Here is a 72,089-nt window from a genome sequence, read left to right on the forward strand (position 1 = left end):
AACTAGGAAGTCACAAAGTGGCTTGTGGTAAGAGTACCACAAGTTAGTTGAGTAAATCCTTTGCAATAGGAGTCATTGCAAAGTAACTTGTAATTGGTTCTTTACTAGTTAGTGAAGTTAAAAGCCTACAGGTGTAGGTTGTGATTTTCTGATCCCCTTGTGTGAGATTTTTCCACGTAAAAATTCAATGCCTTATTACGTACTGTTTTATTAGCATTCTCAGCAGAATTTTGTAGAGGACCAGGTACTCTACGGTTTGGTGGACTCATACAAACTAACACAATAGGTTTGTATAATGATTTCAGACTTGGGCATATGTCCGGATCGGGTTTTAGATGATCCGGGAGCGTTTCGACATCTATTGTGAAAGTTGGCATTTTGGAAGAAATTCATAAATTTGGGTTGAATTGCATTTTAATGTTATCGATGTCCATTTGGGATTCTGAGTCTGGAGATAGCTCCGTATGGTAATTTCGGTATTAGGAGTGCGTCCGAAAGTGGATTTGGAGGTCCGTAGGTCATTTTGTAGTTATTTGGCGAAAGTTAGAAATTTGAAGGTTTTGAGAAGTTTGACCGAAAGTGCACTTTTGATACCGGGGTCGGATTCTGATTTCGGAAGTTAGAGTAGGTTCGTAATGTCAAATGTGACTTATCTGCAATTTTGAGGTCAATCGGACGTGATTTGATAGGTTCCGACACCGAATGAAGAAGTTGGACGGGGTCGCGGGGGCCTCAGGTGGATTCCGGATGGTTAACAGATTGAAATTTGAAGTTGAGGAAGAACTGAAGCAGTTGGGCATCTGGTGTAACCGCACCTGCATGAAGAGGGCCGCATGTGCGGGAGATGGCTCGCAGATGCGGAAGGAGCCAAGGTCGCTAGGAACCGCAGAAGCGGAAAAGCGTGCGCACATGTGATGATGCAGGTGCAATGTCAGTAGCCGCATAAGCAGCAAAGGTCGTAGGTGCAGAATAAGAGGTCGTAGAAGCTGAAGCGCGGATGCGGTTGGTGTACCGCAGATGCGGAATGGTCGCTAGGCAGTGAGGGTTTACAAAAATAGGACTTGGCCCATTTTCTCTGATTTTCATTTGGTTTGGGCGATTTTGGAGAGCTTAAAGGAGAGATTTTCTTCAAGCAACATAAAGTTAGTGATTCTCACTCAATATGAGTTAATTACATGGTCTGTATAAGGATTTAAACATGAAATTAGTAGAAATTTGGGATTTTGAAAAAAGACCTAGAATTTGGTATTTTTAGATTTTGACCACGATTTTGGACATGGAATTGAGAATAAATTATATATTTGAGTTCGTGAAGTTATGAGTAAAGTTTATTTTCAAAAAAAATTTGGAAATCGGGCACGTGAGCCTGAGGATGATTTTTATCGACTTTTCGATCGGGGTTAGAAATTTGTTATAAATTGGAATATAATGAGTGTTAGAGTTTGTATTTATGGGTTTGAACATTTATTGGCTAGTTTTGAAGCGTGGGCATCGGTTTGAGTTGTCGAAGGGGCTTTAGAGCCAGTTATGAAACTTCGGAGCGAGGTAAGTCTCCTTTCTAACCTTATAGGAGGGAATTAATCCCATAAGTGAACTAAATTATCATGTGCTTCTATTTGAGGGAGGGCTACATATGCACGAGGTGACGAGAGTCCGTACGTAGCTACTAACTATGCATATATTCGGGTAGTTTTAGGCTTACATCATGCCTTGTTAATTTTGTTGTTAATTTATGTTTATTGTTTGCCTTGAGAAGAAGCAAGATCAAGTTAGCTTAATATATGTTTTGAAAGAAGTTGAAATTGAGGAAAAGTTTGGGAACTTAAAAGTTTTCATATGAACTTCGTATTTTGAAAAGAATTGAAGAATAATATAATAACTTAAGAAATCTATACGTAACTGCACCGTACGTGTGATCAGCGAGCGGGGTAATTCCTTGAATTTACATTTGACCGCGTCGCATGTATGATTCGCGAGTGGAGTAAATAGATGCATCTATGGTTCGTGTCGTTCGACCCTCGGCAGTGCACAATTTAGATTTATATTGGATCGGGCCGAACGCTCTTGGTGGTATTCGTGTGTGATAATGGAACTAGAAGTCCCTTTTGTAATTGGTATAAATTCATTGTTTGTACGATCATATGTTTTAAAGGAATGAAGTGATTTAAGCTCTTAATTACGGGGAAGACTTGTCCAGTTATTTCTTGTTCTGAGTCTTATTGTTATAAATCATGCTTAATTAGAATTTCATATTACCATATTATTGGACCGCTAGTAAGTGTCAGAGTCGACCTCTCGTCACTATTTCTTCGAGGTTAGACTGGATACATGTTATTTCCGTACTCATACTACACTTTCTTTACATTTTGTTGTACATGCACATGTATGTCTAGTGGCCTTGTGGGCGCAACAACGTGGTTGATATAGGAACTTAGGTGAGATGCAGCTTATGAGACGATCCGCAACCAGCAGAATCTCCTTCAGAGTACTTGTACTTTCTTTTCTATCTAAATTTGTGTTCCGGACATATATTGTATTTTATTTTACTTCCTAGTAAATGCTCATGCACTTGTGACACCGGGTTCTTTGATGATTATGGGATATTCGGTGTTGAAATCGGAACACATTATTATTTACTCTGTAAAGTTCATCTGTTACTAATTGAATTGTAAGAAATTTTATGGTTTAAAAAATATAAAAAGAGAATTTAATTAACTATTTAATGTTGGCTTGCCTAACAACGGTGTCCGATGCCATCACGACCTTTAATGGATTTTGGGTCGTGACAATATGGTATCAGAGCACTAGGTTCACTTAGGTCTCACGAGTCATGATCAAGTCTAGTAGAGTCTTGCGGATCGGTACATAGACGTTTGTACTTATCTTCGAGAGACTATAAGGCTATTAGGAGCACTTCCCTTCTTGATTCCTCATTGTTCAATTTGATTCTTTTGAGACTTATGCCTTTATTTTTTCCTATTCAATCTTATACGACGTGAAGTGCCAGTTATAGATCGAGAATTGAGAAATTGTAATAGTACTACATATGTGGTGCAGGATGTTTCTCCCTGCATACTTGATTGGGCTATTGTTGTCGCCTTGCGGAAGGCCGTTCTGCCATTTTAGCTCAATATCAGTATAACCTAAGGTTTTGAGATTTACCATTGATTGTTATGACGATTCGTGTGTTGCTATCGCACAATGTTGTGTAATAGTAGGATGTTTGTCTATGCGTTGAGGCAGTGAATGACATAAAAGGAGGTTTACTCAGTGCATGATTCAGAGATTCAGTATTTTATTTCCAGCGGAGGAAAGGCAATCAGCCTACGAATGCTCAGATTTGGGTTGATGGAGTAACGAGACTTAGTATTTTCGAGCGTGGTAGAATTTTTATCAGTAATGTAGTGTCGTCGTCCATGATCGAATGTGTTAAGTTCGTTGGTGTAATGATCTTCGTCAACATCTCCCTCGGGGCAGGGGTAGTGTGAAATAGTGCCGGAGAAACGACTATTAGAAATAGAGGAGTGTAGCAATTTCAGAGTCGAATGGGTATTTTTAATATTGACGGCTCGAGAAAAATAATCTTCGGAAAGGTTTAAAGTTGGTAGCGATCTATTGATCCGGGTGCTACATAGATGGATTTCTGATTTGAGGCAACGACTGGGCAGCGAAGGATGAGGAAGGACATGTGGGAGGTGTCTTGTGGTGGTTAAATTTCTAGAAGGCCAGGTGTAAGAAACAAGAGTTGGGTAGTTGCTTAAAGGAGTGAGTTTGACCAAAGTGGGAGAGTGGCAGAGTAGCATATGGATTATGTGGTAGGATGACTACACACCTTGAGAAAAGTTTAGAGTGATTTAGGATTCATGGTGGACAATGACTAGGTCTACAGACGTAATTTGGAACATTGGTTATTATATGACGAAAAATTGGATATGACAGAAAAGGAGTTGCTTGATATGAAGAAGGATATAACATGACTTTGAATTGGAATGTATTGTCGCACCTTTAGTTGATTTCCATGAGGAGTGAACGAACTTTTATAGCTGGTGAATAAGCGCGTGCTCAGGATGGGTTACTAATTTTGTAGTAATTGTACCAGTACACCGACATTGGAAGATATCAGCATGTAATTTCCACATGTGGGTTATCTCATGTGAATAGGTTAGCGATCGTGTGGCGTTGACAAAGCTTCTACAAAGGATTGTACTGGCTATCCAGTTAGAGGTTAAATATGTAAATGTGTCTAGTAATTCAGAGTGTTCATGAAAGTTTTAACATAAAGATTTCGAGAAATTTGGCGGGTTGACTGTGCAAGATTATGCCAATAATGAAGAAAGAGCCTTAGTGGGTTCTAGGTTTATGCAATGGTAGCTTCCAGCTAAGTGGGAGAGCCCCACCACCTACGATTAGATTGTATGGTTATCTACTTAAGAGGTTTTTGGGTATCGACATATTGATGGGTTATTGCGACAAATGAAAGAGAACATTAGTGGTAATTTGAGCGAAGGATTTGAGGAATGTGTTCTATAATAGGCCTTATCGATTCATGTTCAGGCTTTGAGGAAGGTGATTCGGCCGGGTGCTTCTTTGAGAGGGTGGTCATGTGCTAGAGGAGCCTTGTAGTTGATTATATTCGGGACTAAGTCATAGTGGGTGACTCTCAATAATGGTCCTAGTGGATTCAAAAGTTAAAGTGTGGTGCCTAAGGATTTCGAGTCGATAGTATGGTTGAGTATCAAGCTTTTGCAGCCAAAGGAGCTTGGGGTGTTCTGCGTTATCTCCGGTCTGCGGTGTAGTATAAGAAGAATGGAAGGAAATAACTTTGTATTTATAGAAGAATTATAAGAATGGGTATACCAGTTGAAGACACGATTATGCGCACAAGGAGGGAATGAAGTGGCTCGTGGGTTTTGAGACAATGTGGTCTTGTGAAGTGGGGTCACTCAGGACGAGTGCAGATTAAGTTCGCTATGTTTTGAATGGAGCTATTATTATTCCTAAGGCAAGTCCAGGGTAAATTAGAAGATGTCGTATCAGTTAGCAATGATTGAATCAGCATAATGATGGCAATGATCAACTCCTTCAGCATGTTGAGTTACTCATGTGATTTGTGACGGTACGTGCGAGGTTTGACGGTCGCCGTAATGATTTTATTCGGAGGTTTTCGAGTATTATGGCATGTTATGTGTAGATGGGTCCCAAAAGAGTTATGGTTGTTTAGACCACTACTTAAAGTTGGTATTTTCTGTGGATATAATATAGAAGGTATTACATAAATGAGAGAATTTATAATGTCAACGGCATAATAGACTTTTCAGGTGGAAGGTTTGTAAAATTTGGTCAAAGTGATTATTGTGATAATTATAGCATAGTAACATGATATTTGTGTAACAAAAGAAAGAAAAGTGACTTTTGGGTAATGAACACAAATCTGAATAACCTTTACGTAACAAAAGAAATAAAAATGACTTTTGGATAATGAACACAAAGTTGAATGACCACCCATGAAATTTACTCTATCCCTATTTACAGAATTTTTACTTAAATTAAAGCTTTAGTTTATAATTTGATAATGATGTCCAAACTAAATAGAACAACATAATTCAGTTTGGTAGAGGATCACAAAGCCTGTGAATCCTAATAATTTCAAAGCAATGCATGGTCTAAACCAAAACAATGCGGAACCTTTAATTTTTAACTCTTCAGTTTATAATCGTCAGCAAATACTCTATTCTTTTCCAAAATGAAAACAATCGGTTTATTAGAGAAAGATAATAGGCAAATCTTCGGATAGTTTCAGGTTTCAAATAAATGGATCATGTAAGGACATAGCCAAATAAAAATGCTAAATAATGATCTTGTTCAAGAATTTAGGTAAGCTTCTGGACATAGGGACAACATTTTGCTGTAAGTTTGTAACTGTCAAATTATATTTACACTTCGGCAGAGATGGTTGATTTTATGCTTGATTAGTTGCACCTCAAATTTGGAGCTGAAGCTAACTCTATGCAATGCTGAAAATTAACTCTTTAAAACAGCATAAGGTAAACCCGTGTATAACAAACCTAATGTGATCATGCTCTTTCTTGAACTCATGTATATCGCGAAAGTTTAATGCACTCTTTCACAAGTGTAAGGTTGAATTTAAAAAATATTATTTTGCTAACTTATCCACAAATAAGAAATTGGTTAGATAAGAATTTGTTTTTGAAATGGGGCATCTAAAATATAAGGTTCTATTACATCTACATCTTTCACAAATCACCCCAAGAGAAGGATAGGAAGTTCATATATATACACCCTCCTTCCTGAAGCAAAAAACAAAATTAACTAACAAAGAAATTTAACTTTTCATACTTTGTTCTTATACTAGGAAGTTGTCATTTATCAAGTAGGAAAGGTCCTTTGACATTGTTGGGCAGTTGTTGGAAACAATGAAACACCCTTCTATGATTTGTGGTGGTAGCCAATTTAGCAAGACAATCCGCTACTTGGTTACCTTCTCTGAAGCAATGTCTGACAGTAGCTCTGGACTGTTTAACTATGAAGGAAGTTCTGTCTATCACCTTTTTTATCTTCACATTGTTTGTATCTCTTTTTGCCAACATATCAACAATGACCTTTGAGTCCAGTTCGAGAGAGAAATTAGTGTATCCATTTTGATTACACCATTCCCCTCCAAACTCTGTTGCCTTAGCTCTGTCATGGTATTATTCTCACAGCTGACAAAGATAGAAAATACCATAATCAGATTCCCTTGACTGTCCCTGACCACCCCTCCAATGCATGCCTTGCCATTTTCATTGCAGAAACTACCATCCGTATTAATCTTGACATTATCGGGTAGAGGAAATTCCTATGTAACTTGTATCCATTTTTGGGGTGGCCTGAGTCTCTCAATTTTATCACATAATAGGGGCCATTCCATTTGAGTATAATCACCAGGGACAATGTTAGCGATGACATCTTTCAAGGTCCAAATGATTTGGTGTCTCATAGTGCTCAACTGAAACTTCTTCTGTTTTCCATATCTGCACGTATTCCTTTGTTTCCAGATTTCACAATATATGATAGTGGGAGCAATTTGAAGAATTTGATTGTGCACTTTATTGTTGGTAATTGTCTCCTACCATCTCTTAAAGGTAGCAATAACAGGTTCCTGTTGGTGTTTGATTCCAAGGTCATTTCCGATATTATTCCATATGAAGTTGGCAGCTTCACTGCTATTGAAGACATGTTGCACTGTTTCAACCTGGGCAAAGGAGCAACAAGAACATCTGGAAATAATATTAGTACCATGTTGAGTTAGAAGAAAACTTCCCGTCATTAGAGATAATCCAAACAATGAAGTCATCCTCATTTCGATCCCCATTTTCCAGGTGAGCAATATCATCAGTGATATGAGCAGGGAGAGTTTCATTGAGTTTGCCAAAGTTCCATCCTCCATTATTCATGAAGTGTTTCACCTATAATTTAGAAGATCTCCCACCTCCCTGGCAGAGATTGGCTAAAGCACCTTTGCCTGTCCAATTGTCCCACCAAAAACTACAATTACCTTTCTGAACTTCCCATCTAATGTTATTCTCTGCTTTGTCCCTGATTTTGAGCATGTTTCTCCAAATATGAGAGTCAGTTGGATTTGGCCTTTTGTGAACCGGATAGGCTCTTTTGCAATATTTACTCTTGAGAAATTGGCCCATATGGAAGGTTGAGTTTTGAATCTCTACCATCTTTTAATGCCAAGCGTATCTTTGATATCTTCCTTTTTTTCTGACACTTACTCCTCCCTCATCTTTAGGGAGGCAAAGGTTGTTCCATAAGAACCAATGAGATTTGTTCTTACCATCATTTGTGCCCCAGAAGAAATTTGCAAAGTGTTTCTCCATGAGCTTAGTAATTCCTTTAGGAGGATTCATAGCACATAGAATGTATGTGGGGAGGGATTACTGGACATGTTTAATCAAAATCGTTATTGCTGGACATGTTTAATCAAAATCATTCTTCCTCCAGAAGACATCATATTGGCTTGCCATCCATTGAGCTTTTTGATAATTTTGAAAAGCATATCGTCAAAAAGATTGCTAGTTTTTCTCCCATAGTAGATAGGGCATCCCAGATAAGTGAATGGGAAGGACTTATCCATATAACCGGTAGCATTCCTAATTCTATTAATTCTTGCAGCACAAGTGTGAGGGGCTGTAATAAAGAAACTCTTATCATTGTTAACTTTCTGCCCAGAAGCCTTTTCATACCTGTTAATAACCTTTTTGATAAGCTTAAGAGTCATGTTGTTTCCTTCATAGAATATAACAATATCATCGGCATATGCTAAATGATTGATCATAGAGCCTCTTTGATCCATGCTAAAAGGAGTGAAACTAATAAAGTCATTCAGCTCGTTGAGATATCTAAAGAGAACCTCAGCTCCAATAATAAACAATGAAAGGGATAAAGGATTTCCTTGTTTGGGCCCTGAGTTAATGTGAAAAAGCCAGTTCTAGTCCCATTGATGATGATAGATTACCAGATATCTTGTAGGAGCCCCCAGATAATGTCAATCCAGTTTTCAGAAAAGCCAAATTTTCTCATAACTGCCATCAGAAAGGTCCAGGAAATTCTGTCATATGCTTTTGCCATGTCGAGTTTTATTATAACATTACCTCCTCTGTTCTTTTTGTTCACATCTTGAACAATCTCCTGTGCTAGTAAAATATTTTCAGTGATCAATCTTCCTTTCACAAAGCCACTCTGATTTTCTAAAATAAGCTTCCCTAGAATAGGATTTAGTCTTCTGAAAAGGATCTTGGAGATAATCTTGGCCGTAAAGTTACTCAAACTAATAGGTCTCAAATCTGAGAAACTACTAGGAGAGTCCACTTTAGGAATAAGAACTAGGCAAGTATGAAAGAAGAATTTAGTAAGCCTCCTACCATTGAATACTGTTTGAACAAAATCAGTAATATCCTCCTTAATGATATCCCAACAGGTTTGGAATAATTTTCCATTATACCCATCTGGCCTAGCTGCACTAGTAGAACTCATGCTGAAAATAACATCTCTAATCTCTTCAGTATCAGGTATGGCAGTGAGGATTTCATTGTCATCACCAGTTGTACAATTGATGATATTACGATCATTGTAGTGATGATTGATGTTAAAGAATTGTTGAAAATGCAGGACACCTGCCTTGCCAATGTTAGAGTCACCCTCAATCCAATGCCCTCTGCAGTCTTTAATTTTTTGAATTTGGAGCCTTCTCCGTCTATCCCTGATAGTGCTATGAAAGTACTTAGTGTTAGCATCACCTTCTTCGAACCAGATCACTCTAGCTTTCTGCCTGAGAATGTCATCCGGCATCCCCATCCATCTAATGTATTCATCCTGGCCTTTATTCAGTTTAGTCCTGGTGATGTTATTATTGTTCAAGATATCACTCTGTTCAAGGTCCTTCATTTTATTTTCGCAATAGTGCACTTGATCAAACACATTGCCAATGTCTTCTTTAGACCATTGAGTTAGCCTTTTGCTCAACATTTTAAGTTTTTGTTGAAGTCTCCACAGAGGGTTTCCATTAACATGATTCCTCCAGACTTCTTCAACTACCTACAAAAAGATGGTTGGTTAGTCCACAAATTTAGAAATTTGAAATATTTAGGCCCATGTTGGTTAGTGTTATGGCATTGAATTAGGATAGGTCTATGATCAAATCCAACTCTAGCCAAGTCGTTGATAATATTGTTTTGAAAAATCTGGGACCATTCATCATTGATAAACACTCTATCCAATCTCTTCCATATTCTTCTTCTTGGTTCCCAATTGTTTCACCATGTGTATTTTGGTCCAACGAAACCCAAGTCCATCATTATACATTTATCAATGCACGTACTGAATTTCAGACTTTTATTTGTCTTGTTTTGATTTGGATTCCATATTAAGATTAACTACCACATCAATCCCAGAAAGGTTTTTAATTTCTGAAAGCACACTAGTTGACTCATTGACATAGTCATTCATGTTTCAAGCTTTCTTTTCCTTTTTCCTGTTTTCCAGTTCTGCATTTTCATTTTGACTATCATTGTCATGAATTGACTCCTGCTGATCTTCTTTATTATCACTGTTACTGTTGTAGTCATTATGTTCCTGCTTGCTTGAACTTGAACTCAAAGGAGCCTTATTATGATCAGCTCCAACTTGCTCCCCCTTTCTATAGTTAGTCGACTGCCTTTGAGCACTCACAACTTCATCAAGATTACTTTCCTAGTTCAGGTTTTGTGTAGCCAAGGATATCTCTTTGGTATGCATCTTTTCCTGCATACTTGAATTGGTATTAGAGAGAGCCTTATTATTAGCAGCTCAAACTTGATCTCCCTTTCTAGAATCAGTTAACTGCTTTTGAACACTCATAGTCATATCCAAATTGCCTTCTTGGTTCAGATTTGTAGAGCCAAGTTTATCTCTTTGTTATGAATCTTTCTCCTATTAGTGTCATAAGATAGATTGAGCATAGGCTTGAAGGTAAATTTAGCTTGAGCATAGGCTTGAAGATAACTTTAGCTTTCTTCTTAGGGAGTTTCCTTGGTTTGCTCTTCTTAGTATTCTTCCTGGATCTCCCCTGATGTTGCTTGAATGTTTTTGCTGGTAATTATCGGATTCATTCCCATTCTTTCGCTTCAATTGATTTTGAGTGATACTATCTCTATCCTGCCCATTATTGATAGTCTTTCCTTTCTCATAAACCTCCTTCTTGTTATTGAGATCCGTGCCTTTGTTTTCAGCATTCTGGTTTGCACCAAAATTTTAATCATTCAATTCCAATTCTCTGTTAAGCATTGGACCATCAGTCTTCTGACCCTTCTGATTTGCACATGCATTTTGATTTGCATCAGCCTTCTTTTTATTTTCATCAAATTTTTGAACGTCCAGTTCTCTATTTTCCCCTTCTGATCTTCACCAGTTTTTTGGTCATCCAATTCTCTGTTTTTAGCAGTCTTTTCCTTTCTAATGCTCTACAATTGATCATATTGTGTCCAAGTTTTCGACAGAATTTGCAATATTTAGGGACTCCTTCAAATTCAATTTTTTGCATAAAACCTTTTTGAGGAGCATTGTCATATATTTGCCCAACGTACACAGAATTAGGTTGGTCCTTAAGCAAGTCAATTTCAACTCTGACTTTGGCTATACTAGGCCTTGTTCTACCTCTAGTAGCCAAATCCATTTCAAAGGGAGTACCAATTGCACTCACCACTTGTTTAACATAATTCCATGTGTGCATATGAAAAGGTAAACCAGGAAGGAGAGCCCAAACCGGAGCAATAGGCAGGTCCTCCGCCGGCTTGAAATCCGGTGACCATTTCTGGAGCCACATCTACTGCCTTTCGATTTCAATTACTCTTCTAAATCAAGAAGTACTAAAATCGTCTTCATTGGTGAAATCAAGAAAAACATTGTAATTATCAAACACCCCAATCTTGACAGAACCCTTAATCGATATTAGCTCCTTGAATTTTGATGATTTTGTCAATTTGGGGCCTTGGTTTTAGGAATCGACCGACAATTGTGAGTTTGCACTCTTTAGCCATAACACCATAGTAGTCTGAAGCTTTGAAGAGAACCGTTGGTATTCCGTTGTGTGTAGTATGAGTCGCAATGATAGAGTCTCTGCCCTGGCGATTTGGAGGAGTCGGAGTGTTCGAGGAAGAGATGATTTTGGTAGCATAGGACGATTTTGTACCAATTAGCTCAGAGGGTTGGTTCACCATGAGAATGGAGTCGATTGACCTTCCAGACGCGTCGGAACGGCGGGTCCATCGGTGGGTACGTGAAGGGAAGACGCTGACTTTAGAAAATAGCCGTTGAGCACTTGTTTTTAAGTTAAAATGACAAAAACAAGCCAAAAGCCAAAAGTTAGAATTCCTAACTTATGACTTAAAAGCTATTTTGGCTTAAAAATCACTTAAAACAAGCCCATCCAAACGAGTTCTAAGCTTATAGCTTCAGTCATGTTATGTAGTCAAAGTTTTATACCGTATGAAATGGATATTTTAACTTGGAACTACAGTTCAATAAATTAAAATTTCCTGTCTTATACACATAATTTACTAGTTTTTTGCCCTAAATTCAATAAATTTGTACTCTTTAATCCAACAGTTTCACACATAAATTAGACGGACATTCTTCGACATCTCGACGAGAGTGAATTTTTTTTAAATTTGTGGCCTCAAACAACTAACACAAATTGTGCGAGGGTTGACTAAATTTAGCATGTGAAGTTTGTGAGATCCATTACATTATATCATCCCATCTCCTTTCCTCCCGCACATATGTCACCATTCACTCTAAAATGTTTTCTCTTTTTGATACTTCGAATAAGTTAAATAATTTTTTTCTTTGTATTTTTGGCCCATAATCTTTTCTATATTAATTTATTTAACAAATTAAATTTGGTCAGACAAAAATTAGAATTCGTCAATGGTGTTTATAAATTTGCATATGCTTCACACCAACATTGTGTACAATAGAACAAAACAACATTAACTAGCCATTTTTATTATGCCATAGTAGTATGTAAGTAATAAATCAATGATTTTTTATTGATAAATCTTTTTTAAAAGATTATTTGAAAAATAAATAATAAGGGATATGTTCTTAATCACAAATTATCAGTTACAGTATAATTTAAGTGCGTCTTAATCCAATAACATGATTTTAAACAATGTCTTAATTTAAATTAAATTTAAAACTTTTAAAGGGATTAAGGGACAAAAAAATGACGTACCACTGTAGTTCTTTTTTGCCAATAAACCCCCAGCAAGGCAGCAACTGTACCTGTTAAGCAGGATTTTCTGATTTTCTTCTTTTAGCTAGTTCTTACAATCCTGCAAGTATCTCGCATCAAATTCTTCATCCGCTGTTCAACACTTTTTCTACCAGATTAATAATATCGACAAATTAGACTTAGGTTTAATATTCGTCATCAAAGCTTTCTCAGGATCTGATCTGAAATTTGATCCGTCCATTTTCATGATCTGGATCTGAAAGCTCAATCAACGACCGTGACCTATCATTTGTGTTTTTCATCTACCGCGTTTGATTATTCATGTTCTAAAAGGTTTATATAAATCTTAATTCATCGAAATTTGGTTACGGTTAGTTGAATTTGGGAGGATCAATGGAGTGGGCGACGCTACAGCATTTAGATCTCCGGCATGTTGGTCGGAGTTCGAAGCCATTACAGCCTCACGCCGCCGCATTTCATCCAACTCAGGCACTTCTCGCCGTCGCCGTCGGAAGCCAAATCATAGGTACATTTGATACTCCTTTCCTCCTTCAAAATCTCAGCTTTTGTGAAAGCATACAATTTCAACTGAAACTGAATTCACATATACTTTATGTTCTGTTAATAAACTGCATAATGACAAATGAATGAATCCTCAATATATATTTGGCTCAATTTGGACAAGTTTCATTCCGGTATTTAGTAATTTATCTTTTACAATAAACTGTATGATGATGCTGAGTGTATTTTACATGGGCAGAATTCGATGCGTATACTGGAAGCAAGATAGCTTCAATAGACATTGGTTCTCCTGTTGTTCGCATGGCTTATAGCCCAACAAGTGGACATTGTGTAATTGCTATTCTTGAGGTTAGTTCATTATCTTCTAAGATTATGATACTGAGTCTTATTTCTATTAAAGCCTGCAAGTTCTAACACTTGTCGCATTTGACACTAATGGTTTTCCTGTGAACTTAAGTGTGGCTGAAATATCATGGCATTAGGTTTATGTGCATCTTTGAATCCAAAAAAACAACTAATGGTGTAACTTTATCTTTTGCGGTATGGGAGTATTTTAATGGGTTTTCAGTTAGGATTCCTTGTTAACCAGATGAGAACATGCTTTACATGGTGATATACTGGCAATGTTTTAGTGCTTAAGATTTATCAGTATTTGTTTGTCCAGGAAGGGTGATCATATTTTTGAGAAAGTTACAGCCTATTCATCAGCTCAAAGTTTGTGGTGGAAATCATAATTACAATAAACCTAATAACATCTGCCTGATATTCTTCTTACAAGGACTCTAAAAACTGTAGTAAAGTCTCAGCTTCATCTCCACAAAATTCTTTACACCAAAAATGAAAAGACAAACCACAGTTTAGCTTGATTTTTTGTAAAGAATTCCTCCTATCCTCAAAACTCCTATCATTTCTTTCCCTCCATACAGTCCACCATATGCATGCTGGTATAGCCCTCCACCATCTCTTATTCCTTCCCCTGCACCTACATTAAATCCTACAACAAAAAGACTTTCATTTGCACAGTGCAACTGATTCATTAAATCCAACAACACAAAAGACTTTCATCTGCACTGAGCAAGTGACTGCCTTTTGTTTTCTTTGTTTGAGAGTGGAGTTGCGTTCTGGTATCTGGCATTCTGCTGAAATATTAGATTTTATTCATTTACCCTTTTTCTTTTCTGGTGCACTGCCTTTGATACGTTGCACAAGTTTATTCTAGAAGATGTTTGTTATGCATAGAAGGATTATCAATTTGGCTACAGTTAGGATGCCAATTTGGAGAGGTGACAAGAGTAAGTATGACAACTTTCAAATGTAGCTTTTCCGGACATCAACAAAGCAACGAAAGAACCATATGTATAATAGTTTTGTATGGCATAATAAGAAACTACAGAAGACATGCTACAAGAAACATAAAAAAAAGGGCAGCCCGGTGTACTAAGCTCCCGCTATGCGCGGGGTCCGGGGAAGGACCGGGCTGTTTCCACGGCTTGAACCCGTGACCTCGTGGTCACATGACAACAACTTTACCAGTTACGCCAAGGCTCCCCTTCACATGCTACACATGCTACGAGAAACATAATGATGGAAATTTAATTGAGAAGGATCATAGAAGTGAGGCGGTTCTATAATGGCTCTGTTCAGCACATTGAATCTCTATGTTATTTACTGTTTTGTTTCTTTTTGTTATTTGTTATTTTTTTGAGTGACATCATTATTGTTTTTGTTGTTGGTTTTTTGTTGTTGTTGTTGTTTGTTTCTTTGTTGTTGTTGCTGGTTGTTGAAATAAATTGTTTGTACGCATACTAAAAAGAACGTTAAGACGTGGTTTTTGCTTGTTATAGGTTGCCAAAATGCTCTTTACTATAATTAAACTATATATATCATGCTCAATGGACAGAGTACATATTAGTATAAATGTACTCCTTGCATGTATTCATGTACTAGTGTTCTTCACCTATTTGGTAAATGTGAGTGTCTCCTATCAATGTCTGCCACATATTATTTAATGCAGTGACGGGTTCAATTTGGGAGAAGGCGCTATGATCTCCTTAGTGAAGCCTTGATTTGTGATTTCCCTGACTTGCTTCCCACCTCTTTCTCCCCATGCAGGAGTTCATATTTTCCAGTAAGAGTTCTTAAACACTTTGATAAAGCTGCCATACCCTTTTTTATTAGCCTCTTTTGTCTGTGGTGCTAATAATTAATAGTCACATTGTTCCAGTAAGAATTTCACTGGTTTCTTATTTTCTCCGAGTTTAAAGCTCCAATGACGTCACCTGTTCCTTCGTACTGCATTTTGGGCATTTCAACTCTGCTTTTGCTTGTGTCAGTACTCGTTCGGCTATAATCTTGCATTTGGAGGAAATTGTTTTCTCATTTTGCCTGCTGCTTATCGCAGGATTGTACAATGCGTTCGTGTGATTTTGATGCAGAGCAAACGTGTGTTTTACATTCACCTGAGAAGAGGACAGAACGCATTTCTTCTGATACTGAAGTTCATCTTGCACTGACTCCTCTTCAACCTGTTGTATTTTTTGGTTTCCATCGTAGGATGAGTGTAACAGGTCTGTCAAAATTTGAGTTGAGCTCATCCCTGTACGCATATATAAGTTTTTTTCTGCATCATTTAAAGTTAAAAAAGCTAATGCTAGCAGATAACTGCTCCTAGATATGCGTTCTTGGTTCTAAATTTACTCGTTATCTGAAAGACCAGTGTTATTATAATTTTAACTATAGATATTTCACCAACTGAATGACAGTTTATATGGACATGGGAGATGTAATCCAGCTATTGGGTTGCAGTCTTGTCAATTTTAGTCCTGAGAGCTGCATTACCTATCCTGTGCTTTCTTCTGCTTGTTATGCTGATTTGCAGTTTAAAAGAGTGCTTTGTCATTCATCAATTATGGTGAATCAATACTTGTTTCCTGTGAGTGCTACTACATTGTCTCCATTTTTTCTTAGACGTGTTAGGATCTTGATTTATGCGGTTTAACCCAGTGCCTGCACATTTTACTATTTCCCCCCCCCCCTCATTTTTTTCGTTGTTGGTTTTCTCGGGGTGGGGTTTTTTGTCCCTCTGGATTCCAGTCTCATGCTTTCAAACATTTTATCCTTGAAAGAGCAAGTCAGCAGACTCCTTTCATTTGATCCTTTCACCTCGTTCTTTCCTCTGTATGCCCATAAAGCATTAAAGAAAAAGAAAGAACAAAGGTAAACTTAGTTATAACTTGGTAGTTTGGGAAGTAGTCATTTCGTTTGCAAAACTTTGAAGATTAGGGTTCAAGTCCAATAGAGACAAAAAAACACAAGGTGATTTCTTCCCATTTACCTAAGTTTTGGTGGGCAGAGTTACCTGGTATATGTGCAGCAGCCTCCTTCCCTTCCACCTTATTATTCTTCTTTATGTTAGTAACCCTTGGTGGATAGAGTTATCCGGTACTTGTGCTTGTGGGAGGTCGCAGGTACCCAATGGAATAGTTGAGGTGTGCTTGAATTGGTCCTGCACCATAGTTATTGAAAAAGCTTTCGTCTCTTTGCTACATTTGATTAAATAAACTCGTCCTGCACCATAGTTATTAAAAAGGTTCTCGTCATTTTGCTACATTTCTATAATCAAATGCTAGTATTAGAGCAGTTTCAGTGCTTGCATAACTGTTTTATTGCAAAATGTTTCTGACCTCCATCTCTCTGCTTGTGAAGTTGTTGGAACTGTGGAAGGTGGGAAGGCGCCAACAAAAATAAAAACTGACTTGAAGAAACCTATCGTCAATCTTGCTTGCCATCCTCGACTCCCTGTTCTGGTAACATGCTTACTGCAATTAAGCCTCCTGCTTCATGGTTGATCGGCAAAGTATTGTGACTGCCACTTTGATCTGACCTTTTTGTCCTCCCTTTGATTCCAGTATGTAGCTTACGCGGAAGGCTTGATTCGAGCTTATAACATCCACACATATGCTGTACATTACACTTTACAATGTGAGATTTGAACGAGTCCCTTAATATATTCTCTCTTTAGTTGGATTGTTTGAACTTAGTGGAACTTGCATGAAAGCCCTTATGTTTGCCATATATAGTGGATAATACAATCAAGCTGGTTGGTGCCGGTGCATTTGCATTTCATCCAACATTGGAATGGCTTTTTATTGGAGATAGACGTGGTACTCTTCTTGCATGGGATGTATCAACTGAAAGGCCTATGATGATTGGGATGTAAGTAATATCAGTTCAGCTGTGGCTGACTTTATATTTCATATTTTACAATGTCTTCAATTTTGATTTATTTCTGATGTCTTAACATATCTAGCTCAATGTAAGACCTTTGCAACCAATATGTTAGCTCTTTCTCCCTGAATTTGCTGACTAATGTTGCTTTTCCTTTTCCGGAAGCTAACTGACAGCTCAGTCTTAGGCAATATTATATTGCTTTCTGTCACGATCCCAACTTTCCCTCCGTAGGATATCGTGACTGCACCTAGTTTCTAAGATTAGGTAAGCCTAGTGACATGCAGAATAATCAAATAACAATTTAAAAACTCTCAAAATATCCATTAATCAATACATAATAAAATTCCCAAAACCTGGTGAAAATACAAGTCACAAGCTTTTAGAAGGAGTCCCAAAATAGCTCTAAATATCAGAGTCTAATAAAGATAAAGAAACAAGATAGTAAAGATAGAGGGGGACTCCTAGGTCTGCGGACGCTGGCAGATATACCTTGAAGTCTCCACGCACAGCTAGCTCACGGGTACCTGGTTTGATAATAAGTACCTAGATCTGCACAAAAAAATGCACAGAAGTGTAGTATGAGCACATCACGGTGGTGCCCAGTAAGTGCCAAGCCTAACCTCGGTTGAGTAGTGACGAGGTCAAGTCAGGGCCCTACTGGAATGTAATAAAAGACTGGGCAAGAAGTTTAACAATATAATAGCAGTAATGACAAATGGAAACATGTCACATAAAAATTATGTCAAAATTTAACAACACAGAATAAGAGCAATTAGTAATAACTTACTGAAGGGAAAACTTCAATTCAATAAATAAAGAGTCATAAAATAACTGGAAAGTAAATGCAGTCATAAAGAAATGTCAACAGGGGCACTCTCGAGGTACCGCCTCGTAGTCCCAAATCATAAATAAATTCACAATATCTCATTTCCTTATATCACCGCGGGAGCCTTCACATTTAATTTTAAAGAAAATATTTTTCCCAAAATAGCATCCCGCGTTTTAGCCACCCTTATCTCACCGCATGACTTCTAGTAGTTCCCCTACTAGCCACGCGTATCAAGCCATCCTTATCTCAAAGCATGCGTTTCAACACCCAGACCTTATACCACCGCATGCGTATCAATATCACAATATATCACAATCTGCACCTCAAGTGCTCAAATATTTCAACTTGCCAAAATAAATCAACAACAACAATATTTTCCACAATAAAAAGCTCACTGCTCAATCTCGATGGGTGTAAAATCTCAATAACTAATATTTCATAATTTATCACCTTGAGTCCATACCAATTTTTACCATGCCAAATACTTCATATTAAAAATTATTAAATTAAAAAAAAAATACAACCTTCAAATAATGAGCACAAATAAAAGAAACAAGTTTCAATTTAACAGATAGGAAATTAGCAAGAAAAGGTCAGACGAATTTCAAGGATATGAAAATAATTCAATGACAATGAATATAACATGAGTAAATGATTTAATTAATATGCAAAAGTGATCTACACAATTTAAAAGTATAACCTTCCACATTTAGTCCGTGTACACACTCGTCACCTCATGTACATGACTTTCAATACATTGCAATTAGCACATTAATACCAATCCTAAGGGAAAGTCCCCCACACAAGGTTAGACAAGTCACTTACCTCGACTTGCTCCAATTTAATCCACTAGTAGGCTTTTTCCTCGATTATTCAATTCTGAATGGCTCGAATCTAGCCAAAATAATAACAACAACAACAACCAGAAAAATAATAATTACAAAACTAGTTCATGGAAGCAAATGTGAAACAGATCCGAATGCAAGATGGAAGAACAATCAGTTGCTAGAGCAATACCAAAAAAAATCATATAAATGTGCCAAGAAAAGGAACTATTGTAAACTAAAGAAACAAAAATATCTTGGATGAGATCCGGATGAAACATAAAAAGAAAGTTCCAAATGTTTTGGCCAAAAGCACAACAACAATCAAAGAAAGGTAATCAAAAAAGAAAAACTAAAAAAAAGTTTTGAGTAATCTACATGGTACTATAAAGTCCTGCAGTAAAAGAAAACTACTCAACCATAAGACAACCAAATGAAGCAATGAGTAAAACCCATTTCACATATCAAGATTTAAATCTAACATCTTTAATCAAAAAAAAAAAAAATTTTAAAAAAAAAACTACCATAAAACAAAGATCAAAACTTTACTAGACTAAACCCGAATTAAAGCTACTTACTTTAATCAAATACTAAACTGCCACAAAATAAAGATCAAAACTTTAACAGATAAACCAAATTAAAAAAAAAGTATAAGTACCTCAAATAAGTCCAAAAATGAAGAAAAGGAGAATTCGCAATCTGGAGTTGATAAGGTCTTTCAATAAATAGTGATTGCATATAAATATATAAATTTAATGAATGAACTCACCTACCCAATGTGGACCTTTATGGATGGAGAGAAACAAACTTTCGGTGACATGATCTAATTTTCTTCTGTAAACACTGTGGTTTACATCTTGCAGTCAAAGTACGACTGCTCTTTATTTATTTATTTATAAGATTCCAAGAATATTGCCCTATGAAATAAATTCCGATTGGCCTCAAATTTTGCACACAAGTCATAAATGACATAATGAAGCTATGAAAATTTTCAGAACTAGATTCTGATCCCGATATCAAAAAGTTAACTCCTCGGTCAAACTTCCAAACTTAAATTTCTTATTTTCGCCATTACAAGCCTAATTTAGCTACGGACCTCAAAATAATTATTCGGACACACTCCTAAGCCCGAAATTACCATACAGAGCTATTAGAATCATCAAAATTTCATTCTGGGGTCGTTTACACATATTTCACCTTCCGGTCAAATTATTCAACTTAAGCTCCCTTCTTGGAGACTAAGTGTCTTAATTCATTTCAAAACCTCACCGAACCCAAACCAATTACCATTGCAAGTCACATAACAACTGTAAAGCATGAATTTAGCAATAATTGGGGAAACGGGATTGTACTATTCAAAACGACTGGTCGGGTCGTTACATTCTCTCCCTCTTAAACAAACGTTCGTCTTCGAACGAGTTTAGAAAAATACCCGGAGTCTCAAATAGGTGTGGATATTTGCTCCGCATATCCCGTTCAGTCTCCCAAGTAGCTTCTCCGATTGGCTGGCCTCTCCACATCACTTTCACTGAAGCTATGTTCTTTGACCTCAACTTTCGAACCTGCCCATCTACAATTGCCACTGGCTCTACATCATAAGCCAAATTACCCTCCAACTGAACTGTACTGAAATCCAAAATATGGGACGGATCCCCAATATATTTTCTAAGCATAGAAACATGAAATACTGGATGTACACCCGATAGGTTAGGTGGCAAAGCAAGTTCATAAGCCACCTCCCCGATCCTTTTAAGTATTTCAAAAGGTCCAATATATCTAGGACTCAACTTTCCTTTCTTCCTGAATCTCATAACACCTTTCATAGGTGAAATCTTCAGTAAGACCTTCTCACCAATTATGTAAGACACATCACGGACCTTCTGTCGGCATAACTTTTCTGTCTAGACTGCGACGTGCGAAGCCGTTCCTGAATCAACTTGGCCTTGTTCAAGGTATCCTGAACCAAATCAGTACCCAATAGCCTAGCCTCACCTGGCTCGAACCAACCCACAGGAGACCGACACTGTCTACCATATAAAGTTTCATACAGAGCCATTTGAATGCTCGATTGGTAACTGTTATTATAAGAAAACTCCGCTAGCGGCAGGAACTGATCCCAAGAACCCCCAAAATCAATGACACAAGCACGTAGCATATCCTCTAATATTTGAATAGTGCGCTCGGACTGTCCGTCCGTCTGAGGGTGAAATGCTGTACTAAGCTGTACCTGTGTGCCTAGCTCTCGCTGCACTACTCTCCAAAACTATAATGTAAATTGTGTGCCCCTATCAGAAATAATGGACTCTGGCACACCATGAAGATGAACAATCTCGTGGATATAAATCTCTGCTAACCGCTCCGCAGAGTAAGTCGTCACCACTGGAATGAAATGAGCTGACTTGGTCAATCTGTCTACAATCACCCAAACTGCATCAAACTTTTTCTGAGTCCGTGGAAGCCCAACAACGAAATCCATAGTAATCTGCTCCCATTTCCACTCTGGAATCTCTAGCTTCTGAAGCAATCCACTTGGCCGTTGGTGCTCATACTTCACCTGTTGACAATTTAGGCACCGAGCTACATACTCTACTATGTCCTTCTTCATTCTCCTCCACTAATAGTGCTGCTTCAAATCCTGATACATCTTTACAGCACCCGGATGAATGGAATACCGCGAACTGTGAGCTTCTTGGAGAATCACCTCACACAAACTATCTACGTTAGGAACACACAACCGACCATGCATACTCAGTACCCCATCATCCCCAAGAGTTACATCACTGACATCACCGTGCTGAACCGTGTCCTTCAGGACAAGTAAATGAGGATCATCATACTGGCGTTCCTTGATGCGGTCATATAAGGAGGACTGAGAAACCACACATGCCAGGACCCGATTGGGCTCCGAGACATCCAATTTGACGAACTGGTTGGCTAAAGCCTGAACCTCCAATGCTAATGGCCTCTCTGCTACCGGTAAATGTGCTAGACTACCCAAACTTTCCGCCTTCCGACTCAAAGCATCGGCCACCACATTGGCCTTCTCCGGGTGATACAATATGGAAATATCATAATCCTTAAGTAATTCTAACCACCTTCGTTGTCGCAAATTAAGGTCCTTCTGCTTGAACAAATGTTGTAAATTCCGATGGTCGGTATAAACCTCACAATGGACACCGTACAAATAATGCCGCCAAATTTTCAAGGCATGAACAATAGCTGGCAATTCAAGGTCGTGCACAGGATAATTCTTCTCATGTACCTTCAGCTATCTGGACGCGTAGGCAATCACCCTACCGTCTTGCATTAACACTGTGCCGAGACCAATACGCGACGCATCACAACATACAGTATAAGACCTTGTACCTGTAGGCAACACCAACACCAGAGCAGTAGTTAAAGCTGTCTTGAGCTTCTGGAAGCTTTCCTCACATTCCTCGGACCACCTGAACGGAGCACCCTTCTGGGTCAATCGGGTTATAGGTGTAGCAATAGAAGAGAAACCTTGTACAAATCGGCGATAATATCCTGCCAAGCCGAGAAAACTCTGGATCTCCGTAGCTGAGGATGGTCTGGGCCAACTCTGAACTGCCTCGATCTTCTTCGGATATACCTGAATCCCCTCCCTGGACACTATGTGCCCCAAGAATGCCACCGAACTACGCCAGAACTCACACTTAGAGAATTTTGCATAAAGTTTCTCCTCCCTCAGTCTCTGCAATACAATACCCAAGTGTTGTGCATGTTCCTCCTGGCCACGTGAGTATACCAGGATATCATCAATAAATACTACGACAAGTAAATCAAGATATGGGCGAAATACACTGTTCATCAAGTGCATAAATGCTGCTGGGGCGTTAGTTAGCCCAAAAGACATCACAAGAAATTCATAGTGACCATATCGAGTCCTGAATGCTGTCTGCAAAATATCGGAATCCCGAATTTTCAATTGGTGATACCCAGACCGCAAATCAATTTTTGAGAATACCTTGGCACCCTGCAACTGATCAAATAGGTCATCAATACGAGGTAATGGGTACCTGTTCTTCACTGTAACCTCGTTCAGCTGGCGATAATCGATACACATACGCATGGAGCCATCTTTCTTCTTTACAAACTAGGCTGGGACACCCTAAGGTGATACACTGGGCCGAATGAAACCCTTATCAAGCAACTCCTGTAGCTGCTCCTTTAGTTCTTTCAATTCTGCCGGGGCCGTCCGATATGGTGGAATAGAGATGGGCTGAGTGCCCGGTAACAAATCAATGCCAAAATCAATATCCCTATCGGGTGGCATACCCGGAAGATCAGTTGGAAATACATCTGGAAAATCCCTGACTACTGGAACTGACTCTACGGTATGACTATCAACATTGACATCTCTCACAAGGGCTAGATAAGCATTGCGCCCTTTTTCAACCATACGCCGGGCCTTTAGAAAGGAAATAACATTGCTAGGAACAAAATTTAAAACACCTCTCCATAATATATGTGGTATACCGGGTATAGCCAGCGTCACAGTTTTTGCGTGACAATCGAGAATAGCATGATGGGGAGACAACCAGTCTATGCCCAAAATAATATCAAAATCTACCATATTGAGCAATAATAGATCGGCTCTGGTCTCAAAATCATTAATAATAATTAAACACGACCAATACACACGGTCAACAATAATAGAATCTCTCACGGGTGTAGATACATGCACAGGATAACTCAGAGAATCACGAAACACTCCAAATATGGGGCAAAATAAGAAGACACGTAAGAATAGGTGGAGCCTGGATCAAACAAGGCTGAAGCCTCTCTATAACAAACCGAAATTATACCTGTGATGACTGAGTCAGATGCAAATGCCTCAGTCCTAGCTGGAAGAGCATAATGTCTGGCCTGACCTCCCCTTCTAGGGCGACCTCTACTTGCCCGACCTCCACCTCGAGCTGGCTGTGCAGGTGGAGTGGCAACTGGTGCAGCAACCATAGCCTGAGAAACTCGAGGGCCTTGTGGAGCAGGTGGAGCCTGAGAAATCTGTGGAGGTGCACCCCTCCTGAGTCTGGGGCAATCCCTCACAATATGACGAGTGTCACCACACTCAAAACAAGCCCTCGGAGGACGCGACTGCTGAGACTGGCTCGGGCCTGTTCGGCTAGACTGACTGCTAAAAGCATCACGTGCAGGAGGTACACTGGATAATGGCGGTGCATAATAAGGAGCCGAAGGTCTGGGAGTAGGCGGAATGTCACTGGCAGCTGGAAGTGCAGAATGAATAGGACGGCTCACATAGCCTCTACCATGACGGGCTGTAGCTGGGGCACAAGAATTATTATAGGTGCCAGAATCTTGAGGCCTCTTAGCCTCTCTCTCTTCCCTATCCCGGATCCGCATACCCTCTAATCTCCTGGATATTGCCACTACCTGCTGATATGTGATGTCCGTTTCCAGTTCTCGGGCCATACTGTATTTGATGTTAGGGTTGAGCCCCTTAATAAATCGACGAACCCTCTCTCTGACAGTAGCAACCAAGGCTGGTGCATGCCTGGATAAATCACTGAACCGGACTGCATACTCCGAGACAGTCATAGAACCCTGGCGCAACTACTCAAACTCCGCGCGCCATGCATCTCTAAGACTCTGGGGAACATACTCCCTCAAGAACATATCCGAGAACTGAGTCCAAGTGAGTGAAGCTGCTTCGGCAGGACTATCCAACTCATATGCCAGCCACCACTGATAAGCTGCTCCCCTAAGCTGAAATGCAGTGAAAGAAACCCCACTAGTTTCCGCAATACCCATGGTACGGAGGATACGGTGGCACTCCTCAAGAAATCCCTGGGCATCTTCTGACGCCAAGCCACTGAAAGTAGGAGGGTGGTATCTCTTGTACCTCTCGAGCCTGAGTTGCTCCCCTTCAGAAACTGCTCCTCTAGTCTCAGCCTGTACCGGGACGACTGGCTGTACGGGTATGACCCCTGGTACATGATCAACCTGGACCCGTGGCTCTGGGGTACGCGTGACGGGAGTATGTGCTCCTCCCCCGGCCTGTGATGTGGCAGGAGCAAGTGGAATCAATCCTGCCTGAGCTAGAGTGTTAAACATGCTCAGAAATTGAGCAAGAGTCTCCCGAAGTGCAGGGGCAGTAACAGGCGTCTCAGGTGCCTGCTCTCCAACTGGAACTATTGGTGGTTCCTCTACAACAGCTCGTGCAGGTGCTCTGGCTGCACCACGTGGTCTCCCTCGGCCTCTGCTCCAGCCTCTTGAGGCTATAGAAGGGGGTGTGGGTGTCTGATCATCAGATCCAGTCGTACGTGTCTCACAGATTGTCGTACGTGTCCTCACCATCTGTGAGAGAATAGAAAGGCTAAGTTTAATAATTCGAAGTCAACAAATACGCACGATAAGGAATCAAATAAGTGATAATTTCCTAACAGTTCTACAGCCTCCCGAAGATAAGTACAGACGTCTCCATACCGATTCGCGAGACTCTACTAAACCTACTTGTGACTCATAATACCTATGAACCTAGGGCTCTGATACCAACTTGTCACGATCCCAACTTTTCCTCCGTAGGATATCGTGACTGCACCTAGTCTCTAAGACTAGGTAAGCCTAGTGACATGCGGAATAATCAAATAACAATTTAAAAATTCTCAAAATATCCATTAATCAGTACATAATAAAATTCCCAAAACCTGGTGAAAATACAAGTCACAAGCTTTTAGAAGGAGTCCTAAAATAGCTCTAAATGTCAGAGTCTAATAAAGATAAAGAAACAAGATAGTAAAGATAGAGGGAGACTCCTAGGTCTGCAGACGCTGGCAGATATACCTTGAAGTCTCCAAGCACAGCTAGCTCACGGGTACCTGGTCTGATAAGAAGTACCTGAATCTGCACAAAAAAATACGCAGAAGTGTAGTATGAGCACACCACGGCGGTGCCCAATAAGTGCCAAGCCTAACCTCGGTTGAGTAGTGACGAGGTCAAGTCAGGGCCCTACTGGAATGTAATAAAAGACAGGGCAAGAAGTTTAACAATATAATAGCAGTAATGACAAATGGAAACATGTCACATAAAGATTATGTCAAAATTTAACAACACAGAATAAGAGCAATTAGTAATAACTTACTGAAGGGAAAACTTCAATTCAATAAATAAAGAGTCATAAAATAACTGGAAAGTAAATGCAGTCATAAAGAAATATCAACAGGTGCACTCCCGAGGTACCGCCTCATAGTCCCAAATCATAAATAAATTCACAATATCTCATTTCCTTATATCACCGCGGGAGCCTTCACATTTAATTTTAAAGAAAATATTTTTCCCAAAATAGCATCCCGCGTTTTAGCCACCCTTATTTCACCGCATGACTTCTAGTAGTTCCCCTACTAGCCACGCGTATCAAGCCATCCTTATCTCAAAGCATGCGTTTCAACACCCAGACCTTATACCACCGCATGCGTATCATTATCACAATATATCACAATCTGTACCTCAAGTGCTCAAATATTTCAACTTGCCAAAATAAATCAACAACAACAATATTTTCCACAATAAAAAACTCACTGCTCAATCTCGATGGGTGTAAAATCTCAACAACTAATATTTCACAATTTATCACCTTGATTCCATACCAATATTTACCATGCCAAATACTTCATATTAAAAAAAAAACACAACCTTCAAATAATGAGCACAAATAAAAGAAACAAGTTTCAATTTAACAGATAGGAAATTAGCAAGAAAAGGTCAGACGAATTTCAATGATATGAAAATAATTCAATGACAAAATATAACAGGAGTAAATGATTTAATTAATATGCAAAAGTGATCTACACAATTTAAAAGTATAACCTTCCACATTTAGTCCGTGTACACACTCGTCACCTCATGTACATGACTTTCAATACATTGCAATTAGCACATTAATACCAATCCTAAGGGAAAGTACCCCACGCAAGGTTAGACAAGTCACTTACCTCGACTTGCTCCAATTTAATCCACTAGTAGGCCTTTTCCTCGATTATTCAATTCTGAATTGCTCGAATCTTGCCAAAATAATAACAACAACAACAACCAGAAAAACAATAATTACAAAACTAGTTCATGGAAGCAAATGTGAAACAAATCCGAATGCAAGATGGAAGAACAATCAGTTGTCAGAGCAATACCAAAAAAAAAATCATAAAAAGGTGCCAAGAAAAGGAACTATTGTAAACTAAAGAAACAAAAATATCTTGGATGAGATCTGGATGAAACATAAAAAGAAAGTTCCAAACGTTTTGGCCAAAAGCACAACAACAATCAAAGAAAGGTAATCAGAAAAGAAAAACTAAAAAAAAGTTTTGAGTAATCTACATGGTACTATAAAATCCTGCAGTAAAAGAAAACTACTCAACCATAAGACAACCAAATGAAGCAACGAGTAAAACCCATTTCACATATCAAGATTTAAATCTAACATCTTTAATAATAAATAAATAAATAAATAAACTACCATAAAACAAAGATCAAAACTTTACTAGACTAAACCCGAATTAAAGCTACTTACTTTAATCAAATACTAAACTGCCACAAAATAATGATCAAAACTTTACTAGACTAAACCCGAATTAAAGCTACTTACTTTAATCAAATACTAAACTGCCATAAGATAAAGATCAAAACTTTAACAGATAAACCAAATTAAAAAAAAAAAGTATAAGTACCTCAAATAAGTCCAAAAATGAAGAAAAGGAGAATTCGCACTCTGGAGTTGATAAGGTCTTTCAATAAATAGTGATTGCATATAAATATATAAGTTTAATGAGTGAACTCACCCACCCAATGTGGACTTTTATGGATGGAGAGAAACAAACTTTCGGTGACATGGTCTAATTTTCTTCTGTAAACACTGTGGTTTACATCTTGCAGTCAAAGTACGACTGCTCTTTATTTATTTATTTATTTATAAGATTCCAAGAATACTGCCCTATGAAATAAATTCCGGTTGGCCTCCAATTTTGCACACAAGTCATAAATGACATAATGAAGCTATGAAAATTTTCAGAACTGGATTCTGATCCCGATATCAAAAAATTAACTCCTCGGTCAAACTTCCAAACTTAAATTTCTTATTTTCGCCATTACAAGCCTAATTTAGCTACAGACCTCGAAATAATTATTCGGACACACTCCTAAGCCCGAAATTACCATACAGAGCTATTAGAATCATCAAAATTTCATTCTGGGGTCGTTTACACATATTTCACCTTCCGGTCAAATTTTCAACTTAAGCTCCCTTCTTGGAGATTAAGTGTCTCAATTCATTTCAAAACCTCACTGAACCCAAACCAATTACCCTGGCAAGTCACATAACAACTGTAAAGCATGACTTTAGCAATAAATGGGGAAACAGGATTGTACTATTCAAAACGACCGGTCGGGTCGTTACACTTTCACTAAGATCTCAGTTTCCTTTTAAAGTGTGTTTTCTTAAAAAGATATACATGCATTATAAATAACCCGAGTTCTGAAAGGAAATGTTGAATAAAAATCTAAACCTGAATGAGTTCTGGAATAATGTATTTTGCCGATTGAACTTGGAAAAACCAACTCTGACAACTATCATTATAGAAGTTCCAATTTCTGATGTTAAATGTTGAAATTTTACATTTCTTCTACATATATGGATTATACTTTATTTTAAAAATGTACTTTAAGTAGGATATATTTATAGAGAACTGAAGCAACTTAACACCTACAAGAATCAGGAATCCTTCTGATAAAAACAAAAAGAGGGATTTTGTGCAATAAAAAGTCCTATTCCTGTAGGCATTTCTGGATTGTAATCTTTTAATTTTTGCTTGCAATAACAGTACACAAGTGGGTTCTCAACCTATCACATCAGTTTCTTGGCTGCCAATGTTGCGGTTGCTGGTCACTTTGTCCAAGGATGGAAATATTCAAGTATGGAAAACAAGGGTGGTACTGAATCCCAACAAGCCACCCATGCAAGCAAACTTTTTCGAGCCTGCTGGTACACTCAATTCTTTGAATCCCCTGAAGCTTTCATGAGATCACCTGGGTTTAGTTGTTTGACATGAATGAGGAGTTTCTAATATATGTTAATTATTTTAAGAGGCTTGAGAGGTAGTAAAGATATTTAAATGAACCGTTCAGCTTTGGTGGTAAAAATATAGGTTGACATCAGTTTAACTTTTCATTTTGTGGTGTTTTTACATTATAAATGGTGTTTTGACTCCCCGCCCCCCAACACCCCCCCCCCACAAAAAAAAGAAGAAGAGAAGATGAGTAGGCTCATATATTAAAGTTTAGGCTCTTTTAAGGTGTTTCCTGCAGGTAAACAACGCTATTCTTATTGCTGATTAAATTTAGAACTGACACAGTCTCTTCAGGGTCATCCAAAAAAAGTGGAGCGATAAGAGAGAAGATTAGCATGCCCCTAAGTCCCCTACGCTAGGATGATACGCACGAATCGTGAAATGGTCCAATTTCTTACCGATCAAAATTTAGAACTGACACAACACATCATGGAACCTGTTCTCAAATAGTACTCTTTTCTTCTCATTTTTATTTGATATATTTTCTAGTTTGAGAACCTCCAAAAGTATTGATCCATTTAGAAATAACAAATATCTTACATAACTTCAACTACTTTGAAGATTTAAAATTCATTTGAAAAGTCAAATTTAGTACATTATGGTGCAATAACTACTATATACTTTTCTTTCTACTGCTACCAACAACATACGAATTTCAAATTAGAACTGTAATCTCCATGTCAGTAGAATTGTATCACACAAAATGAGAATGAAGGAGTACATAAGGCCGTTTCTACTTGTTTCTTTGTGATCTGTTGATCTCATTTCTGTTGATGCTATATGTTGATAAGTTATCTGCTATGGTGCAGCAATTGAATCCATTGACATCCCTAGAATTCTATCTCAGCAAGGAGGAGAAACAGTTTATCCACTCCCTCGAATCAGGGCATTAGAAGTTCACCCGAAATTAAACCTAGCTGCGTTGCTTTTTATGGTGAGCATTTCGATTTATGTCACATGCCTGTGACTTGTGTTGGCACTCAGACATTTATGTGTTTTCCTACAGAGTTTGACTGGTGCTGACAATAGAAAAAATAGAGCTGCTTTTACTAGGGATGGAAGGAAACAATTATTTGCAGTTCTGCAAGGTGCAAGGGGATCTTCAGGTATTTCTTAATTAAGAATCATGTGGTGTGCTTTAATTCTTACATTTATTAGATTTCAATACCATATCATTTTTGAGTAAAGGGTAAGTAGATTTCAATACCATATCTTATATTGGTGCTAAATTTTTTCTTGCACGTCTCAAGTTCTGTTAGTCCTTCCTATTTAACTGAGAGCCTTTATATCATCATTGAAGGTTTCATTGGATTCTTGTGGTAGTATAATTTGTCAGACGTGTTTATCAAGTTAGGTCTTCTTTTCTACAAATGTTGTTCGGCACTTCATTTGATTTCTCTGTGACCTGGGTTTCAATTTGTAGTATGATATACCAGAGTTATCGAATCATGAAAAATTGCAGTTTCCAAAATGGTGTGGCTGTTTATGTGACTACACTGTTACTATTTGGATGGTCTTGCTGAGAAAATTAGTAATGGAATTTGCTACAATCTTTTGATACATTTAATTGCTCTAGTTCTGATCCCAAGTGTTCAGCATACCTAACTTTTTATGTGGCTGTACTATTGTGGTTACTGTGTGCATGTTCTTGGAATGTAGTGGCATTTGCAACTATCTTCCGATTCGACACATGTAATTGGTTGTGATCCCAAGTGTTTAACATATCTTGGGTTGTTGATGGAGGTTAAAAGAGTGTGTTGAAGGCTCTTACGTGCACCATGTGTTCTCTTATTCATTTTACTTTTATCCCCTCTCTGATCTCCATTTGGGATAATGGGAGAGGCGTTATATGTATTTGCTAATTGCTGTTATTGTCTGTTCCCTTAGAGTATGCAATCAGTATGTTTTTTTTTTTTAGTTTGGTTAACTTTTAGTGCACCACAAGGTCCTTATTAGTGTAAATGATTGTTTTTTTTGTTGTAAAGGACTATCTTTTTTTATAAGCATTGTATTGTTGTATAGCATACATATACAAGGGGAGCCGAGAGCATCAATATTACTTTATCAAAAAGAAAAAAATGTAATCTGTAATCAAAAAATATTTTTTTGGGATAAATGTTCTTTAATATGGTTATCGGTGGTCTTGTGATCACTTTAATATAACTATGGTATCAAGTATTCTATATCTTCACCTTGCTGTTCTAATTTTATGATCCCGTGCAGCATCTGTCTTGAAGGAAAAGCTTTCAGCCCTTGGTTCATCCGGAATATTAGCTGATCACCAACTTAAAGCTCAGCTACAAGAACATTATTTGAAAGGGTGAGTTGGGCCTTATCATTGTTCACTTTTGATTAGAGCGAGTAACATTCAGGAAACCCAAGTTTTGAATTTTAAGCTTTACTTGATTTTTCGTTGCATATAATTTTCTCTGTTTGGGCGAGGTATTTGAATTTTCTGTGAACAAAAATAATGTAATTACTGTTCTTAAGAACATTTGATTGGAATTCATTGGGACATGGAAAAGTTGGATGGTTTGGTTAGTACTTTTTTGCTTGCTTGTCTAATGACAATGCTAGCTATGACCTCATTGGAAAACATTTCAATGCTCATATCCAAGTATAAATTGAATATTCAGTTAGATTGTGATGAAACTTACACTTTGCTTGCAATGCAAATCATCCTCTCTAATGTCATTCTTCATCTTTTATATATTCCTGTCATTAGCCTGTAGTTGACTAGTCATTTCAAGCGGTGGAAATGATTCTAATGAATTTAAACAACATTCCTGTCTCCGTGCATCTGGTCTAGGCCTTCGGTTGGTTGCCTGTTGTTGTCCATCCTTTCCACATCTCTGCTGCCCCCTTTTGCACTCTCCATATTGAGAATTATTCCCCTAGATAATTTCTTGATGGATCATCAGATAAAAGTGAGAGTTGCATCATATGGGCAGTGCTAATGTTTTCTTTTTGATCGGTTGGACACTGCTAATATTTACGCTATAGAACTTCGATTGCACCCCTTTTTTCATTCCTGAGCCTCAGTATTTGTGTGTCTTTTGATTGAACGAAATAACTGATGTGTTGAGGGAGAATCTTCTCTGATATACGGGATAAATTTTCAGCTTTAGAAAAAAATCACACACACACATATTAGCGAAAGAGGAGCTGATGAGCTTTTCTATTCTCTGTTCTTTAACCTTAAATGTCTATAGGCTAGGCTTTTTGTTCTGTTCTTTTATTGGTATACTTTTTGCACTATCTTGGTTAATATTCCTTGTTTTATATGCATTAACTACATCCATATACCACACACACACATATACACATACACTGATACACGCATGCATGCATGCGCGCGTATGTGTCACATATGATTTTACTTCTGCAAGTCGGGAAAGTTACATATCCTCTCCTTTCTACTTTTATTATTAAAGAGTTTCCTTGGGTTTGTAGGGAAGTTATGAAAATGCTGAGTAGCAGCACATACAAATGGACAGATAAAGGTTGAAAATGGGGAAGAAGTCTAATGCTAGTTCTTAGTATTTGTCTAACTCTTATTTTAGTGTTTTCCTGCTTTTCTTATTTGGATTGGTAGAAAGAACTTTCTTGTCTTGCACTTCTTTATTTTGTTTTATCTCTTTGATGATTTTTCAACTATGATCAATGTGATTGGCGTATAAAAACTACTTGGATTGGAAGAAAGAAAAACTTCCTTTTTTTTTAAAGTCTGTCAAATTTCAACTATGATCAATTTGTGATTAGCTAATTGGGGTATAGATAACTACCAAAAAAACAAAATAAAGGTGCACCTTGAGTTGATCGACAAATACATACCACAATCAAAGGATAAAGCTTGTGGTCTTGATGGGTTTACCATGTCTTCTGTCCGTACTTGTAGGGATGTAGTTAACGGGGATCTCGTGAAGTTTAAATAATTCTATGCTAACAAAGTTACCTCAGAGCATTAACTACACTTTCATCATCTCTGTTCCTAAGATATCCCATTCCCTCATGTACGAAAATTTAGGCTGATTATTCATCTGCTTTATAAAAGTCTTTGAGGCCATGTGAAGTTTTAGACACCCCAATTTTTACACTTGAAGTGCTTTTTCGGGCAGTTCATTTCATATTTATATTTCAAAATCCCTAAGGTGGTTGTGAGTTGGATTGCATTGCTCATCATGATTTTCTTTGGATGGGTGGGAAGAGGTATTTGTCTTTGTAATTGGGACATGGTTTTTCTTTCTACTCCGTGGAACTAGTCGAGGTGTGCTCAAGCTAGCACCGACGTGATGGTTATAAAAAATATGGTTTTTCTTCCTAAGAAGGAGGGTGGTTTTGGTTTAGTAATCTGGTTTTCAAAAGCGTCAAGGGAGGATATAACCCAAGTGTGTCCCATAGCCTAAACCAACCAAAGAATATTGCAGAGCTGTATGAAGTTCAAATCATTGTTCCTGCTTACAGGATTTCTCTTTCTTTCATTCAGTTAGAACCAATCATGCTTGTCGTCGCTAATGTTTTTTTTTACTCAAAAGATTTCAATATTGCGATAAAGAAAATGTACCTTTCATTATGTTTAAGTAGTGCCGAAAGGGTTAAATTGCAGTTCTTGCCAAAAAAACTAAGCTAAGCACCATGGAAGATATGCAGAAGTGTCACAGTACTAGGGATAAATTAGAAACTATAGCTTGACTTCCCAAAAAATAACTACACTATAGAAGAGATGACACCATATATTAGTAGAGTGGTTTTCTTGTCTTCCTGGTGGTGTAAGGCTATAGGCCTCTTCCATCATATTGCTTGACTAATCTTTGGTGAAGTTAAAAGAGCTTGGTCTGTTTAATTTGTTTTCTTCTAGTCTAGGATCGCCTGATCCTCATCTCTATATTCTTCTTCTATATCATAAATTTTTAATAAATGTACATTTATTGCTTATACATGGTAAATCAGTTTATCAACAATTTATTGTTAACCTACTTCTCGTTCATGATTTGTAGGGTTTAGCCTATCCTTTTGTCATGTTTATCCATTTTGCCAACTCTAGTACTTCGAATACAATATTTGATCTATTTGGTAAATAACAATTGTAATACGAGGTTGGATTCTCGTATTTTTTATTTTGTTTATTAAAAAAACACGAAGGTTGTGTTTTCTTTGAGAATTTTTGTTGGTTCACTATTTTTTCATATAATCTACTTGTAACTTAATTCTCAGATTTTACTACTTGACCATTTGAGTTGCCACAAGGTTTCTAGTAATAATGTTTTTTTTAAAAATTTCTTGTGTCAGGCAAAGTCAGCTCACAATTTCGGATATTGCACGAAAGGCTTTTCTTTATAGCGTAAGCCCTTCTCTTTGTTTTACAATTTTTTCAGTTGAAGTACGGCCTATCTTATATAGATCAAATTCCTAAAATTTGTGGAAGCTACAAAAACTTTAGATGATTTCTTTTCATCTGCCTAAACGTTAGTGGACAGAGTTACCCTATAAACTGGTGCGAGGTAGCAGGGACCTAGTGGAATATTTGAGATGCGTGCAAGTTGATCCACACACCATAGTTATCAAAAATTGATTGAGAAACTAATTGCTAGTTTAAATATTATACCTACCTAACTGCACCTAATGTTGTATCCTAATGGTCAATGAAGTGGGTTGAGAACCATGAGGTCTTCGGTTCAAATCCCAGCGGAGGTAAAAATACTAGATGATTTATTCCAATCCTAGTGGACAGAGTTATAAGTACCCCGTGGAATTAGTCGAGGTGCGCGTAAGCTGGCCCGGATACCACGATTATAATAAACGTTATACCTACCTTCTTTATGATAGAAAAATAAACCAGCAAAATTTCTTCACAAGGTATGTGGAGGAGTTGCATTGTTAGCTGATAGAAGGTTAGGGATATGTAGGCTTGAAGCAAAAAGCAAGAAGTGAAATGCATATTTTACAGAATTTAAAAAGTTACCAAATATTCAATCAGTACTTACATTTCCAAATTGCAATTAAAATAACTAGTTTCAGCATACAACATGCAATAATGTCGACGTTAATTCAACCCATCAAAGTTGAATTCAAAGAACCAATTGCAACTCGTCAGGATATATTGCACACCTTTATGGTTGAACCAAATCTCTGGGGGCAGAATATATTTGAAAATTGCATAATAACTAGATGAAAATGGTTTGCATAAAATATTGAAGAACAATTTAAGCTTCTTGAAAAGACCTTAAGTTTAAACCATTATGCAAGAGCAAGACAATAAGGAAAAAAAAACTAGACATTGAATTTGAAATAGAGGGATTATTAGTTATTAGTTATAATGTGACCAGGAGCTCACGGGTTCGAGCCGTGGAAACAGCCTCTTGCAGAAATGCAGGGTAAGGCTGCGTACAATAGACCCTTGTGATCCGGCACTTCCCCGGACCCTGCGCATAGCGGGAGCTTAATGCACCGGGCTGCCTTTTTTTAGTTATAATGTTAGATCAACAGTAACTTGCCTTTTAAGGAAGTCAATATATATAAGAAAAGTCACCTTGACCTTATTTTGGCAGCATTTTATGGAAGGTCATGCAAAAAGTGCTCCAATTTCTCGGTTACCTCTCATCACAATCCTGGATACTAAACATTATTTGAAAGATGTCCCAGTTTGTCAGGTAATCATTATCAACTATTTAAGTTTCTACTCTCTTCACACAGTTTTGCTTGATATAGCCTCTAATAGCTATCTTATGCAGCCATTTCATCTGGATCTAAATTTTTTCAATAAAGAGAACCGAGTTCTTCACTATCCCGTCAGGGCTTTCTATGTTGAAGGCTCAAACCTTATGGCATACAATATATCTTCTGGAGTAGAAAATATTTACAAGAAGCTTTACGCATCGGTATACTTAATTGTTATTTTCAATTAGTATGTTAGAGCAGTACACATTTGCAATCTTTTGCACTTTTGAAACTGACAATTTTTGTGTTCTTTCAGATTCCTGGAAATGTAGAATTTCATCCGAAGTACATTATTTATAGTAAAAAGCAGCACCTCTTCCTCGTCGTTTTTGAGTTCAGCGGCGCCACAAATGAAGTGGTTCTTTATTGGGAAAATACAGATTACCAACTTGCTAACAGTAAAGCAACTACAATTAAAGGTTTTCACCATCTATCAGAACTTCTAGTAGTTCTGTCATGACTCATTAAGTATCAAAATAATGAGTTTACTCCCCTTTGCTCCAGGTCTAGATGCTGCCTTTGTTGGCCCTAATGAGAATCACTATGCAATTCTAGATGAGGATAAGACTGGGCTGTCCTTGTATATTTTGCCTGGAGCTGCTCTACAAGTTGCAAAAGAAAAGAATGGCGCCATTGATCAAAACCAGTCTACTGACACTGATGTTGGTACTACTAAGGGTCCAATGCAGTTTATGTTCGAAACTGAAGTTCATCGCGTCTTCTCAACTCCAATAGGTATGTTTGAAGGGGGTTCCATGAAATATATTATGTAAACTGCTGCGGCAATCCTGATTGATCCAATCATTTTGGTTTTTTAGAATCAACTTTGGTATTTGCTACCCATGGTGACCAGATTGGCTTGGCAAAACTGGTTCAAAATTACCGCCTCTCAAATGCTGATGGCCATTACATATCAACAAAAGCTGAAGGAAGAAAATTTATCAAATTGAAAGTAAATGAGATTGTTCTCCAGGTAAATTGTTTAGGATATGTTTCTCTCTATCAAGTCTTGTTTAAGAAAGTTCCAATACAAATATTAGTAGCTTCGCATATTGAGTTCCATTCCTGTTTGTTATGGTTTTTTTCCCAAGAACTGCTTCCTTCACAAGTATGATATTTTTCAGGTGCACTGGCAAGAAACTCTCAGGGGCTACGTTGCTGGTGTATTGACCACACATAGGGTGCTTATTGTTTCAGCAGATCTGGATATCCTGGCATGCAGTTCTACAAAGTTTGACAAAGGACTTCCTTCAATATCCTTGAATGCATTCCTTTTATCGTTCCTGTTATTTTTATTGCCTCCTCAGTTTATTTATCTTTATGTAGGCTATTCTATATATGCTGGGATTCTTAACTTTTTGGATACTATAGATCTATTCTGTGGCTTGGGCCGGCGCTTCTTTTTTCAACTGCCACTGCTGTTAGTATGCTTGGGTGGGATGGCAAAGTGAGGACTATACTTTCGATTAGTATGCCTAATGCAGGTGGATATTTAAGTCTTCCTCCAAACTGCATGTACATGCTTCCATGCTTGGGGCTATCCAGTTCTATTTGTTCTCGTTTGTTACATTTTTTTTCCATGCAATCTTGGATGCTTAACTACTTTGCCTACATGACTTCCTTTTGCAGTATTGCTTGGAGCTTTGAATGATCGGCTGCTGCTTGCCAACCCTACAGATATAAATCCTAGACAAAAGAAAGGGGTTGAAATCAAAAACTGTCTTGTTGGACTTCTTGAACCTCTCCTTGTTGGGTTTGCCACAATGCAACAATATTTTGAACAGAAGCTTGACCTCTCAGAGATCCTATATCAGATAACCTCAAGGTTTTCCTTCTACAAAATGTTGATGCTTTTAGACTTTTAGTTTGGCATCTTTAATTTCTTTCATGCTACTTAAATGTTTGATCTGATTGCACTATTTAAATCTTTCTTGGTGCTTGCATGCATAATTTATCGCCAACCACGAAATTTAGTTTATTGACTCAAGTAGTTCTAATTTTTGTTTTTGGAATCCTTTGTTGAATGAATTACCTTGATTTTGCTAACAAAGTTGATTCTAAAACATTTGATAACTTAAGTTAGTCGTATTAGGTAAGTGTGTAAAGACAACTATGAAGTAATTTGTGACATTTCAAATTCCTTTTTGTGTCAATTTTTACCCTCTGTGTTAGTTTTTGCTCATATTTTTTGCCTTAATGAGCACGGTGTGAACAAAGACCTACTACTAAGATTTTATTGGATCGCTTTTGTAATTGGAATATCGAAGAGACCATCACGTATTTGTTGTAATTATCATCTATTGTAAATAGAGAAGATATGTAGCTTTAAAGAATAACCACTTATCCCGAGTTGAATGCTTTAAATCTATTTGTTAGAAGTCCTAATTAGTTGTTAACTGGTATCTTTTCAGTCTGCAAAGCTCTAAAAAATGCCAGTTCTCTCAGGCAACTTTTGGTTGTTTTCTTATTAAACAATTTTTGGCTGTCTTATGGATTTACAGTAAAAAAAATTCTTTTTCTTTTGGCTACATTATGAAATGTACTTTTTACAGAGGAGAAACTGAGGTAAAATTTAGTTTGCTATGAAGTACTTAGTACCTAATATTTTGTTTTTTTCTTTCTGCTTTCTGTCCTTGTATCAGGAATGAGATGCCTCTATATTATAATATACAGCAAATAATTTCTGGACTATGACGAGTTTTTGATGATTTACTCTTGTTTCTTCATCATTTTCTACTCAATTTGCAACCTTTTTCGTTCTCCATTTGATGATTTCTTTTTCATCTTTTTTTTCCATAGAAAAGAATTATGTTCTCTATTACTCTATATTTATATTTGCAGTTTTTGGGATGATATAACCTTCTAGTCTGATGCAATTCCCTTCGCTCAAAAGCTTAGTACATACTTACATAGTTAATCATAGCCACACCTTTTTTTAAAAAAAAATAATCATTGATGTCCTTTGGACGTCTAAATTTTATGGCCTTTTTAATCAACTGCCAAAAGATGCAATAATTGAATTTAGGCTAGATAAGTGTATTTAGAAACTTTTCAGTCGATTGTGTAATGTGAAAGGTCTGATAAATAAGATTAGGGAAGATCTTTTGCATGTACAATTCTGAAGAACCAGTTTTAACATGATTCTGTGTGTCTTTGCTAAAAAACTGTCCTAAATCTTTTTGGAACTTGGAATCCATCAAGCAACCGATCAACTATGCCCAATCTCAATCTAGTCAGTGTCGGCTGTATTAATCCTTTATGTCCATGCCGCTTGGGCTTGAAACTTGGATATTGCAATTAATATAAAGAGTTTTTATAGATGATGAATATATTTAGGATATCTTGGTGTATATTTCAGATTTCGTAGTAGTTGAATACAAATGGGAGAGGAAAGGTTCGACATGATTGCAGTTTCCTTACGCTTCTTAGTTGTACATTGACTATGAAATGTTTGCATAAAAGCTTGTTAGTAATATTATGAGAAAGTGGTGATATTTGACAGTTTTCGGGCTTTTGTTATGTGAAGGTTTGACAGTCTACGAATAACTCCAAGATCTCTTGACATACTTGCTAGAGGTCCGCCAGTTTGTGGTGATCTTGCCGTGTCATTGTCCCAGTCAGGCCCACAGTTCACTCAGGTAAAATTATTAGGTAATTTGTTTGTATTTTATGTTTTGTTTGTTTGGGGTGAAAAGAGGAGCGACTGGAGGAGAGAAGTAAAAGTGGATAGAAGTTATTTACAGATAAGAGTTGCTTCACTTGTCTGGTTAGGAAGTAAAAGAGGAGTGGAAGTTAGTGTGGAGGGTTAGATACCCCACCATGCTAGCATTTGAAGCCCTCCAAAAGTGGAAGGGGAGGTTGCAGTGAATCACTTTTACATTCTCCAAATGTACTAACTTGAGATAACTCATAGTACTTTACCTTCCCCCTGCAACCAATCGTTTGCAGAACCATATGTTGTGATAACTTGGCATTGTGTTTGTATTTATATTTGCTGATCTGAGTAGGTATTGAGAGGGATCTATGCAATCAAAGCGCTCCGGTTTTCTACTGCATTGTCTGTCTTAAAGGACGAGTTTCTGCGTTCAAGAGATTATCCAAGATGCCCCCCAACTTCACATTTGTTCCAGCGCTTTCGTCAATTGGGCTATGCTTGCATAAAGTATGTAATCATGGCAATATTTTATAATTTTCTGTTTAAAATGTCTAGAATTATGTGCTCTGTCCTTGAGTTCATGTTATCCTGTCTTTGCTATTTGTTATTCTTTTTTCTTCTTTTTTTCTTGGCTTTGGTGTTTGACCTGCTTGGACTTTACCTACTGTTTACAGCTTTGCGTTCTCTTTGTTGACAAGCCATAATCAAATATCACTTGGACTATGTGATTGTGGTTCCAATTAAAAGCTATATACTTGGAGATTTTCTACTTGCTTTCCGACAAGTTTTTCCTATTATTATTTATCTCAGCAATATAACCATTTTGCACGTGGAGGTAGATCTTTTCTGTAAGAAAAAAGAAGCAGATATCTCTAATTATTAATTTGTATATAAAAGGTAGAGAATAATTTCTGGATCTTTATAGTTTTATTGTAAGTCTTCTAATTTTCTTTCTGTAGCTTGTCCCAAATGACATTTATTCTGGTGTTATTCCTGAGATTCTGTTTCACTATTTGCCTCTTCTCCTCCCTCTGAATCAAACTTCTCCTTGCCCCACAATGGCTGAGTTCCTATTAGTATCCATTGTACAAGTCGAATCCTAGATGTAGAAATAAAAGGTGGACCCCTCTCCGACGAAAGAAATGAGATTATCGCGGATACACACATTAAGAATATTAACCAAATTTGCCTGACGCAGAGGCAATCAAGAAATCCGTATAAGTGAATATGTAACCTACAGAAAAGCTATGTTGCTCGGACTCTCCGAAAATGCTGCCGGGTGCGTGTCGGATCCTCCAAAAATAGTGTAATTTTGGAGGATCCGACACGGGTGCGGCATCATTTTGGAGAGTCCCGCGCAACATAGCAGAAAAGTGAGCTAATCCAACCAATCTTGCTTGTACAATGGAAAGGGCCACTGGTTTATCTCTCCAGCAAATCAAATTGGGACATGCTCGATAAACTGTCACGCAAATTGATATCTTATTCTTCAGTGTCTTTTTTGTTTTAGTCTGTCAACAATTACTCTGGTTTAACATGTTCTGCTTCATATGCTTGTTAGGGGCACCTGCCCATTACTTTTGTGATGTCAGCAAAGCTCTCTGCCTTTGTTATATTTTGAACTACGTGAATTAGCTTGTTCCTAATATCTGAGACGGACCAGTAGTGTGACATGATTTTGCTTTAGTAGGACAGGTAATATGACATGAATGTTAGACCAAGTTTCAGCGTATAATAACGTGCCCATGTGACAGCAGCAGTAGCTACGTGTTGGTTCAAAAAATTGATTGCTACTTTTGCGTGTTGCTCAAATTGAACAGTTTTATCATCGAGCATCGTGTGCCGCTTTGATATATGCTTGGAATAGTAGTCTACTGTGAATTAAAATGATACAATTTCTACTTTGGTAATGTTTGCAGTTTGTTTTTCGTCTACATCGTCAATTAAGTAAAAATATTTGCAATACTTTCAAATGTCCAATGTGTAGATACATGTATGTAGTGGAATAGAGTACCTTATTTCTGTTTATCGGGAGCACATACACAAATGGAATTCCTTTTTTGTACGATACAAAATGAATTTCACTCAATTGCATTACCCTTAGAGAATACTTTTCCAGATTCCACCTTTTCCTTATCCGGCAGAGATTTTGTGTACCCTCAATTACTCGATAACTCTCAGGGAGACTGGTGCAAAATTGATATGCTCCTATCTTATTCCAGCAACTTTTACTACACTCATTCTTATATTGGATTATATTTTGAGATTGCAGATATGCTCAGTTTGACAGTGCTAAAGAAACTTTTGAAGTCATATCAGACTACGAAAGCATGCTTGACCTATTTATAGGCCACCTTAACCCAAGTGCAATGCGGCGACTAGCACAGAAACTGGAAGACGAAGGTGCAGATTCAGAATTACGACGATATTGTGAAAGGATCCTTAGGGTGCGCTCAACTGGTTGGACACAAGGTATCTTTGCAAACTTTGCAGCTGAAAGTATGGTCCCTAAAGGACCAGAATGGGGTGGTGGTAATTGGGAGATCAAGACACCAACTAATCTGAAGAGCATTCCTCAGTGGGAGCTTGCTGCTGAGGTGATGCCATACATGAGAACTGATGATGGTACAATTCCATCAATTGTCACGGATCATATAGGTGTTTACCTTGGTTTGATAAAAGGAAGAGGTAATGTTGTAGAAGTGAGAGAAGATAGTTTGGTGAAAGCATTTAAAGCTGAAAATGGTGAAGACAAGGCAAATGGACCTCAAAAAGCTATAGTTGCATCAACAGCTAACCAGTCCAAAGGGTTGCCTGAGGGTGAAATCAAGGGTGATATGTTAATGGGACTAGAAAGCCTTGGCAAGCAAGTTGCCAGGTCTAGTGTGGTAGATGAGCAAACAAAAGCAGAAGAAGAATTCAAGAAATCACTGTATGGATCTGCTGCTGATGGTACCAGCAGTGATGAAGAAGAAACGTCAAAAACGAAAAAACTACACATACGAATTAGAGACAAGCCTGTTACATCTGCTACAGTGGACGTGAACAAGATTAAAGAAGCCACAAAACAGTTGGGCCTGCCGATCAGTAGAACAAAGTCATTAACTGGTTCATCCCCAGATCTTGGCCTTCTTGTACCTCAACCTTCTTCTGCAACCACTGGACCAGTCACAACTCCAATGGTTTCTACATCTGCCGATATTTTTGGAACAAATTCATTGACCACAATCTGCATCTATGCCGAATCTAGCTCCTAAGGCAGCGGGTGCTGGAGTTACTGCTGGGCCCATTCCAGAGGACTTCTTCCAGAATACTATATCATCCCTCCAGGTTGCGGCATCATTGCCTCCTCCGGGGACTTTCCTTTCCAAGCTGGATCAAAGTTCTCAAGTTGCTGAAGCCACTAAAATGCAACCTAACCAGGGTAGTGCATCTGTAGCTGATGTTGGTCTGCCTGATGGTGGTGTTCCCCCTCAAGCTACTCAACCACCTGTTTCACTTGAGGTGGTTGGTCTTCCTGATGGTGGCGTTCCTCCACAGCCCTTCACTCAGCCTTCTGGCATGCAACCTCATGTTCAGATGTCAAAAGTTCCAGTATCCAACCAACCTCTTGATCTCAGTTCTCTTGAAGCTCCAGGTTCAGGACAACCTTCGGTACGTCCACCTTCTCCTCCAAAAGCCGTGCGACCTGGACAAGTAAGTATGCTTTTCCACTCTTAAATAGTAAATTTGTCTGGATACTGAATTCCTGCATTGACTAAGGAATTTCAAAGTGTGACCAATTCCTGTTCATACTGAATTTGTCTGGATCATTAGTAATTATGGAAAAATTGATAGTAAGCATTAACATTGTTTCGTTTCTCTGTACAAATGCTGGCGCATGAGAAGGAAATTGGGCCTTTTGAATGCTATATATGTTGGTAGTAGCATGAAGAATTTTCTAGGACTCCTTTTGGTTTGCACAATTGATAATGTTAAGCACAGACAGCTGGTTTTTTTATTTATCCAGCAGTTGGTTTTGTCATCAGATTCTTCACTAAGTTGGTGAGGTGGTTATGTAATGCTTAGTTGATATTTCTGATCCGCTGGAGTGTTAGGAGGTACAGCGAAGCCTCAGGATAGGACCCTTACTCGATTGCTAATATTCAGTGATTTGTTGTCATTAGGTCATGGTTGAATATCGAGCGTTCTGGTAAGAGAAAATGTAATGCTGCACACCAATTAGCTTACCTTATTCTTCTAATTTGACCAATTTGGATATGATTGAGTTGCCCTAGAGAAGGGAAATCCCTTCTATTAGAATTTAGAACATACAAAGATGCTGAGAAAGTTGGGTACTCCAAGAAAGTTCTTCATTTTTTAAACCTTATCGTTGCAAATCAGGATTAAACAAGCGATGTGTGAATTTTTTTTTTAACTTGTTAAGGGAATTGGAAGTCAAAGGTTAAGAAGATAAAGAAATAAGTTTAACAACAAAGAACATAGTGGTTCTGTTAAGGTGTATATTCTAAGGATCAACCTTTATCGGGTTCAAGGAACTAAATACAACAAGGATTTATAGTGAAACAGTGAGGAAGTCCTTGAGCACTAGTGTCGGTTGAAAGTCTTGTGGTCAAATATGTCCAAGCAGAATCCTCATCATTTTCTTACGATTTGCATCTTTCTTTGTCATAGGTTCCTCGTGGGGCTGCTGCTCCAGTTTGCTTCAAGACTGGTCTTGCCCATCTTGAGCAAAATCAGCTGCCAGATGCATTGTCCTGTTTTGATGAAGCTTTCTTAGCACTGGCTAAGGATCAATCTCGTGGAGCTGACATAAAGGCTCAAGCCACAATATGTGCACAATACAAAATTGCAGTCACCCTGCTTCAGGTACCTGAGCATTTACCAAATAGAAACAGTGTTCTACGTTGCCAAATGGACTATTTAACTTTGTCCTAAATGATGTTTCATTTTAATTTCCCTGTGCATTCTTTGGGTGACTTGGCTCACAGCTGGGAGAGTAACAGTTCTCTACTGTCTGTTTTACCATCCTCCTGCTTCTTTCCATATTAGTTGATGTCACTTATGCTCTCTTTATATTGCATTAAAAGTTACCAAAGGGAATCTTCTCAGCGCCTAATACAAGTTGCTAGCTTCTGCAACTTGAGTATAAACCTAGTCCTTTCTACAGTCCCTCTTTCCCATCCTAGAGACAGAACAGCAATACTAAAAAAATGGAAAATTACAATCTTCGTCCCTTAGTTGATAGGAAATTGCAGTTTTGGTTCTTGTGATATCCTGCTAAACACATTTAACATTCAATTAGTTATTGTGCATTTTTAACCTGTCCACTAACAATTCACTTAAAACAAGTAAAACTATCAAAATTACTTTCTTTTAATATAAAAGATAGATATTTAGTTCTTTTTATATTTAAAGATTCAGTAAATTTACAGAGATTTTGTCAGTGGAAGTTTCAAAAGTGCACAACTGATACTTTTAGAAGGTTAAATATGTTTAGGCAGGTACACAAGGACCAAAATTGGAATTTGCGAAGGGATAAAAAGTGCAATTAGCCCTATAATCTCTAGCTACCCCTTCCCCTCCTTTCTTCTGTTTCATTCCAAAATGCTGTTGGTTTCAACTTTTCAAGAGAATTTCCCACATTAGAGTTTAATGCAACAAGCCCACTGCTTGTTTAGTCCCTACGACATATGCAAGAGGTAGTTTCAGATAGCCTTTGTAAACAGACAGCATGAGAGTATAAAATTAAGCTTCATTGCAAAAGGGAAGCTTTTGTTTACTTGCCAACAGCAACATTGAGCAAATATCACTTGGTTTTCATTAGAGTTCGTGCTTTGTTTGGATGGGTGGCTTTAAGTCCTTTGTCACTTCTCTGCAGGAAATCAGCCGACTGCAGAGAGTCCAGGGCCCAAGTGCAATCAGTGCGAAGGATGAAATGGCGCGATTGTCTCGACACTTGGGTTCACTGCCTCTTCTGGCTAAGCACAGGATAAATTGTATTCGAACTGCTATCAAGAGGAACATGGATGTACAGAACTACGGTTATTCCAAGCAGATGCTCGAACTTCTACTATCTAAGGCACCTCCAGGCAAGCAAGACGAATTGAGGAGCTTGGTTGATATATGTGTTCAAAGGGGCTTGTCCAACAAGTCAATTGATCCATTAGAAGATCCCTCCCAGTTCTGTGCTGCAACACTTAGCCGTCTATCAACTATTGGTTATGATGTCTGCGACCTATGTGGGGCCAAATTCTCTGCTCTGTCATCACCTGGCTGCATTATATGTGGTATGGGAAGCATCAAAAGATCGGATTCACTTGTGGTTCCTGTTCCCTCTCCATTTGGCTAAGATTACCGGTCGATTTAATTCTAGCTAGTGTATCTCTTTCAAGATCGATATGAGTCTGCTATGAAAACGTTTGAAGCATAATTTCCTCTGGAAATTCTGCAATTGGTGGTGGTGCTTGGTGTTGGTGTTAGCATAGTGCAATTGTTTGTACATAGTGTAGTCCTCCATTTTGTATCTGGTGTTCTTTTGTTTCTTCAATTATCTTTTCTTTCCTTTTTGCTCTCATGTTTCCCTTGTCTAGTTTGGCCTTGTGTGACTAGTTCGAGCATTCAGGATTCCGTAGGTTGTCTTCGAAATTTTGCTATTAGCAGGTATTCTTTTGTATGATCTTTCCTGTAATACATCTTGATATAAATATTAACAATGTTTATCTTCCCACGGATGTTAGCCCTTGTAAAACACTGATCCCCATGGACCTTATGCCCACTGCAAAAAAGAGAAACATAGATGTCACCGTGGCACCTAGTTTTTATTACAACTGAACAAATGACATCTTAAGTTTCCTTTGTTGCCAAATTTGTTTCGTCTAGCGTGACAACAATTTGGGTGTTGGGTACTGAAATACACATGCACATTGATCGTAGACGGGAAAAGAAAAAAAAAAGCTACTATTTTATTTTGTGAAATAGCCGTTGCCGCTAATCACATTAAAAGATGGTTTTTCTTGTTTTCTGATGAAACTGTATGAGTGCAGAAGTCGTTATTTACTTTCTTAGTTCTGTTTTTCTTTTTTGGTACATCTTCAACGACTATGCCGTGATTTTATTTGTCGGTCCGTGAATGTCTCTTTTAGCGACTCTGGACAACCAACAGCACATCTTTCTATAAAACATGGTCCAAAAAGTTTACATGAAAGGACAGTACTAGTTGAAAATTTCGTTATAAACATCAAAACTTTTCATTCCTACACAACCCTACTACTGTGTCGTTATGTTTTGCAATCCAATTTTCCATCTTCCCATTTCTGTCCTCTTTCATTTTACCTGTTTGTTTCTTTTGTTGACTGAAACAAAAACTACTTCATAGACTATATTTAGGGTTTAGTTTAGATAATTCTAACAAATTTGATTAAGCCAAAGCAATACAGGAGAAAGAGTAAGTGAAGCGGAAAAATTGACACCTCACTAACATGATTTTATATCGTCAGATACTTTCAATTACATGACTTCTCGACTAAGCATAGTGAATTTCAAGATGAGATCCCCGACTTTGTATGATACAATAAACATTTTTCAAGCTAGAGCTCGCATTGGATGTCAAAAGTCAAGGATTCAGAATAACAGCATCGATGCATCTAATCTCTATTTTTATTTTTGAAATAAAATTTACATATCCCAAGACTATAAAAATAAGTACCATAGAGGATAGATCACTAATTTTTGTAGTATAAAGTGTGTGGCAAATTGTAATCAAAGAAAAAATTGACTCCAAATATTCATACTGTCAAACGAATTGAGACAGTAATGTACAACGGCAGTGCCTGAAAAATGTAGTCGAACATAAACCACCTTGAGTACTCAGAATTTAACGCTACACTTTTAATATACTCTGATTCCACATCCTGTTTCAGTAACACAACATTTTTATTTAGATTCTTGACAGTATGATCTCGTTGAGCTTATTACTCTCCAGGGGATACAAAGAATTGTGTAATTTTGAATTTCCTACATTCTATACTGGTATCTGGAACAATATCAATGACCATTACTATGTCCAAAACCACTTCAGTCTGAATCTGTATGCTTCTCATATACGTGTACTCTGTCGTGTGCTAGTAATTGTTTTCACTTTATTGGTGTATAAGGTACCTGAAGCTGAAATTGTAAGGCGTTACTTGTACTAATTGTGAAAGAGGCTCTCTTCCTCGTCTTTCGAGGCATTTAATAGTTTCATTTCTAAGTTCATCTGGCAGCTGGAGGCACACCCAATCTAGCAATGCATCCAAGTCTTTGGCAAAATCAAGAAGATACCAGTCCAACAACTTTGGGATTATGAGCTTATTTGTTGCTGAAATACCAACTGCTGCTTGTAAATAGTCTCTTTTTGCTGCTTCCAACTGCGTCTCTACTTGAGATGCAGTATACACCCTCACCTTCAGAATATAAAAGATTACAACGTAGAATTAGAATTACTGGACATAAAATTGACCCTTGAGACATTAAGTTGGCAGTACAATAGGGCTAACAGAAAGATCGATACCAACTAATTACAATCCGTCTCAACTATTAGCAGCAATAGAATATCAATGAACCTAGTGATAAAATTTTCCTTTTTTATAATGAAGAGCCTAGTGATAGGAATATTAAAGCGCACTCTCTCTCTCACGACGTACTTCTTTCTCAGTCAGAGAGACTTCAAAAGATGAAAGATTGACCAAATCATTATACACCTTACAATGAAAAATTAAGCTTGTTTACTTCTTCATTAGTGCAATTACCTGATTTCTTTTTGTAGCCATTTTATTTGATTGAAGAAAGTTCTAATTATGTTGAGAAAACATTACCTTTAATTAAAAAAAATCTCAAGACACATCAGAAAGCTATACCTTTTGAAGTTTCTAGTTCGGAAAAATGATTAATCAACCCTATGATTCCACTAAAACTGAGAAGGTTATGAAAATGGTCGACGAACTTACTGCAGGGGAGGACCAACTTCCACAGGAGAGTGCAAATGTGACAAGAGGTTCGGACCACTCCAAGCCAAAAACACTGCGAACCTTCAGCTCGTTGTCTTTCATTGACTTTGAACAGGTCTTTCAAGTGATGGAAAATAGCTTAAGAATTTGTTGAACGAAAGAAAGATTTAAAAAAATTGCTCTAAGCTCACACTTAAGGCGAACAGATTAAGGAACATGGAAATGTTAACTTACATATTTTAAGTGGTATGGAAGCCTCAAGATGAAGTGCTCTATCATGATTGCATTTAGCAAATGCCCTCCCACATTAATTGTTGCCTGATGAAGAATATTCAGAAAGTTAACAGATTCTGGAATTCATTTGCTGCAGTATCAGAAAAATCTACAAGCCGGATAGTTTTAACTGATCCAGGAGTTCTAGAAAAATTTTGAACACAAGAAGGCATAAATGCAGCCCAAAGATTAATATTTACAACTTTATAAAGCAGAAACATGTATTAACGAATCAACTGTAGCATCAGCAATATTTGAAGAAAAATGGACTAGAATGACCGCATAACTTGCCTTTTGCATTAGTGAGACAACTTGTTCAGCGGTCTCTGGAATCCCAAGCTCTAGAAATGCCTGAGAATTCACGACAAAAGAAATTATTTCCTAAATCGAGTGAGATATTACTTGGTATTTTTGCTTAAAAAAGATGCCCCTTACATTCATCACACAGGAATTGTATGTGTTTATCCAGAAAGCGAGCTTCTGCTGATGGCTCAAACCCTCTAATTTCACAGATGATAGCTTGCCGAGGAGTATCCTTATGTTTAAAATGGAAGAAGGCACAATAAGGACATGCAAATCTATAGACTCCTTATTCGTAATTACTAGAAAATGAAAGATAGGCCGGAAACTTACTTAAGCCTGTGAATCAGAAACGAAGCATTCATTTTCCGGTTCAGATTAACAGAGTTAGCATCTATGTTAAGTATATATCTGTATCTGCCAATATCTTGCTTCCTGAGTTCTGAACAGATGGAGTACGGATCTTGTAACTCTCTTTCTCCGTTGCTTTCATTGAAAACTTTTGCTCCTAAAGAGCAAAAAGATTCTGGATTTGCTATCTTCCCTTTAGATGTACTCAACCTTAATAAGATGCTAGACAAGCACTTTATAATGTCTTCAGAGATTTTGTTTTCTGTGGTTTCAGCTTCCAATTCCCTCTCATCTAAAGAAGCTAAACAGCTCTCTTGTGTCTCTTCTACAACTCTGCACTGAACATCTGCTATTTTACTTACCGATTCAGGTTTGACTGGAGGCCTTTTTGATAAGGTCTTAATCGTGTTGACTTGCTTTTGTGGAGATGGCTTATGTTTAGTATAAGTATCAGACGAGTGATTCTCTTTTCCTAGGCTATCTTCCAATGAGTCATTGCAATTCTTAATAACAGCTTGTCTGCTATTTGATGTGTTATCAGAGCAAATCCTCGAGCTATCAAAGACTGATTCTTTTAAATACAACTTTCTACTTGAAGCACTCCTATCTAGAGAAGGAGAAGGCCGTGATACGCATGACCCAAGGTTGACTTCGCTCAAGGATAATGATCTTGAATGCCTTTGTTTAGGACCTTTACCCGGCAACTGAGGGCATGAATCAGGCAAATGGTTGTCGTCAGCATTTCTCCTTGAGCATGTGGAAACTGCTTCTTGATAGAGACCTTGTCTATAATTAACAACCTGTACCTCAAGCCGGACCACCTCTTCTTCCAAAACAGCTACCTCAGCAAGAAGCTCTAGAGTCTGCATTATTGTCATCGCACAAATTTGAAGGTCAATTTTTAGTCCAGAACTAAAACTTTTAAGCAGTTGAAAGTTCAACTGTATGGATAATTCTGTTATTAGTATTTTTTAAGAAAGTCCTTCTGCCTAATCAATCCCAAAAGCTAGCTCATCGGGTAAGAATTGCCCGAGACTGTATAATGAGACAACAACCCATTCCCTTTACCAATGAGGAACTTAACACCCCTGCATATGGACAAATATAAAATGAGAGCTCAACATTTAGTTAACCAAAAATAGGAATTGACCTCGCTCTGATACCATGTTAAATAAATGGACCTTGAGCCTAACTCAACATCAAAATCTAGCTTATGAGGTGAGGATCGCCCAAAGACAATATAAGGAGTCAACAACTCATTTCCTCAACCAATGTGGGACACTTTAAACATCTTTTCTTTATCAAGAGGTAGAAGTAATATTTGTAAGAACACTACTAACATATTTGGGAAGATAGGGAGGAAGGCGCGGTAGAGTTCCTAAAGGTCTGTAAAAAGCCCTCTCCAAAGCTCTGTGAACATTTTCTTCATGCCTCAGCTTCTTCTTTAGCTTATCAACCTGCCAAATTTGAAAGGCAAAACAGACGAGTATATTAAGACCTCAAGGCCAAATATGGAAACTAGTTTCAGAATAAAAAGAAGAGATAAGAATATACATCTTGAAGTAAGGCTAATTTTCTGTCTCTTGCTGCTTGACGCCGATTGACTCTGGACTTGTCCGCAGACAAGAATTTGGTTTGCTGCATTTCCATCTTTTTCTCCTATCAAGAATTATTTCAGAGTCAATTAACTATAATGAGCTGTTTAAGCAAAAGGGGTCTTGAAGATATATCTTTGAATCAGATATATTGGATTCAAAGATGACAACTTTTGCCAGTACAGACTACAGACGACAGTTAATAATTTAGTATCTCAAGACAATGGCCAAAAAGAATGAAACAGGGAAAAAGAGGAATCACAATTATTTAGCATAATCACCTCATGCATATCAAAATTGAATAAAAGAACTCACATATTGAGGATGCAAATTAGGAACTTTTTTGGGTTGCATAGGTGGCCGGAATCTGTTATTCATCTCTCCTTATTTTCGTCAAACCCATCAAATTTTAAGGTAAATTCCAACCCAAATGATTTTCGAGAAGAATAAGAAATTCAGACAGGTGGAAAAAGAACACACAAACATATGAGAGAGGGAGAGAGAGTAAAAGAAAGAAAATGTGGAGGAAAAGAGGAGAGAGCGGGAAAGTTAAAGGAAACAGAAAAGAGAGTGAAGAGTGAAGACAGAGAGAGTAGTGGGATTGGGGAACTAGAGGAGCATCTTTGTTTGTGTGTATCAACATTGTCATAATATATTATCCATTAGCCTTTTTATCCTTCGGGATAGGGGTAAGGTCTGCGTACATATTACCCTCCCTATACCCCACTTGTGAGATTATACTGGATCGTTGTTGTTGTTGTTATTAGCTTCTTGTCGTTACTAGTAATTTTTTTTACTATGATATCTCCATCAGGTAATTTTTAATTAGAAGCTTCCGGTTCAAAATCAAAAATTAATAAATGAATAGAAGATCAAAATCAACTAGATATTCTTTTTAAAAGAAAAGCATGAATGTCCTAAGCGAAATATTGTTTGCCTTTTTTACCCTTTAATAATAGATTTTATACTATATAAAACAATCACTTAGTTATTTTCCTAACATTTAGGAGTTCAAAACAGTAACGTAAATGGCAGAAGGCATAGACTTCAAGAATAGGAGATAGGGTTCTTACTTCAGTAAAAATGAATACGGACGGAGCGAGTGTATAGGTCAGGTGGTTTGGGCGGTGGTGAAAGCTATATCTATCTCACCCGTTACAATTTGCGATAACTCCCCCCCCCCCCAATTTACCTGTTAATTTTCAACACATATGTTTCATAGGTCACCACTTTAAATCATAGAAAAAGTCACTAATATTAAATTGTCTATTTTTTAATGTACAAAATAGTATCTCAGTTGGAACATTGAGTTGCATATATATGCTATCCAGCTCTCGTCACTATAGCACACCTCATTTTCTTACTTTTTCCTATTTTGGCTGTTTTGCATATGGGTGAGGTGAGGGCGGCTCTCTTCTTTTAGTATATACAAACCGCATTATATGGATAGGGTGAAACCATTGTATTTTTCGCTCTACTTTAATTTAAATGAAATATAGTATATGTGTTTGCAAGTAGAATAATTATATCTTATTTGCTTTTTTACTATCACGTTAGACTTTTTGACCAAATAATCATTCAATGTTCTATATCTATACAACTATATTAAAAGCACGAAGGTCCTTAGTGAAATGTTGTTCGCCTTTTTTACCCTTTAAAAAAAAATTCACATTGGACATAATTGTAATATTTAGGACTTTAAAATCACTTAAAATTGACCTTACATAAATTCTTTTCCTAATTGAAGTATTTAACATAAGTATAATTAGTCGTACTAAAAATCAAATTTTTTAAGGCAAAACGTTACTTGTCAAGAAGACAAGTAAAAAAGAGTCTAGGCATAAAATTTTTATCGCAAAATATATAATTTTTTTATGATGTTTTATCTAAGATTTAATATACATATTCAATTTTAGACGAAACTTTATTCCAAACGAAATGCCAGTATTCTTTTTTCAGTTATTGATCAAACAAATGATAAATTATATATCATTTATATATTTATTTATTTATTGAGATCTACAAAGAATTTTTATTCTTTTTGGAACATGTCATGGATAATTTTTCACCTAATCGATTTTTACTATTTGAAAAAGAAATTCTTATTGAATAAAAATGTAATCAGCTATACACAATCAATATTCATCATCTTCAGGAATTTTTATTTTTATTTTGTAAGTCAAAGAAAAATTTAAATAAATATTTCTTAGCGAGATAAGGTACACGCGCAAAGCGCATACATTAAGACTAGTAATTATTAAAAAAGCGCGCAAAGGATATCTTTGGATAATGTTCACTTGATTTTTTTTCTTTCTATGTCAAAATATTAAGGGGAAAAAACATGTATTAGAAGATAGTGCTCCAAGAAAATTTGATCGATGCTCAAAATGCAATTGTTACCATAAAGCTGCATTTCACCGCGGTCATGCCGCGTTCTGCTGCGACCGCTATCGACTTTGGAAATGCCCAAAAATTTAGGGACTTAAGTGTAAATCATGGAAAACTTATCCTAACCCTATATAAACTCAACAAACTCGCCCAAGCAAAGGTTAAGCTTGTTTTTAGACTAAATTGGAGGCAAGAACAAGTGTAAGAAGATCAAGACACCATTAGAGTTTTTCAATCTTCTTATTGTTATCATTAATTGCGAATTATGAATAATTCTATGTTTTTATCTTGCTTTACTATAAGTAGCTAATTATTTAGTCTAGGGTTTTGATGGAACCTGTTGAGGGATGAACTTCTTGTTGTGTTAATATAGTTTGCCCAGTTTAATCTCTATTTGTTCAACTGCGTTCTTTTTGTAGTTAATTGATATGATCCTCAATTAGCTGTGCCTATTTAATATGTATTACTCGGGAGAGAGTGCATATTTAGGTAGTTGTTGAACAACACCACTCCCAAAATATATGAGGAATCAATAACCGAGAGTTTAAAGGTGGGATTAGGGATAACGAAACCTTGAGTGCGATCTAAGTGAGCTGTAAGAAAAGTCAGCTAGCGTAACTCCGGAGAGTGCGTCTAATAAATTATCGTAATTACTTAGGAGAGATTTACGGTAGCAAGAGTGCTTATGGTTGATAGGGACGATTATGCAAATCTATGCGAAACATAACAGGAAGGGATTCCATCAATATGGAAAATCACAACCTTAGACCCTTCTTTTATTTGTCTACAACTCAATCATAGTTAGCTCTTAGTTTACTTAATTTTATTCAGTTATAGTTAGTAGAAATATCACCAAGTGTTATTCAAAATATCTGGGAAGTTGATTTCGGAGAATTCAGTGAGTCTGACAACAGTAGTTGGTAGGTTAAGTTCCTGTGGGATTCGACTCTGGGCTAAATATCCGGATTATATTTGCAACGACTGCTTATCCTTTTTATAAGGCATAGTTGGACGTGATTGATAATAGGCTATATAGTTGTTATTTACACCATAATTGCCCATGCTTTGTTGTTGTTTTATAATGTAAGTTGCCAATAAAATGCTTCAATTAATGCTATTTGGTTTCGCAGGGAATATAAGATGTGAGGAAGCAACATGAAGTGTTTAGAGGTAATAACGTGAAGAAAACACCCACTCAAGAAGTACCCAAACACAAAAGAGCAAAAAGAGAAGGAACGTGGAGACAAAAAGGCCCAGCATACTCACCGCGGTCCGCGCCGTGGTTGAAGTCAGTGTTCTCCGCGGTCAGCGCCGCGGCGACATATTCACAGTCCAGAAATTTAAGAGGCCAAAGTGTCAATTCGGGAAAGCTTTTGTAAAACCCTTATAAGATGTAGGAAACTCGCCCAAGAAAGGGGAGGCTTATTTTGAGATTACTTTTGGCAAGAAGAACAAGTGTGAGAGATCACCCAAAACATCATAGTTCTTATTCTCTTCTATTTTTCTTGCAATTTTCCATTATGAATGTTTTCGTAGTTTATTCTTACGTTGTCATGAGTAGCTAAATACTTTAATCTAAGGTTTTGGTGAAACCCGTTGGGGATGACTTGGTTGTTATATTAATATAGTTTGAATTGGTTGTTAATCTCTATTTGTTCATCTACGTTTTGATTGTGGTTAGTTGAAAGGGCCCTCAATTATCCGTTCCTATTTATTATGTATCTTCTTGAGAGAGAGTGCATATTTAGGTAGTTGTTTGAACAACAGCACTCCCGGAGTATAGACGAGAGTCATAACCGAGGGTTTAGAGATTGGATTAGAGATAACGATACCTCGGGTGCAATCTAAAAGAACGGTAATGTGAATCTAGCTAGCGTAGCTTGAGAGAGTGCGTCTAGTAAATTATCATAATTGCTTGAGAGAGATTTATGATAGCTGGAGAGTTCTTGATTGATAGAGACAACTAAGGCATCGCTATAAGAAACATACAACCAAGGAAATCACCAACGGGGGAAACCATTACCTTAGACCTTATTCCAACTGTTTACACATCAAGCATAGTTAATTTTCAGCTGTTAATTATTTTCAGACTTTAGTTGTTAGAAATATCATCAATTGTGAATTACAAGTTTGGGGAAATTGATTTTGTGAATTTAGTAAATCCGTCAAAAGTAATTGATAGGTTAATTCTCTGTGGTTCGACTTTGGGCAGAATTACTCAGATTATATTTGCTACGTCCGTGTGTGTCTTTGTATAAGCATAGTTTGGCGTTATCAAATTTTGGCGTCGTCGCCGGGGACTTAACAGTGTTATCAATTACAATGGAGAGGAGTACAAAAATTCTAAGTGTAGTTAGTTTTCTCTATACCCAATCTTTTCATTGAAATTCTAACGTTTGAACTCTTGTGGAAAGCAAGTGTATGCCTAGAAGTTCTTCGAGGACTGGAGAACTGCTAGAAGGACTCTCAGACCCCGAGAAAATATTCAGGGCATTGAACCGTGCCAACAAAAGACTTCAACAATCTCAACAATCACACCAACTCGAATTTGACATGGGTGACGTAGATAACGTCAACGGAAACGTCAGGAATGAGCCAGCTGACTTAAATGTCAGAAGGGTGGCACCTCTTGTGCCCGAAGCTACACTTTATGACTGGGCACAACCCACAGCTGATAATCTGGCCACTGCCATAGCTGTGCCCGCAATTCAAGCGAAGACATTCCAAATCACCAACAACATGCTGCATCTGCTGCAGAATAAAGGACTGTTCTCCGGGTCACACATTAAAGACCCGCAACAACACTTGAAGAATTTTCTGTCAATTTGTATGACCCAAAGGCAGCCAAATGCAACTCCTGAAGCTATCAAGCTGCTACTGTTTCCATTCTCGGTAATTGGGAAAGCTCAGACTTGGCTAAATTCGCTCCCTATCAACTCTATTACCACCTGGGAGGAATTAGTCAAGCAGTTCCTAAACAAGTTCTATCCGCCTAACAAGACTGCAAAACAGATTGATGACATATTGCAGTATAGGCAGCAGCCCTCTAAGTCCTTGCAAGAAACTTGGGAAAGATTTAAAGGGATGTTAGTGAAGTGTCCTCACCATGGCATTCCAGACCAGATGCTCGGCCAGAGATTCTACATGGGGCTAGCTGACAATTTGAAAGCAAATGTGGATGCATCAGCTGGAGGTGCATTTTTAAGCAAAACATTCACTAAGTGCAAAATCCTTCTTGATAAGATGTCACAAATTCGGGGTGGATGACTAGAGGTATAACACTGGCACCCATAGTGCATTCAGTTCCTCTTGACCCAAATAATTCGCATGCAGAGAACATGGCCACACTCATGACCCAGATGAGCATATTGACAAAGAAGATTGATGAGATGGGTACAAAACAGGTGCACATTGTTGATACAACAAATGGGGGACTGTGTACACCTTGTATTAATCAGTCTTATGTGTGTTCATGGAGAGGAGAAGGTGAAAATCAAGGGGCAAGGGAAGATATGAATTATGTCAACAACTATGGAGGTCAGAGGCAAGGAGCACATCAGTGGAGACCGCAGCAAAATCAGCAGTACATGCCTAATATGCAGCAGCCTGGGGGTATGCACCCTCAAAACCAATTGGTGCCAGTACCATATCAGAAACCACAGGGCTATCCACAACAAAATCAACAATAATTGACATACCAACCACCCCCTCAGCAGCAAGTTAACAACATGGTAGAAATCAGGGGTATGCTTCAGCAACTCATTGGGACAAATAATAAAGTGCAGGAAAAATTAGCAGTGCATGATTCAGCTATAAAGAATATTGAAACGCAGCTGGGTCAGCTATCTATGGCTTTGAACAACCGTCCTCAAGGAACTTTGCCTGCAGACACAAACATAAACCCCAAGGATCAAAACCCGAATCAACTGATGGCAGTAAGTCTCCGGAATGGGAGAGATTTAGACAGAGAGCAGGAAATTGCACAAGCCAGCAAGGACACTACACCAGCCACTCCAGTTCAATTAGATGTAGAGGAACCAACAGAACTTATTGAAGTGGTGGTTGAGTAGAGTCAGGAGGAAAAAGGCAAAGAAAAGATGAATGAGCAAGTTGCAGAACAGGTGGCACCTCTTGTGCCAGAAAATTCTAACAGAGAGAAGCCAGCAAGCAATGCACAAAGGGTGATACCTGCACCCTTCCCTCAGAGATTGGTCAAACAAAAGAAGGCAAACCAATATAAGAAGTTCATGGAGATACTGCGTCAAATTTAGTTGAATATTCCTTTGATGGATGCCTTGAGGGAGATGCCCGGTTATGCTAAGATGATGAAAGATCTAATGTCACGGAAGTTTGATTTTTAGGATCTATCCACTGTAACTTTGACATAGACCTGCAGCGCAGTGGTGGCAAAATCGATGGCTCAAAAGATTTCGGACCCAGGTAGCTTCACTATTCCATGCACAATTGGAAGTTATGCCTTTGTAAAGGCATTATGTGATTTGGGAGCCAACATAAATCTGATACCACTGGCTGTGTACACCAAACTGGGCATTGGTAGAGCTAGGCCAACTTCGATGTTGCTACAGCTGGTTGACCGCACAGTGAAGAGGCCCACTGGTATTTTTGATGATGTGTTGGTACAAGTGGGGAAATTCGTGTTCCCTGCAGACTTTGTTATCTTGGATTGTCAGGTGGATGAGGAGATACCCCTTATTTTAGGGAGACAATTTTTAGCCACGGGGAGAGCATTGATCGACTGTGAAACTAGAGAATTAAAAATGAGATTGAAAGATGAAGAAGTCATATTCAATGTTCAACAATCTATGAAGAGACCCAGTGAATATGCTAATTGCTCTCTAATGGAAGCAATGGATGTAATCCTGCAAGAAGATGATATGACCCTAACTGTAAAAGATCCATTAGAGGCATATCTGACGAATTTAGAAGAAATGGATGGTGAAGGGTTAGCTGAATGGGTCATGGCACTGGAAGGCCGAGGATTTTGGTCAAGGGAACCTCAGTTCGAGTCCCTTGAGCTAGAAAAAAGGGCCATTCCTCCAGCAAAGCTATCAATAGAGGAACCACCCAAGTTGGAACTGAGGTCACTCCCAGATCACCTCAGGTATGTGTTCTTAGGCCCTGATTCGACCTTGCCTGTTATCATATCATCCGGTTTGTTAGATGTGTAGGTAGAACGGCTCGTACAGGTACTGCAGGAAAACAAGACTGTCATTGGCTGGACCATGGCAGACATAAAGGGTATCAGCCCAGCCTTCTGTATGCATAAGCTTCTCCTGGAAGAGGGGCACAGACCTTCCAGGGAACACCAGCGAAGGCTGAACCCAAACATGAAAGAGGTTGTAAATAAAGAAGTAATCAAATGGTTAGATGCGGGAATCATCTTCCCCATCTCTGATAGTAATTGGGTCAGCCCTGTCCAATGTGTGCCGAAAAAGGGGGAAATGACTGTTGTAAAAAATGAGAACAATGAGTTGATCTCAACTCGTATAGTCACAGGGTGGCGTATCTGCATGGATTACAGGAAATTGAACACAGCCACCCGGAAGGACCATTTCCTCTTACCTTTCATTGACCAAATGTTGGACAGGCTAGCTGGACGATCACACTTCTGTTTCTTGGATGGATATTCGGGGTACAATCAGATATCAATATCCCCCGAAGATAGAGAGAAAACGTCCTTCACCTATCCGTATGGCATCTTTGCCTTTCGGATAATGCCTTTTAGGCTTTGCAATGCACCCACGACTTTTCAACGGTGCATGTTAGCCATCTTCACAGACATGGTGGAGGATATTATGGACGTCTTTATGGATGATTTCTCCATGGTGGGAGATTCATTCGAAGAGTGTCTTCACAAATTAAGGAGAGTGCTTAAACGATGTGTGGAGACAAACTTAGTGCTAAACTGGGAGAAGTGCCATTTTATGGTACAAGAAGGTATAGTCTTGGGGCATCGAGTGTCCAGTAAAGGAATTGAGGTAGACCATGCTAAGGTTGACGTGATTGAGAAGTTACCAACGCCCACTTAAGTCAAGGCGGTGAGAAGTTTTCTTAGACACGCTGGGTTCTACCGGCGTTTCATAAACGATTTTTCCAAAATTGCTAACCCATTATGCAAACTCCTTGAAAAGGATCAGCCCTTTGTGTTTTCTAATGATTGCAGGTTGGCATTTGAGGAACTGAAGAAGAGATTGATCACTGCACCCATCATTGTTGCACCCAACTGGGAGCAACCATTTGAGCTCATGTGTGATGCCAACGACTATGCTATAGGAGCAGTCTTGGGGCAGCGAAAAGATAAGCTGATGCACCCGATTTACTACGCAAGCAGAACGCTAAGCGGTGCATAACTCAATTACATAGTGACGGAGAAGGAGATGTTGGCGGTGGTGTTTGCGTTTGAGAAGTTCCGATCATATCTGATTGGTTCCAAGGTAATTGTATACACTGACCATGCAGCACTCAAGTACCTAATTGAGAAAAAGGAGTCTAAGCCGCGCCTGATTAGTTGGGTGCTACTGTTGCAAGAATTCGACCTCGAAATTCGTGACCGTAAGGGCACAAAAAATCAAGTCGCTGATCATCTATCGCGACTTGAAGGAGCTGAAAAATTAGTCGAGGTCGAAGAGATCCTGGAAACCTTTCCAAACGAGCAGCTGCTCACAGCCAGTCTTGAGGATGCGCCATGGTATGCAGATTTTGCAAACTACCTGGCCTGCGGTATTTTTCCCTATGACCTTTCATCTGTCCAAAAGAAAAAGTTTTATCATGATTGCCGCATGTATTATTGGGACGAGCCTTATTTGTTTAGAATCTGTGTTGATAATATGATCCGGAGGTGTGTCCCCTAGATAGAACAATCTTCTGTTTTGTAGGCTTGTCACGCATCAACATATGGAGGACATTTTGGAGGAGCCAGGACAGCTACGAAAGTACTAGAGGCCGGGTTCTTTTGGCCAATAGTGTTTAGAGATGCACACCTATGGGTGAAGGGCTGCGACGAATGTCAGCGAACCGGGAACATTTCCCATCGCCATGAGATGCCCATGAACCCGATTCAAGAGGTAAAGGTGTTTGATGTTTGGGGGATTGACTTCATGGGCCCCTTCGTCAGCTCATTTGGCAATAAATACATACTTGTTACTGTGGATTACGTGTCTAAATGGGTGGAAGCTGCAGCGTTGCCCACTAATGATGCAAAAGTGGTGATAGGTTTTGTGAAAAAGAATATATTCACCCGATTTGGGATACCAAGAGCGATCATCAGTGATGGAGGCACTCACTTCTGTAATAGAGCCTTCGAGAAATTGCTTGCAAAGTATGATGTACGCCACAAGGTGGCTACCCCTTACTATCAGCAAACCAGTGGGCAGGTTGAAGTGTCCAACAGGGAGATAAAAAGTGTACTAACCAAGACGGTGAACGCCACACGAACTGATTGGGCAAAGAAGCTTGATGACGCACTCTGGGCCTATAGGACTGCGTTCAAAACACCAATAGGTATATCACCGTACAAGTTGGTATTTAGGAAGGCCTGTCACCTGCCTGTGGAGCTAGAACATCGAGCTTGGTGGGCACTAAAACAATTGAACATGGATCCCGAAGCAGCTGGACAAAATCGACTGATAGAGTTGCATGAGCTGGAAGAATTTAGATATCAAGCCTTTGAAAGCATGAGGCTCTACAAGGAAAGAATGAAGAAGATGCATGATAAGCACATTGTGGACAGAAATTTCAAACTCGGTGACAAGGTATTATTGTATAATTCAAGGCTGAGATTGTTTCCGGGTAAGTTAAAGTCCCGATGGTCAGTACCATTTAGAGTGGTGCAAATGTTCGCAAGTGGAGCTGTTGAGATTGAGTCAGAAGATGGGACAAACAAGTTCTTAGTAAATGGGCAAAGGTTGAAACATTACCTGGGAATAGCTGAAGAAAAAGGGAATACAGTGGTGATCAATTTGAAAGAACCCCAGTACACGAATGAGGAGTGAAGGCTCAACCATTTGCATCGTACCACGACGTTAAATCAGGCGCTGCATGGGAGGCAACCTACGAATGTGTTGTAAGTGTAGTATGTAACTTTGTGTTAAAAAAAAAAATTGCCAGACGCGATCGCGGCCACGACCGCGGACCGCGGCGAGGACCATAGAAATCACTGAATGTTCAATTTTTCACCGCGACCGCGGTAATGACCACGGGGGACTCTGTCTCAGACCGCGGCGTCGACCGCGGTGATGTCCGCTGATATTTTAATTTTTTTTCTCTTTTTTCCCACTCTTCTTTTAATTTTAAAACCCTTCCCTATATCAAAATAAACACCAACCCCTAAAATCCCCACTTCCCTCTCTCTCTCTAAACCCTAACCCTCCCCTCTATACTCTCTTCTTCTTCTTCCTCCTTCACAACACCCCTCATCTTCTTCCCCCCCAAGGTATGTTTCCGAACCCCTCTTCTCCTTTCCTTCTATTGTTTTTGTTGCATTATGCTAGTTCATATTGTTCTAATGTAGTATTAGTGATAGGATTTTATTTTGTTTAGTTCTTCTTCTTCTTTTTAGTGTAATTTCGTTTTTAGCATATGTCTGGTGAAGGGGATGTATTTTGAATGTTTGGAATGGTGTTGTTGGTGGGTGATGGTTAACAAAAAGTGTGGAATGTGTGGGTGTAGTAGATAGTTGAGTTGGGAAAGTTTTCTCGATTCCCTTGGGGCCATGAATATGAAGAAAATGCCTTGCCCACAATGTGTTTGAGAAACTGCCTCAATGGTGATATAAGGAGATGTTGTGACATGGTTGTGGTGAAGTCTGAGTAACCACCCATAATAACACATTTTAGGCTCATCCTAATATGTGTTTCTCTATTTTGACAGGTATTACGAGTTCAGCCCGTAAAAGACGAAATACCGGGTCCTCTGCTAGTGGCCCAGGAGGCTCCTCACGAGCTAGGGGCCAAACCAGTGCACCACAGTTTGATAGCACTTGGTTCGTCTCTGCAGAAGCAAAGGCACGGTACAATCAGAAACTTGCCAAGAAGTTAACTCCATGAGGTCCATATCGACAGGAAGGCTCTAGTGAAGGAATGCCCCAATATGTTTGGTGAGCTACGGAGGTGTCAGCTGGACATCTTCTTTGAGGCTCCCGAGGAAGCCAATATTCAGCTAGTGAGGGAGTTCTATGCAAACCTGCCAGAACACGAGGACAAGGTTGTGGTTGTGCGCAACACCCCGGTTAATGCTGCTATAGAGGTCATCCACAGAGTGTATCGCCTCCCCGAATTCATGGGTAATGATCATTACATCATGGCTAGTCGCCCGATGGTTGACTGGGACAGAATTTTGGAGGTCATCTGTATACCTGGCAGACAACCCAAATGGGTAGCACAACCGACGACTATGCATTCCAAGTTTCTTACTTGGGAGGCCAAATGTTGGCTCACTATCATCACCACTCGGTTGCTACCATCCAGAAATATCACCAATGTAAATGGGCCACGGGCCGCTATGATCTACTACTTCATGACTCACCAAGGGTTTGATGTCGCCCGAGTCCTCTCTGAAGAAATGTTCATCCGATCGCCCGAACTAAGCAAAGGCCACTACTTCCCTTCGCTTGTCACCTGTATGTGCCACCTTGCTAATGTTCCAGAGAACTCCCGAGTTGATGGGAAATTACCTATAAAAACCCCTTTCCGGGCGAGAAAAATTGGGCAAGAGGGAAGAGAGCCAGTACGACGCAATGATGACTCGTCTGATGAGTCTGAGTCTGAGGATGATTCTGATGCTGCTGAAGCTATTGAGATCACGACCCCTCCTAGAGGGGACGAGGCAGAATCGTCACAGCTATGCCAAAGCACTCGGATGGATGCTCTGGAGCAGGAAATGATTGGACTGCGGACCTCCATCACTGACTTGGGGTCCCGCATGGATGTTGTGGCTGACTGGCAGGTGAAGTCGGAAAAGAAGTTCATGGGTTGGTTGAGAGCACTGGGTCGCGCCTGCAACGTGAACCCAGACACAGTTTCAGATCAAGAGTGACCCTTTAGGAAAGTTTCTTTACCTCACTGCTTTTTATATTGTCAAGCCATAGGGACATGTCTTAATTTTAAGTGTGGGATGTGGGACTTTGTTGTATGTTGTACTTGTGAATATTATCTATTTGTTATTCTTGGTTTTGTTTTGTGTTAGTGACTTTAGAAATAGAGTAACAGTTTTTTTAAAAAGTGAAAATAGAAGCGACTTGTCCCGACGATGTATCTCTTTCGGCGGGGTTCTTGAGGGACTAAGTCGAGAGAAAAAAAAAATTTGAAATATAAAGACTCTTCCTAATGACGGGTTCTTTAGACAATTTTCTTGAGGGAAGCTAGTCTATAGAAAACACCAAAAAGATTTTTTTTATTTCTTAGGTAGTGTAGTAACTCCCCCTTGGTTTTTCTTTGGGCCACGGTTCTTTCCAAGGGTTTAGCTTGAACCGAGTATAGGTAGATTTTTTGTTTTAGGTTAGGATTAGTGGGTGACGAGCTTAAAATTGAAGAAGAAAAACCTTTAGCGTTCTTACACCCGAACACGATAGACGCTAGAGTGTAGCGCTTAGCTTTAAGGGTTGAATCTTGTTGAAGTGCCTTAAAAATTGTATGTTTGTATCTAACTTGAACAATCAAAAGAGAATGTTTTGATAAACTAATCCGAAGTGAGTCATGTGCCATGTGGGTGTGTGTATCATTGTATTCCATGCTGTACATTTGATGCCTAGAACTTGCCATGTGTGTTTGCAAAGCGAAATAGTAGCTTCATTCGGTTTTAGAAGTGATATAGACATTTCTTTGTTGAGCCAGACATATAAAGTGAACCCACCTGAATGCATTACATCTTAGTTAACCCCGTTGAGCCTATAAGCCTGTTTCTTTGGCAACCACAATGTGAACCTTAACCACTTGTTTGAATAGCCTGCTGTTTGAACCAATTTTCCTCCCTCTCACTAATCACTAGATTGGTATTGAGATTATGTAAAAACAAAAGTGTGGGGTGGTGGTTTGGTTTTTGAAGTGGAACCATGGAAATAGAGAAAAGGTGCAGAATGTGAAGCGTAAAAAGAGAATGTAAAGCGTAAAAAGAAAAGCACCACGAAAAAAAAAGTTCATATATTTTGTAGTGATTAATAAGTGGTAGCTTGTACAAATTGCACCTAATGTATGAGGATGTTTAAATAAATGTGGTGGAGTGTTGGCTTACAAAATGATGATTTTTAAATTCAACGTAATTGTATTAAAAGTGCTTAGGGAGGTTAGTCACTATATCCAAATGTATCCTACCCGTCCCTTAGCCTACATTACAACCAAATAAAGTCCTATTGATCTTAGACTAAGTGGGGCTCGATTAGTCGAGTACTACACTAGGGGCAAGCCTATGGTGCATCTTTGTGGCATGTGAATGTTCTTTTTGGAGAGTGAGCGAATTCTATCTATTTGAGTTCCTAATTGTTATCACTATCATTATATATATGAAACTACTCTCTTGTGTGATGTGAGGGCATGTGATTCACAAAGGAAAGATGCATCTTGACTATTGTGTAGAGTAGTTTGAGTAAGTGCAAATGTTACAGGGTACGAAAAACTTGATTCTTGAGGTAAAAGCTGTTCACTACTAGGTGTAACTCTTGTGAAATGTTCATGGCGTGAGTTGTTGAGGGAAAAGCATAGGGAATAAATTTTTATGGAGTGTGGTGAATTGCTCGAGGACTAGCAATAATTTAAGTGTGGGGTATTGATAATAGGCTATATAGTTGTTATTTACACCATAATTGCCCATGCTTTTTTGTTGTTTTATAATATAAGTTGCCAATAAAATGCTTCAATTAATGCTATTTGGTTTCGCAGGGAATATAAGATGTGAGGAAGCAACATGAAGTGTTTAGAGGCAATAACGTGAAGATAACACCCACTCAAGAAGTACCCAAACACAAAAGAGCAAAAGAGAAGGAACGCGGAGACAAAAAGGCCCAGCATACTCACCGCGGTTGCCACCGCAGTCCGCGCCGCGGTTGGAGTCAGTGTTCTCCGCGGTCGACGCGGCGGCCGCGGCGGCATATTCACAGTCCAGAAATTTAAGAGGCCAAAGTGTCAATTCGGGAAAGCTTTTGTAAAACCCTTATAAGATGTAGGAAACTCGCCCAAGAAAGGGGAGACTTATTTTTGGCAAGAAGAACAAGTGTGAGAGATCACCCAAAACATCATAGTTCTTATTCTCTTCTATTTTTCTTGCAATTTTCCATGATGAATGTTTTCGTAGTTTATTCTTACGTTGTCATGAGTAGCTAAATACTTTAATCTAAGGTTTTGGTGAAACCCGTTGGGGATGTCTTGGTTGTTATATTAATATAGTTTGAATTGGTTGTTAATCTCTATTTGTTCATCTACGTTTTGATTGTGGTTAGTTGAAAGGGCCCTCAATTATCCGTTCATATTTATTATGTATCTTCTTGAGAGAGAGTGCATATTTAGGTAGTTGTTTGAACAACATCACTCCCGGAGTATAGACGAGAGTCATAACCGAGGGTTTAGAGATTGGATTAGAGATAACGATACCTCGGGTGCAATCTAAAAGAACGGTAATATGAATCTAGCTAGCGTAGCTTGAGAGAGTGCGTCTAGTAAATTATCATAATTACTTGAGAGAGATTTATGATAGCTAGAGAGTTCTTGATTGATAGAGACAACTAAGGCATCGCTATATGAAACATACAACCAAGGAAATCACCAACGGGGGAAACCATTACCTTAGACCTTATTCCAACTGTTTACACATCAAACATAATTAATTTTCAGCTGCTAATTATTTTCAGACTTTGGTTGTTAGAAATATCATCAATTATGAATTACAAGTTTGGGAAAATTGATTCTGTGAATTTAGTAAATCCGTCAAAAGTAATTGATAGGTTAATTCTCTGTGGTTCGACTTTGGGCAGAATTACTCAGATTATATTTGTTACGTTCGTGTGTGTTTTTGTATAAGGCATAGTTGGACGTGATCAACTAATGCTAAAATGCAGAAAGGACCTTCAAGATTACTTGAAGTATTTTTCGGGTAATCATCGGACTCTTTTTAATTAATTTGCACTTTTGATTTGTCATAGAAATTACGTTACAAAAGTACGTACACTTCTCGTGCATTCCACAGCAGATAGCAGCTTTATATGTGTACCAAATTCATAAAGAATACTTGCAGTAAAAGTCTACTAACATTTAGGGATTTTCTAGGTAATTATTACAGATAGTTCAATCGATTTGTATATTTGATTTGTTACCAAAGCAATAAATTTTTCATGCGTCCCACAGTAGGAAGCAGTATGATATACATGTATCAAATTCATCCATGAATGCGTGTAGCGAAAGGACAACTTTAATTAGGTTATAGCCCTTTTGGGTAATTATTATGCGTCTGTCTCGATTTAGACCATTGATTTGTAACAGAAAATAAGTACCAAGTACAAAACTTCTCATGCATTGTGATAAGTCTACCAAATTCATCTCAGAACTGTAAATGAGTATTGTTTCTAATGGAGTTCTTCGTTCATAATTCCTAAGTACCCATTCCAAAATTGTTGTTTACTTCGAAAATACGAGTAATAATTAAACTTGATTTGTGATTTTAAAGATATGTGATTTAGTTCAATACTAATTAATAACCAAGAAGTATAACATATAAATGAAAGAAATAAGTAAATCAAACCAGTATGCAGGATAGTCTCGACCTCGAGTTAGGTGGCGTCGAGAATAGTAAAATAAGAACAATCAAGTAAAAAGACGATTCTGATGAGCAATGAACAGGAAAGTAAGAGTGTATTCTTTTACCAATGATTGGGGTCCTCTTTATATAATAGGGGAACCATAAATAAGGTAAATTTTTATTTACAGTAAAGAATCTTATTGGGACAACTGTCTAATCGCCTAGTACGGATTAGTACTAATTCTACAAATCTATCCCGGAATTTAGCCCATGATTTTGGGGACGTGGTAGGAATCTTGCTCATTCTGTTACAAACCCACAACGGCACCATCTCGGGGTTGGGTATACTCGGCTTTGATACTCATCGCGTACTTCGATCCTTGGGCCCTGTACTCTGTCATCGGGGTTGAGCTTGGTCCACCGACCTCGAACTCGACTCATCCTGAACTCGGGATTAAGGCGACCCCTCGAGGCCGTGAAATCGGGCATACCTAATTTCAACCATATACAGATAGTCCCCGTGTTTCTTAGAGTATAGCGACAAGAAACGAATTGAGTCCTTGATCTTTATCCCTATTTTCCGCGACATCATCATCGTGACGTAAGCGACTGAGGAAACGAAAGCTTGGAAGCTGGCCTTTCCCGAGGAAAACTCCGAGAACTTTAGCGAGTCCGGCGACGGAGAAGATTTTAAGGGCGAAGACACTTCTGCTGATAAGGACCGTGCTGCTTAGGTTTCGTGCTCTTAGTAATTTTTTGCTTTTGAGGATGATCGACCCTTGCGAGGAACTCTTGATCGTGACCTATAGCTCTTGTAAAAAGGTTTATACAAAGCCTTTTTCCTTCCATGGCTTCTGAATCTGTTACCCTTTTGTATGGTCAAAGCGCCTTAGCATAAAATTCCTTTTGAATGTCCAGAGTTTGAGATGGTAATGACCGACAATAAGTTCTGCCCTCGAACATTTCCGATCAATGGACCCCGAATGACCATTCGAACTTGAGTTTGAGTAGCTCTTAGGCTCAACAGTCGATGAGGTGAGGTAGCCCTTGGGCTTGATAGTTGAGTGAGTGCACACTTGAACTTGAAATGAAAATAGCCATTAGGCCTTATGGCTAAGTGAGGACATGCTCGAACTTGAGATGAGGTGGCCCTTGGGCTCGAAAGATAGTCCCCGAGTGAGAATTTTCTCGAGCTCGGGTAGCCCTTGGACTTAGTAGTCGAGTGAGTACTTGCTCGAACTCGAAATGAAAATAGCCCTTAGGCTTTATAGTCAAGGAAAATTTACTTGAACTCGAAGTAAAGTTAGCCCTTAGGCTTTATGGATAGTTCCCGAGTGAGGGTTTGCTCGAACTGGGGTTAAGATAGCCCTTGGGATTTTATGATCGAGTGAGGACTTGCCCGAACTTAAAGTAGAGTTGGCCCCTATGCTTAATAGATAGTCCTCGAGTGAGAATTTTCTCGAACTCGGGTAGCCCTTGATCTTACTAGTCGAGTGAGTACTTGCTCGAACTCGAAATGAAAATAGCCCTTAGGCTTTATAGTCGAGTGAGGATTTGCTCGAGCTCGAAGTAAAGTTAGCCCTTAGGCTTTTTTATATTGGACCTTAGGCTCTTTTAGATCGACCCTTAGGTTGTTTAAGTTGGGCCAATTCGACCTCTAAGATGACTATAATATTTCCCTCTTTACGGCTAAAAGACTTAGTGAAAATTTCTTTATGCCTTAGCATGTGTTTTTTGTACATGTTGGGTGTTTTGAGGGTTCAATCGATCGGAACTCATTCGTGTTAATACCTCTTGAGGCTTTTTCAAAGGCTGATATTATCGAAGCATCTAAATTATTCGAAGGTTGATTTTATCGAAGCCCTTTTTTTAATTTGCTTTTGCCGAGGGTAGCCTTATTTAACCGGTTTTTCAAAGTATTTGAAGGCCTTTAACTTATGGCAGAAGTCGGACATCTCCGAGCCGCAAGATTTTTTCCATAGCCTTTTTTATATGACTGTAGTCTTTAATATGGTCGTAGCCTTCGGGTTGTCTTTTGGACTTGCTTTCCGATAATCTTTTGAACTTGTCTGAAAGGTTAGTCCCCGAGTATGATGGACTTGGCCTTTGCATCGAGGGATGCCTCTTTAAGGTCTTATAAATTCGAGTTTAGATACTTGAATGTGTTGACTGTCATTGACAGTCCCCGAGTATTCGAGGTGTATTTGCGTTTTGTCCCTTGAGCCGTTTCTCGTGGAATCACAAGTATGATGTTCGTATAGTAGCAAGTTTCTTTGAGACACAAAGTATTTTGATATAGAAAGAATGCTTCTTTGGATAATTGATACATGCGTACATGTTTTGCCATCGGGGCTCGACTATTCTATACGGACACGGTTCAGCTGACTGTTTGGCCCATTACAAAGTTTTCCTATCAAGACCCGATGTCTCAAAGTGATTTCCTTGCAACAAAGTAGACATTCAAGGGCAATGCCCTCCAGTACTTGAGGCTTATTGTAGGGAACCTCGGATATAGTTGAATTGCTCTAAGTTAACACGACAATGGTTGCCTCGTTAAAAACCTCGCGGGAAAAATCCATTTGGGACAAAAACCGATCTAAGGGAAAAAGAGTGCAACGCGTGCTTTAAGGTCCAAAGCTTCATGCCGATCCTTGTCTAAAACCTGCAAGTGTTAGTCGAAAAAATAGAAAGGATTGGACTGGGGTCGTACCTTTATTCGGATGTTGGATATTTAACGTGATCTTCCTAGGCATCAAGCCCCCATGAATTTTGACCTCAATCATTTCACCTCTTATTTCGTGTAAAGCTTTGCCCAGACCCACTACCTCTACGTCTGCATTATACGATTGATATCGATGTTTGTTCGACCTCGGCTCTCGATCGATGTCCCTTTTGATCCTATCTGTGGGTCTGCTTGTCGCACACCCTTTTTCTCGCGAAATCGGGTTTCAACATTTCTGGGATAACTTTTTTCTGAGAGGGTAAGGAATTGGATTTGAAAGAGTCACCACCTAATGGATTAAGGTTCGTTAGGGCACCTAGAGTAGATAACTCATGTAACCAGTTTACATCACCAGAGATCGGATAAGGGCTCGAATTACCTTGAGGGGAAGGTATTAGGCACCCCTCGAGGTCCACAACGGTGGATCCCGGCCGAACTTAAATTTAGAGAATTAGTCTAAAAAGGGAAGAAAACAATTTGGACAAATACAATATTCAATTAATTTTAAACGGGAGTATGGGGGGGGGGGTCCTAAGTTTTTAGCCTATAGGATCATTCCATGCAATACTTCGTAACTCTCTCACATCGGGGTGTTACTCATAGCATTACACACGGGCTATCATCTCCTTAATACCCTATTACTATCTTTAAGCTATTACTTAAGCGTTCTAGTAGTTTCTAGCTCGTTCCTTATGCGTGCACTATCCGTCCCTTACCTATGGCCCTCTATTTGGGATAGTTCTAGACCAACCTATGTTGCTTAAAAATGTGAAATTTAGGCGACAACAAAAAAAAAATAGGACTTTCAGATAAAGAACAAGTATGGGCTCACATTGACCTCCACACATAGGCAACAAAAGCACGCAATTGAATCATCAAACTTCATTAACTTTAGAATCCTATAGGCAGGATATCTACGTGAGAAAAACAGAGTATAAAGGTAGTTTTATTAAGGCTAGCATTAAGACGTATTTATTTGCCTACTGATTTTATTCAGCATGAATCTGGGCACTTCAGGCAACAATATGTCACAATTTAGATCCAGAATCATTGTTAAGTCCTATAGATACGTTGCCTAAGTGATTGACAATAGTGATTGAATTCAGAATCGATCAACAGGTTCCTATAGGCATGATTTCTACGAGATTATAAATTATAGACCTATAGACATGATTTATGGGTTTGAAATTGATTTTAGTCCTATAGGCATGATATCTATTGTTGGATTGATTTAAACCCTATAGGAATGATATTTATTAATTGTGTACGGGCAGAAATTAAACAGACTGCCAGGAAGGACCGTTAATTCAAACAACAAGATCCTATAGGCATGATTGCTAATGCACATTTGTTGAAAACATATATAGATCCTATGAATAGGATTTATAATGTACATAATTGAATGAATGTCCTATAAGCAGGATATCTAGTATGCAAATGTAAAATACAAAATCAAAATGAGCATGAAAGTCCTATAGGTAGGATTTCTAAATACAGTATAGTATTCACATAATTCAATCAGCATAATTAAATCCTATAGGCATGATTTCTACTCAATTTTAATAAAATATATCAGAAAAATCTCTCCCAACTTTACTAAATATCCCCAAATCTATTATTACATAGTTATTACAGACCAGAATAGCCGAATGAATTACATAATGGTAATAGTTACACTATAGGGAGCCTTTATAGACCCAAATAAACTTGGGAACCAAGCCTTCCAACCATAACCACTTGAAGCACAACATAGTGGTTCATAGCATATTAGGACCAATGTGTCAAAGTTCCCAAGGGCCTCAGGGGACCCGGGGCAATGCTCACACAAGAACCACATGCAGAAAATAGTTCATAAAAGATTAAAAAACCAGCCCCCAGTGTGTTAGAGTTCAAAGGAGTCTCAAGGACCCTGGGCAGTGCTCACACTGGGGTGGTTGAGACCCTAAGGGACTAAGAGTAGGGGTTTTGAAAATCAGTACATAAAAGGAATAAAGGGCAGGTTTTAAAATAGTTCAATTTCAGAAGAAGGAAAGTTCAGAACACAGAGTTGCAGGCAGAACTGTACCAGGAAGCAAACAAGG

At 38.4% G+C, this 72,089-nt stretch overlaps 3 protein-coding genes and 1 pseudogene across 3 annotated transcripts; 3 read left to right on the forward strand and 1 right to left on the reverse strand.

Moving 5' to 3' along the window:
- The first annotated feature begins 12,776 nt into the window (after positions 1-12,776).
- Positions 12,777-46,382, forward strand: LOC107823311 (uncharacterized). Its single transcript, XM_075249721.1, is given in 25 exon segments — positions 12,777-13,304; positions 13,539-13,648; positions 15,702-15,867; positions 17,006-17,106; positions 17,209-17,281; positions 17,380-17,515; positions 29,035-29,195; positions 30,090-30,214; positions 30,287-30,386; positions 31,504-31,600; positions 34,570-34,621; positions 35,829-35,930; positions 36,012-36,158; positions 36,254-36,416; positions 36,502-36,732; positions 36,816-36,970; positions 37,122-37,250; positions 37,364-37,481; positions 37,627-37,822; positions 39,524-39,635; positions 40,005-40,159; positions 41,925-42,876; positions 42,878-43,348; positions 44,327-44,521; positions 45,534-46,382. Coding segments are annotated over 25 exon segments (4,851 nt in total). The 5' UTR covers positions 12,777-13,171; the 3' UTR covers positions 46,005-46,382.
- On the forward strand, positions 29,565-29,676 carry LOC142179735 (U6 spliceosomal RNA; annotated as a pseudogene).
- Positions 46,383-47,410: 1,028 nt separating the features above from the next.
- On the reverse strand, positions 47,411-51,806 carry LOC107823312 (uncharacterized). Its single transcript, XM_016649938.2, has 9 exons — positions 51,474-51,806; positions 51,118-51,222; positions 50,904-51,020; positions 49,546-50,426; positions 49,348-49,447; positions 49,204-49,263; positions 48,874-48,957; positions 48,640-48,756; positions 47,411-48,096 (listed from the first exon to the last, which is right to left on the reverse strand). The coding sequence occupies exons 1-9, from the start codon at positions 51,534-51,536 to the stop codon at positions 47,794-47,796; spliced, it is 1,830 nt and encodes a 609-aa protein (XP_016505424.1). The 5' UTR covers positions 51,537-51,806; the 3' UTR covers positions 47,411-47,793.
- A 6,155-nt stretch (positions 51,807-57,961) lies between these two features.
- On the forward strand, positions 57,962-58,735 carry LOC142176795 (uncharacterized). Its single transcript, XM_075245157.1, has one exon. It carries the CDS (start codon positions 57,962-57,964, stop codon positions 58,733-58,735), a length of 774 nt encoding a protein of 257 aa, XP_075101258.1.
- Positions 58,736-72,089: the final 13,354 nt, after the last annotated feature.

Source organism: Nicotiana tabacum, chromosome 3 (assembly GCF_000715075.1).
Source record: "Nicotiana tabacum cultivar K326 chromosome 3, ASM71507v2, whole genome shotgun sequence".
Lineage (NCBI taxonomy): Eukaryota > Viridiplantae > Streptophyta > Magnoliopsida > Solanales > Solanaceae > Nicotiana > Nicotiana tabacum.

Excerpts from the sequence above, each read along its gene's own strand:
- LOC107823312 (XM_016649938.2), bottom strand. The coding sequence starts at position 51,536 with ATGAATAACAGATTCCGGCCACCTATGCAACCCAAAAAAGTTCCTAAT. Across the intron at positions 48,958-49,203 it reads TTGTCTCACTAATGCAAAAG|GCAACAATTAATGTGGGAGG; the intron begins GCAAGTTATGCG and ends ATTCTTCATCAG. Across the intron at positions 48,757-48,873 it reads TTCCATACCACTTAAAATAT|ACCTGTTCAAAGTCAATGAA; the intron begins GTAAGTTAACAT and ends ATCACTTGAAAG.
- LOC142176795 (XM_075245157.1), top strand. The coding sequence starts at position 57,962 with ATGGCTCAAAAGATTTCGGACCCAGGTAGCTTCACTATTCCATGCACA.